General features: G+C 56.2%; 1 protein-coding gene and 1 long non-coding RNA gene across 2 annotated transcripts; both read left to right on the top strand.

The window, feature by feature from the left end:
* Window positions 1–41,168: 41,168 nt before the first annotated feature.
* LOC148051685 (uncharacterized) lies at window positions 41,169–53,560 on the top strand. Its single transcript, XR_015699469.1, has 6 exons — window positions 41,169–41,243; window positions 44,764–44,981; window positions 45,260–45,344; window positions 50,826–50,920; window positions 52,410–52,458; window positions 53,107–53,560. It is a non-coding gene; the product is annotated as an uncharacterized LOC148051685 (long non-coding RNA).
* Window positions 53,561–58,008: 4,448 nt separating this feature from the next.
* On the top strand, window positions 58,009–67,333 carry LOC148051684 (maestro heat-like repeat-containing protein family member 7). Its single transcript, XM_087735472.1, has 19 exons — window positions 58,009–58,126; window positions 58,615–58,709; window positions 58,927–59,052; window positions 59,373–59,452; window positions 59,840–59,960; window positions 60,182–60,268; window positions 61,008–61,112; window positions 61,395–61,575; window positions 62,048–62,154; window positions 62,574–62,723; window positions 62,941–63,095; window positions 63,477–63,624; window positions 64,324–64,461; window positions 65,152–65,328; window positions 65,415–65,570; window positions 65,876–65,977; window positions 66,395–66,497; window positions 66,833–66,892; window positions 67,182–67,333. The coding sequence occupies exons 1-19, from the start codon at window positions 58,009–58,011 to the stop codon at window positions 67,331–67,333; spliced, it is 2,361 nt and encodes a 786-aa protein (XP_087591598.1).
* The last annotated feature ends 641 nt before the right edge of the window (window positions 67,334–67,974 follow it).

Raw genomic sequence — 67,974 nt, 5'->3', positions numbered from 1 at the left:
CAGCATTACAATACCAGGAGAGGGTGCCATCCAGCCAGAAACGCAGGATGCATTGACAAGACAGCACTAAGCATACGCATTGAAATTAACCCCCAAAACAAGGCCATGTTTATAAGCACAACGCTGTGGCGTCCAGAATTACTAGGTAGTGCCTGAAAGCACTGCAGCAACTCCTGCAGCAATCTGCCCAAAGTCTACATGCAGAGCCACATAAATTCAGGGTTTGTTGCTTGCAAATGCTTCATGGGTACCAGGATGCTGCTGTACTGTCTTTCTGAGACTCCCTGTAACTCATCCGCCTACTTTATTTCTTGAGAACCAACATCAGAAAGACATGGCAAAACCACAAGCTGATGACATCTACTAATTGTGGTGGAGAGGCGTATCTTTAAGGCGGCTGGAAAACAGGAGCAGGCAAACAATGCCAATGTAGCTGAGAGAGAACTGGACTGCGTGAATACCTAAATGACAGCATTAATCCTCTAGGCAGGATTGCATTTGAATATCTGTCGTTTTCGTCAGTACACCCAATTCCCGGTCCTCCATAAAGATCAGCAATACAGAATACAGAGTTAAAACTGGGAGCACAGAGACCAGCTTAGGGTAAAAACAGACTTTGAAAGTGTCCAGATGATGTGTCCAGAAAGACAAATCCTCATTACCTTTAACAGAGAGTGCAACTGGGGGGGAAAGGGGAAGGAAGAAAAGGTGGAGAAAAGGAAAAGGGTGGGCACACAACTGAAAAAGAAAGGAGCGCAGTTATCACGAAGACCAGCGCAGCCCCCCTCGCTCTTTGATGCCCGCAGGTGTCTGCATTCAGATGGGAACCAGCAGAAAAACCCTGACAGGGCTCCTTTTCACTGTCCTCCTCCCTGCGTGCGTGCTGGGACCTCCTCGTTTCCCCGAAGGCCTCCCAGACTCCCAGGGGGTAGCAAACAACTGCACCTGCAGAAGCAAAGGGGCGGCCGTGCCTCGGCTTCGGAGAGGCCCAAAGCCGCCCTGGGCCCCAGCAGCCCCTGGCGCCCCGGCATTTGCTTGGCCCCGAGGCCCCGCGGGGCCTGCCAGCACCGGGGACCCCCGGGGACAGAAGCCAAGGACAGCGGTCAGCCCCCGTGGGGAGAGGGACAGGGCTCTGTCCCCCCTTCTGGCCGCAGGAGGACGCCCTGGGCCGCGCCAGCACAGGGCGTCTCTCCTCCTCAGCGCCCGGGGGCAGCGAGGCCTGAGGGAGGCCCTGGGTGCCGGGCTCAGCCTGGCCGCTGCCAGCGGCTCCCGGCACGCAGCTCCTCCTGCCCAGGGCGGTGGCTGGAGCACAGCCAGAGCCACCCTTTGGGAAAGCCGTGCCGGTGCCCAGCAAAGCCCGGGCAGCTCCCCCCCGGCCCTGCCCCCGGCCCTGCCCCTCGCCCTTCCCTCCCCTCCCGCCCTGCGCAGGCCCAGCCCCCCCAGCCGCGCCATTGGCCACGGCGGAGCCAATCGGCGGAGCCGGAGGCGGGCTGTCAGTCAGAGCCGGGTGGGGCGGGGCCGGAGGGGGCCGAGGCCCAGGGGCCTGAGGAGAAAGGGGCGGGAGCCGGGCCGGGGGCAGCCGGGGCCCGGGGGGAGCAGGGCCAGGCCAGGGCCAGGGCCAGGGCCAGGCCACAGGGCCAGGGGAGCTGCAGGAGCAGGTATGTGCCAGTGGGGATGGGCCTGGGGCAGGGGCCTGGAGGCCTCACCGCCCACGGGCCCCGCCACGGCCCAGTCCCCAGCCCTGGGCCCGAGGGCTCAGCCCCAGGGCCAGCCCCAGCAGCAGGGTGGGAGCGGTTCCTGCTGCTGCCCCCAGGGTCGCCAGCCCCAGCCCTGCCAGCTGGAGGTGGGTGTTGGATGTCCGCAGGGCAGGGGAAGGCAGAGTGGCCTCCTCTCTGCAGGCGGCTCCGGGCTTTGGGGCAGGCATGCTGTGGTGGGGACAGGCCAGGGGCCTTTGCTGTCCCCTCCTGTGGGTCTGGTGCTGATGGACAGCCCCGCCTCTGCCGACAGCCTTTGAGAAATGGGGATTTCCAGACACGGAGCTGTTTCTGCCTCCTGGTGGGAGCACGCGCCGGGGCGTTGTTGGCAGAGCAGCGGGTGGGGAGCGCTCCTGGTTGGAGGCAGCTCCCTTGGCAGATGCTTGGGCAACCGCCAACCGGCCCAAAAACTTTCTAACGCCAAATTGGCATTCAGAAAGCAGGCCTTCTTTATTGCAGCGCTGGGTGCACGGGGGATACCTCAGCCCAGTGTGCATGCCGTAGGTCACGCCAGCAAAGTGTTTGTCAAACTTAAAACGCACCTACTCCTTAATTTTCCGAGGAAAGTCATTGATATTCCAATTATTTCCCAGAAATCATGACCATATTTCCCCTCCCACCGGAGCATGCGCTGTTTGATTCTGGGGCTTCTTTCGGGGGCCCTTGGTGGTCGTTCTCCTCAAATTCCAGCTGTCCGCTTGTTGACCTCGTTGTTTTTTTCCACCTCAGCATGCTGATTTGGCTGTTTCCTTTTGTTAAGAAGACAGCTGACACTCGCCAGTGTTCAGGGAGTTTCTTGGTTTCTGTTCAGACTGCCCATGATCTTTGTGCTGAGCTCACTCTTTGATTCAGAGATTCCTTCTTACCTTACAGGTCTCTCCTCTGTCCTTGGTTTCTGCGGGCATGCTGATTCACTTCCTTCCTAGCTCTACTCTGTCCTTGGGAGCTGTCAGTTGTTGGTGACCAACTTCTTCTAAGCAGGCCTTGATGATGAACGTTTTGAAGCAGGCCTTGGTAATGAACTTCTTTTCTGAATCCCACAGGTAACGCTTGTGCCCCTCTCTGGGCCCCAAGGTGGGATACCTGCCTGTCCCCCCACCCAAGCTGTGCTGCGGGCTTTTGGGAAACGGGGGTACCGAGGGCGGATGGTTTTACCACAGCCGGGAAGGTCCGGTAACCGGTCAGGGACTTTGTTCTTCCTGGTGCTCGCAGTAGCAGGTTATTTGTTTTTGTCAATGTATTTTTTCTGAGGAAACTTCACCCAGGAAAGCGCAGCGTTTAGCTCTGGTTGCTCTCTGTGTGGATTGTGCCTGTCCTCAGCCAGGCACACAGCAGCTTTCAGAGGAGGAATGGGACTATTCCAGGGTGAGGTGAGCAGTGGGGATCCCAGGCCTGTTGTGTGTAAGGCAATCAGGGGAAAATGTGCGGTTAGAGCTGCCTGTGTTGCTTCCCCCTTTGACTGCAGTGCTCCCCTCTAGTTCTCTCTAATCCTCGCTTCTACGAGTCGGCTGCATCGGGTTTAAATTTCTGTAAGTTGCTGATACACTTTGCAACTGTTTTGACTTGGTTCTTCCCAGGTTTGAAAATTCCCTCTTCAGGTCTCTCTACTTTCTTCTCCCCTCTGTCCCACAGAACCGTATGTACCTGCAGGGGCTGCAGAGTCTGTGTTTGCTCCCCGTGGTGAGGAAAACACGGGCATGAAAAAGAAAGAGATAGCGATTCTGAAAAGAGCCCTTTCTTTGTGCTCCTTTTCACATTCAGTTGCCTGTTGTGGGTTCTTAAATGATGCGAGTTACTCTGAGTCTTAGCAATCCCTTGTTTGCACGCCTGTGCTCAGGAGGTGCCTCAGAAACTCTGTTTGGGCATGGCTTCTGTCGGACAAGTAACCGTAGCCCTTTCTGGAAAAATAGCTCCTGGGTGAGTTAGTTCCTCAGCCATAACGGCAGGGTTTCTGTTGACATCTGCCAGAACTCGGGAGCAAACGCTGCTGACGGAAACCGTCAGGAGAAAAGGAAGGCTGGAGAGAGCAGAAGAGATCCGTAGAGCTGCGCTGCTTGACCCCCGATGGTGTCACACCTCCTGGCACGCCGACTGGTTAAGGGTGCTCTCAGGGTGTTTTGTCACCTTTTCCAGCGCTCACCACCAGAGAGCCGACGGCCCTGGGGGAAGGGCAGCACCCCCTTCTTTGTGCACCCCAGGATCTTGTCACGCTGCCTAAGCTCCTGCGCCAGCAGAAGCAGCTGAGAGTCGACTTGTTGAGGGAGGCTGGTGTGGGCACGAGGAAGATGCCGGGAGCAGCCTTCCTTCAGGTCATCAGGGGGGATGCAGGGAGCAGAACGGGAGTGACCTGCTGCCACTGCCGTATGTCCTTGCGTGCAGAGCCAGGCTGGTTCCAGTGGAGGCAATGGTGGCGGTTCAGCAAGGGGCACTTTCTCTTGCCTTACCCTCAGAGGACGACTGCCACAGTCTGGAAAGCTGGAGGGGAAAGGGAGGGTAAGGATGCAAGAGGTGGGATGTCATCTAGAGCGGGTTGTGGGAGTGAGGGTACCCATTGCCTCGTGGTCTCCAAAGAGAGTCGCTGCTCAGCTCTGTGGCTGCCTGGATCCTGCTGCAGACACTGAACTGGCATCACGCTTCCCAGGGTCGATACTCGACCTTTCCCCCACCAGTCTCGTATCTGTATTCCCATTGCGCTGCCTTCCAGCACATATCTGTGCAGCATGGCTCCCCCTGAGCCCCAGTTCCCCCAGGGCAGAGCGGTACGGAGCTGTGAGGAGCACGCTCAGGTCTACGAGGGTTCAGCAGTGCAGGTGTTAACTGCTACTCTAGTCCAAGCCAAAAGCAGCCTTCTCAAAACGCAGGGGGCTGGGAAGTTTGGCGTGTTAACAGCTGAGAGGTCTGCAGAAGCAGAAGCTGGAGAAGCCAGGGGATGTGCAATACTGCTGTCAGCCCAATGGCAGGAGGGAGGTTATTCAGTCCTTGGGGTTGGGCTGGAAATCTGCAGCCTGCAGTGTAACGTCCTGTACTGGGATTTGGTAGTTAGCACTGATCATCCAGCTGATCAAAAGCAGACCCTTTCTGCAGCTGTTGGCGGCAGCTGGAAAAGAGAGGTTGGGAAGACCTTGCTTTTGAAAACGTAAGCCACAGCAGAAGCCTTGTCCTGTACCTGTGTTGTCTTTCACTGCAGTTTTCACATCTGAGAGAGAAGAGGCATTTGGCTGACGGTTTGTAGGACTGCCTCTTTTGCAGATTAAACATCCCTTGTCAGCATGGAAGAGAACTGGACATGGACAAGCAAACGCTTGGGGCAACTGCAGTGTAGGGATGGGGGCAGTCTGTCATATTTCTGTCAGGCTCAAAAGCTACAGGATGTTTCCATTGCAAGAGGCGAGTCTGTTGGGAGCTCCAGTCTCCCAAATTCCAAACCCCATGTGTTAAGGAGTGCTCAGACCCGTTGTTTCTTTCTGCTGCTCTCTAACGCAGTTTCTCTGGCTTTTTTCTTTGGTTGGTTTTTAACCTCCGATAGGTGTCCAAGCTCTGTTCCATTAAGCCACTTGCAAACCTGCCACTTGCCCACATTCTGCTGGGGGCCAAGCCAAAGGGATGAAGCCTCGTGCTCGTAGCAAGCCTGAAGCAAAGTTAAAGCGCTGACAAGTTCCCCCAGTCAGCCCGGAGCCAGCGTGCAGCTGCGATGAGATGGAAGAGCCTGGGAAACCATTCGTCGGCAGGAGGCGATGGAAGAAGGTCCAGTGCGTGTGGCGCCCGGGATTAAGCGATACGCTCAGTTTCGTGTCTGGATCAGTACTGTGCTTGCCCTTTGACTAAGCCCCAGTTCAGAGCAGAAATTCTTGTCACTCCTCGTGGGTGCCAGAGTGCTGTTCCTGCTCTCTCCTCCCCGGTGCATGAATTTAATCTTTTGTGTCTGGGCAGGGCCTTGATAATGCTCCTGTGTGGGCAGCGTGTATGTGAATGGCAGGTTTTCTGCATAGTCGTGACTGGTCTTTCTTGCTTCTTTTCATGAGGAAAATCTTGATATGATAGAAATGCAAAGGAGTGATGAAGAAAGAGGTGCCAGTCAAGGAGGGAGTGCAGGTTAGTTCTGGTTTTCAATTTTCTTGCCTGTGTTCTAGCCAAAAGCCTTGTCCTAAACAATGGCAATGAGCTGAACTACTGGGTATTTCAGTAGCTTTCAGATGACCACCTTCAGTCCTTGCCCCAGCAGGTGGAAACGCGGGATGGAGGTCAGCACGTGTGCCCTCAGGTCGTAGCGGGGCCTCCTCAGCCCCAGGGTGGGGATGCTGTTCCTGGGGATGCTGGTTGCAGCCCGCGGTGGGGATGCTGTTCCTGGGGACGCTGGTTGCAGCCCGCGGTGGGGATGCCGGCGGCGGGGCTGTCAGCAGCAGGCTGGGGCGGAGCTGGCAGTAGCAGGGGTGTTGGTACCAGGCCGGGGAGGGGATGCTGGTTCGGGGGCGGTTGTTCCTTTAGGAACGGCGAGGTAGCGCCACGGCTGCAGCCTCTGCCGGGCAAGGGCAAGGTGTGAAGGCAGCAGAAGTGGAAGTGGCGCTGGGTGGGCCCAGGGCCGGCAGCGTGATGGCGGGCAGAGAGGGCTCCCGCATACCAGGGCGGTGAGGGCGTCTGCCCTGCCTTGCCCCTGCCCCCACCGCTCCGCAGCTTCTTCCCGGCCCAGGGGCTCCTGGGGGCTGCCCCGGGGGGCTGCAGCGGCGTGCGGCCCACTGCTGCCGGGTGCCGCGGGGCGCGGCCTGGCCGTGACACCAGTGGTGCCAGCGGCCGTCAGCACCGTGTCACCCGTTCCATTGAACGTATCGCAGCCCCCGGGCAGCGGGGAGCCGTAGCTCAAAGTGCGTGGGGCTGGGGGACTGGGGCAGGCAAGGGTCCCCGGGCCGGGGCAGGGCTCGGGGCCGGGGCAGGGCTCGGGGCCAGAGCCCCAGGCCAGAAGTGTAAGGCCTCCGTGCTGCGGGGTTTCAGTAGACCGGCTACATGAAACCTGTCCCCTCTGGTGTGCGAAGGGCCTTTGCCCCCCGGCATCCCTCTGGCTTCTAGATGGCTTGGCAGGCACGTTGTTGCTTTTGGATGGTCTCCGCTTGCTGCGTCCTGCCTGCTGCCCGCTGCCACCCCCAGCGTGCCGTGCCCGCCCACCTTCCCCTCTGACAGCGTTTTTGAGTTACGGGGCACCTGGCACAACCACCCTCTTCTTCTTTTTCTTTGGTGGGATGGTGTCGCGCAGGGTGGTCTCTTGCGTCTTGGGGGCGCTGGCTGGTGTGGGGCGCTTGGCCTTCTTGCCGCCCATCTCTCCCGATCTGGGCACCACCCGGCAGGAGGTGGCACCCGGCGGCAGCGGCAAGCGGGTCAAAAGCACCTGGGGCTGCCTCCACAGCGCCTCCTGCACCAGTTGGGCCGTGCGGGGCGGGTGAGGCCGGGGGGCAGGCGGGGGGCTGGCCAGGGGACTCAGGAGCGGGATCTGCAGGGGGCTCAGCAGGGGAGTCTCCGCAAGAGCCTTCAGGGGATCCTTGCGGGGACTCTCCACAGGACTGTCCTCTGAAGTCTCCGGAGAGCTCTCCTCAGAAGTCTCCGAGGGGCTGAGTGGCAGCCAGGTGGGGAGGTCTGCCTCCACCGCGCCCTGCTTCCCCTCGGGGTCCTGCAAGGGGGAGACCGGCCCCCCCCAGAAGGGGTCGGCGTCCCCCAGCATTGCCGCTGCCAGGCGGTCCTTGGGGCAGCCTCCCTCCAGCCCGTTGTCCCAGAAGTCGGGGACTTCGCTGAAGGAGGCGGTGCTGGCAAGGCTGTCGGGGACATCAGGGAAGGTGTTTTCGCCATCCCCCAGCATCACCGCTGCCACTTGCTCCTTGTTGCAGCCGCCCGCTGGCCTGTGCTCCAAGAGGTGGGGGAGCTTGTTGAGGGAGGTGGTCAAGCTGGGGAGGACGGGGACACTGGGGACGGTGTCCTCAGCATCCCCCAGCCCCGCCGCCACCGCTCGTTCATTGGGGCAGTCACTCTCCGCCACGTACTCGGAGAGGTCGGGGAGCTCATTGAGGACGTCGGCGGTCAAGTTGGGGACGTTGGCGGTCAAGATGGTGTCCTCGCTGTCCCCTAGCCGTGCCACCACGGCTTGGTCCTGGGGGCAGTCGCCGTCCGCCAGGTACTCTGAGGAGTTGTGGAGCTCACTGAGGAAAGCAGTGCTGGCGAGGCTGTTGGGGAAATCAAGGCCATCAGGGACAGTGTCCTCGCTGTCCCCCAGCTCCGCCGCCGCCACTCGTTCACTGGGGCAGCCGCCCTCTGCCACGTACTCGGAGAAGTCAGGGAGGTGGCTGAGGAAGTTGGTAGAGTTGGGGACATTGTCGACAGTGACCTCGCCGTCCCCCAGCCCCGCCACTGCCTCTCTCTCTTTGGGGCTGCCGCCGTATGCCCTGTAGTCCAAGAAATGAGGGAACTTGTTGAGGTAGGTGCTCAAGTCAGGGACATTGGGGACACCAGGGGCGGTGTCCTCGCTGTCCCCCAGCCCCGCTGCCACTGCTTGCTCCTTGGGGTAGCCATCGTCCGCCACGTACTTGGGGAGGTTGGGGGAGCATATTGAGGAAGGCAGTAAAGTGGAGGACATGGGGGACAGTGCCCTCGCTGTCCCCCAGCCCCGCCGGCACCGCTCGCTCCTTGGGGCAGCCGCCCTCCGCCACGTACTCGGAGAGGTCGGGGAGCTGGTGGAGGAAGGCGGCCAAGCTGGGGCTGTCGGGGACATCGGGGACGGTGTCCTCGCTGTCCGTGGTGTGGAGCCAGGCGAGCACATGGCTGGCGGTGGTGTCCTCTGCCTGCTCAGGAAAGGCCTCGGTGAAGGCGTCTGGCCCCTGCTCGGGCAGATCCGCGGGCTTCCCCGGGGCCCCCGGGGTGGTCACCGCTGCTGAAAAAGGAAACAAAAGCAATCGAACCCCTGGGTGATGCCAGCTTTGCTAAGCTTGGCCACCCGACCATGGGCTCTGCCACCCCCCAAACCTCACCTTTGGGCTTTGTCGTGGTTCTGCCAGTCGGCAGAGGCAGAGCGGTCTGGCGGGGGCTGGCAGCAGGGACACTGTCCTCAATGGCCGCCCCGTCCTTGCTGGAGGCCTGCGATGGCTTCTGGGCGCCGCCGGGCAGGGTGAGGAGCACAGGGGGGCCTGTGGGGTTCAGGGTCTCCCCCTGGCCCACAGCCCACGGCCCCAGGCCCATCGGCTGGTGGGGCACCAGTGTCCCCATCACCACCTGCTGTCCCCAGCCGTAGGCAGGGGGACAAGGAGCGGCCACGGTGGGGAGCTGCACCCCGCAGGGGAGCTGCACGACAGGGGGAAGCTGCACAACAGGGGCGAGCTGCACCATCGGGGGGAGCTGCACCCCGCTGTGAAGCTGCACCCCTTGGGGGAGCTGCACCCCTTGGGGGAGCTGCACCCCAGGAGGGAGCTGCACCCCAGAAGGAAGCTGCACGACAGGGGGGAGCTGCGCCATGGGGGGGAGCTGCACCACAGGGGGAAGCGGCACCACGCCGGGGAGCTGCGCCACCTGGCCTGGGGCCCCCAGGGGCCCCGGCACCCCCTGCCAGACGGTGGCCTGGGCCAGCTGGGAGGTGACGGTGGGCACCTGAGCAGGCCCGCGGGACAGCGGCAGCCCCGGGCCAGAGGAGCGCAGCACGCTGGCAGTGACCGGTGGCGGCATGGCCGGGGCGGTGACGCTCACGCTGGGCACCTCCAATGCCATCGGCAGCCGGAGAGGGAACCTCTCTGTTGGGGGAAGCGCAGAGGAGCAATGGGGTGAGAACTTGGCGGGCAGAGGCGGCTGGGGGGCTACCTGGAGGGCAGGAGCAGCGGGAGGAGCGGGAGCCTGCTGCTGTACCTGCCATGGCGCTTGGTCCGGGTGGGGTTTGTTGGGGGCAAGCAGCCCTCGTCTCCACGGCGCTCATTCCGCCAGCACCTGCTGCAGCCAGCCTTGCGCTGGGTTGATTTTTCCTACCGCAGCAGCTTCCCAGCTCAAGGATTGCCCATCCTGCTGAGGTTTCCTGTCCTGACTGAGGGGTTCCCACCCGCACAATGGCTTTTAAACCGCGTGATGGTTTCCCATGCCAATGAGGATTTCTCAGCCCCTGTCATGGTTTCCTAACCCGAGGGTCTCCCATCCCCACGATTTCCCATCCCAAGCATGATTTGTGGGGGGAGGTGAATTTCCTGTGCAAGGGGAAGGGATGGGGCTGGCACTGGTGTCCCTGCAATGCCGACACGTGTGTGCTGCCCCATCCCGCCCCGGTGGTGGGGTTGGGGGGTTGGGGCGCTTTTAGGTCGTTTTTGTCCTCCCCCTCTCTGCCGCGGCAGGGGGGGAACTGCTGCTCCCAACCGTGGTGGAACTGGTGCCGGTGCCGGCGCCAGTTCCGTGCGGCTGGGATGGGGAGCTGTCAGGAAAATTTGGCAACTGTCCTGTGCCAACCGAGGAGAGAGGCCGGGATGCAAAGTATAGCAATGGAGAGGCCCAAAGCCGCCCTGGGCCCCAGCAGCCCCTGGCGCCCCGGCATTTGCTTGGCCCCGAGGCCCCGCGGGGCCTGCCAGCACCGGGGACCCCCGGGGACAGAAGCCAAGGACAGCGGTCAGCCCCCGTGGGGAGAGGGACAGGGCTCTGTCCCCCCTTCTGGCCGCAGGAGGACGCCCTGGGCCGCGCCAGCACAGGGCGTCTCTCCTCCTCAGCGCCCGGGGGCAGCGAGGCCTGAGGGAGGCCCTGGGTGCCGGGCTCAGCCTGGCCGCTGCCAGCGGCTCCCGGCACGCAGCTCCTCCTGCCCAGGGCGGTGGCTGGAGCACAGCCAGAGCCACCCTTTGGGAAAGCCGTGCCGGTGCCCAGCAAAGCCCGGGCAGCTCCCCCCCGGCCCTGCCCCCGGCCCTGCCCCTCGCCCTTCCCTCCCCTCCCGCCCTGCGCAGGCCCAGCCCCCCAGCCGCGCCATTGGCCACGGCGGAGCCAATCGGCGGAGCCGGAGGCGGGCTGTCAGTCAGAGCCGGGTGGGGCGGGGCCGGAGGGGGCCGAGGCCCAGGGGCCTGAGGAGAAAGGGGCGGGAGCCGGGCCGGGGGCAGCCGGGGCCCGGGGGGAGCAGGGCCAGGCCAGGGCCAGGGCCAGGGCCAGGCCACAGGGCCAGGGGAGCTGCAGGAGCAGGTATGTGCCAGTGGGGATGGGCCTGGGGCAGGGGCCTGGAGGCCTCACCGCCCACGGGCCCCGCCACGGCCCAGTCCCCAGCCCTGGGCCCGAGGGCTCAGCCCCAGGGCCAGCCCCAGCAGCAGGGTGGGAGCGGTTCCTGCTGCTGCCCCCAGGGTCGCCAGCCCCAGCCCTGCCAGCTGGAGGTGGGTGTTGGATGTCCGCAGGGCAGGGGAAGGCAGAGTGGCCTCCTCTCTGCAGGCGGCTCCGGGCTTTGGGGCAGGCATGCTGTGGTGGGGACAGGCCAGGGGCCTTTGCTGTCCCCTCCTGTGGGTCTGGTGCTGATGGACAGCCCCGCCTCTGCCGACAGCCTTTGAGAAATGGGGATTTCCAGACACGGAGCTGTTTCTGCCTCCTGGTGGGAGCACGCGCCGGGGCGTTGTTGGCAGAGCAGCCGGTGGGGAGCGCTCCTGGTTGGAGGCAGCTCCCTTGGCAGATGCTTGTGCGACCGCCAACAAGCCCAAAAACTTTCTAACGCCAAATTGGCATTCAGAAAGCAGGCCTTCTTTATTGCAGCGCTGGGTGCACGGGGGATACCTCAGCCCAGCGTGCATGCCGTAGGTCACGCCAGCAAAGTGTTTATCAAACTTAAAACGCACCTACTCCTTAATTTTCCGAGGAAAGTCACTGATATTGCAATTATTTCCCAGAAATCATGACCATATTTCCCCTCCCACCGGAGCATGCGCTGTTTGATTCTGGGGCTTCTTTCGGGGGCCCTTGGTGGTCGTTCTCCTCAAATTCCAGCTGTCCGCTTGTTGACCTCGTTGTTTTTTTCCACCTCAGCATGCTGATTTGGCTGTTTCCTTTTGTTAAGAAGACAGCTGACACTCGCCAGTGTTCAGGGAGTTTCTTGGTTTCTGTTCAGACTGCCCATGATCTTTGTGCTGAGCTCACTCTTTGATTCCGAGATTCCTTCTTACCTTACAGGCCTCTCCTCTGTCCTTGCTTTCTGCGGGCATGCTGATTCACTTCCTTCCTAGCTCTACTCTGTCCTTGGGAGCTGTCAGTTGTTGGTGACCAGCTTCTTCTAAGCAGGCCTTGATGATGAACGTTTTGAAGCAGGCCTTGGTAATGAACTCCTTTTCTGAATCCCACAGGTAACGCTTGTGCCCCTCTCTGGCCCCAAGGTGGGATACCTGCCTGTCCCCCCACCCAAGCTGTGCTGCGGGCTTCTGGGAAACGGGGGTACCGAGGGCGGATGGTTTTACCACAGCCGGGAAGGTCCGGTAACCGGTCAGGGACTTTTTTTTTTCCTGGTGCTTGCAGTAGCAGGTTATTTGTTTTTGTCAATGTATTTTTTCTGAGGAAACTTCACCCAGGAAAGCGCAGCGTTTAGCTCTGGTTGCTCTCTGTGTGGCCTGTGCCTGTCCTCAGCCAGGCACACAGCAGCTTTCAGAGGAGGAATGGGACTATTCCAGGGTGAGGTGAGCAGTGGGGATCCCAGGCCTGTTGTGTGTAAGGCAATCAGGGGAAAATGTGCGGTTAGAGCTGCCTGTGTTGCTTCCCCCTTTGATTGCAGTGCTCCCCTCTAGTTCTCTGTAATCCTCACTTCTACGAGTCGGCTGCATCGGGTTTAAATTTCTGTAAGTTGCTGGTACACTTTGCAGGTGTTTCGACTTGGTTCTTCCCAGGTTTGAAAATTCCCTCTTCAGGTCTCTCTACTTTCTTCTCCCCTCTGTCCCACAGAACCGTCTGTGCCTGCAGGGGCTGCAGAGTCTGTGTTTGCTCCCCGTGGTGAGGAAAATACGGGCATGAAAAAGAAAGAGATAGCGATTCTGAAAAGAGCCCTTTCTTTGTGCTCCTTTTCACATTCAGTTGCCTGTTGTGGGTTCTTAAATGATGCGAGTTACTCTGAGTCTTAGCAATCCCTTGTTTGCACGCCTGTGCTCAGGAGGTGCCTCAGAAACTCTGTTTGGGCGTGGCTTCTGTCGGACAAGTAACCGTAGCGCTTTCTGGAAAAATGGCTCCTGGGTGAGTTAGTTCCTCAGCCATAACGGCAGGGTTTCTGTTGGCATCTGCCAGAACTCGGGAGCAAACGCTGCTGACGGAAACCGTCAGGAGAAAAGGAAGGCTGGAGAGAGCAGAAGAGATCCGTAGAGCTGCGCTGCTTGACCCCCGATGGTGTCACACCTCCTGGCACGCCGACTGGTTAAGGGTGCTCTCAGGGTGTTTTGTCACCTTTTCCAGCGCTCACCACCAGAGAGCCGACGGCCCTGGGGGAAGGGCAGCACCCCCTTCTTTGTGCACCCCAGGATCTTGTCACGCTGCCTAAGCTCCTGCGCCAGCAGAAGCAGCTGAGAGTCGACTTGTTGAGGGAGGCTGGTGTGGGCACGAGGAAGATGCCGGGAGCAGCCTTCCTTCAGGTCATCAGGGGGGATGCAGGGAGCAGAACGGGAGTGACCTGCTGCCACTGCCGTATGTCCTTGCGTGCAGAGCCAGGCTGGTTCCAGTGGAGGCAATGGTGGCGGTTCAGCAAGGGGCACTTTCTCTTGTCGTACCCTCAGAGGACGACGGCCACAGTCTGGAAAGCTGGAGGGGAAAGGGAGGGCAAGGCTGCGAGAAGTGGGATGTCATCTAGAGCGGGTTGTGGGAGTGAGGGTACCCGTTGCCTCATGGTCTCCAAAGAGAGTCGCTGCTCAGCTCTGTGGCTGCCCGGAGCCTGCTGCAGACACTGAACTGGCATCACGCTTCCCAGGGTCGATACTCGACCTTTCCCCCACCAGTCTCGTATCTGTATTCCCATTGCGCTGCCTTCCAGCACATATCTGTGCAGCACGGCTCCCCCTGAGCCCCAGTTCCCCCAGGGGACAGCGGCACGGAGCTGTGAGGAACACGCTCAGGTCTACGAGGGTTCAGGAGTGCAGGTGTTAACTGGTACTCTAGTCCAAGCCAAAACGAGCCACCTCACTACCCAGGGGGCTGGGAAGTTTGGCATGTTAACAGCCGAGAGGTCTGCAGAAGGCAGCAAAAGCCCAGTAAAGCCCAATAAAGTTGTTAATGCTTAGACCTCAGCAGGTTTTCTTTGTGCTGTGCTTCCCTGCAGAACACCAGCAAATCTCATCCCACCTGCTCCGGGGCAAGCCTTGATGGTTTTGTGATCCCACTGCCATTTTCTGTATTGGTTGCCAGGCCAAAGTTCCCATGAGAGCCGGGGATCAGGAGGACGTGGTCATCTTGCTGATTTCCTTGCAACTGCAAGCGTAGGGATGGGGGCAGTCTGTCATATTTCTGTCAGGCTCAAAAGCTACAGGGTGTTTCCATTGCAAGAGGCGAGTCTGTTGGGAGCTCCAGTCTCCCAAATTCCAAACCCTGTGTGTGAAAGAGTGCTGAGCCCCGTTGTTTCTTTCTGCTGCTGTCTAACGCAGTTTCTCTGGCTTTTTCTTTGGTTGGTTTTTAATGCCTGGTAGGTGTCCAAGCTCCGTTCCATCAAGGCACTTGCAAACCTGCCACTTGCCCAGCTTCTGCTGGGGGCGAAGCCAGAGGGATGAAGCCTCATGCTCGTAGCAAGCCCGAAGCAAAGTTAAAGCGCTGAGAAGTTCCCCCAGTCAGCCCGGAGCCAGAGTGCAGGTATGGAAGCTGTGATGAGATGGAAGAGCCTGGAAAACAGTTCATCGGCAGGAGGCGATGGAAGAACGGGCAGTGTGGGTGGCAATTGGGGTGAAGTGACAGGCTTAGTTTCGTGTCTGGATCAGTAGTATACTTGCACATTTACTAAGCCCCAGTTCAGAGCAGAAATTCTTGTTGCTCATCATGGGCGCCGGAGTGCTGTTCCTGCTCTCTCCTCCCCGGTGCATTAATGTAATCTTTTGCATATATGCAGGGCCTTGATAATGCTCCTGGGTGGGCAGCGTGTATGTGAAGGGCAGGTTTTCTGCATAGTTGTTACTGATGTTTCTTGTTTCTTTTTAACAGGAAAATCTTGACAGGTACTCCCCAGGAACTGTAGAAATGCAACGACCTGATGAAGAAAGAGGTGCCAATCAAGGAGGGAGTGTAGGTTAGTTCTGGTGGGTGTGCAATTGGCTGATGGGTCAGGCTCAAAGGGTTCTAGTAAATGGGGTTACATGGGGCTGGCGACCAGTCACTAGCGGGGTTCCACAGGGATCCATCTTGGGGCCAGTGCTCTTCAATATCTTCATAAATGACTTGGATGGAGGACTTGAAGGTTTGTTATCAAAGTTTGCCGATGACACAAAACTGGGAGGAGCCGTTGAGACTCTTGAGGGCAGAGAGGCCCTGCAGAGGGATCTGGACAAATCAGAGAGCTGGGCAATCACCAACCGTATGAGGTTTAACAAGGGCAAGTGCCGGATTTTGCACCTGGGACATGGCAACCCTGGATGTACCTACAGCCTGGGGAAGGAGAGGCTGGAGGGCAGCCCCATGGAGAGGGATCTGGGGGTTCTGGTTGACAGCAAGGATTTTCAGGCACCAAGGCCGGCTGCCAGGGGTGTGTGAGCAGCTCCTCCCCAGCATGGAGACGGGCATGGGAGAAGACAGTGCCGTTCCTGTTGGTGTGTCGCAGGTGGCAGTTGGTGGAAGCTGCTCTCAGGGCCTGTAATTCGGAGCTGTCGTCGTGGTACTTGGTGGGAAATAACGAGGGAGGGAGCTAAGTCATGAAAGGCCATATTAACTCGATGTGTGAAGGGAGGGAAACAACTTTGGGGTGTTAAGGAGACTGTTAGTTGCAATGAAGGCAGTGAGTGAGGTGATCCTTTGAGGAGCTTTCTGGATGGGTCAGAAGGGGGCAAGACTGCATGTAAGGACAGAAAAGGTTGTGGCAGTAGCTGAGCCCATCAGATCTCAAGTAGGAAATGATTTGGGCAATATCTGGCGAAGTTGGCGTCTTGTACGTGTGGCACAGCCTGCGTAAGGCCTGACTGCTGGCGAGGAAAGGAGTGTGAAAGGAGTGCTGGAGTGCCAAGGAATGGGGATGGAAGGGATCACAGGCTCATTTCTCAGTTTTCCGTGGGCTATCTGTATACCCCATGTAACTCATCTTGTGTTCAGGAAGAAGTGCCACCCTTTTGGGGAAAAGAGGGGGAAAAGAAAAAAAGGTAATCTGTAGCAGAGCTTGAACTTGGAGTGAGATGACCGTGCTTAGTCTTACCATTCTGGAGTGTTAAAAACATTTCCTTGAAACACTTTCCCAAAATAACAAGGCATGACTTTCTGAAATAGCTGTTTTCCTAGGAGCTGCATCTGAGCTAAGGCAGATGAGAGCGTCTTGCCTGCTGTTAGTCACCGAGGCTGAAGACAGGTCAGCCAGCAGTTCCGGCAAGGACAGAACAAGATAGATACGTATGCTTCTCTGTGCTGATGGTAATTTCTGGAACGTGTCTTGCATAAGTTGGTCTTTTGGTTTTGCAGGTTGTAGGTTTGGCAGGATCTAGTGTGTCATGGATGTGATGGTAATAACAAAACCCAGTTGGATGGGGTTGAGAATCAGAAAGGTAAAAGTGAGAAAGAAACTCGTGGGCTGAGATAAAACCAGTTTAATAATTGAAAAGAAATTTTTAAAAAATATTGTAGGGAAAAGAGAAAAAAAAACAAACAGAGAGAGGAAAATAAAGCCCAAGAAAAACAAGCGATGCAAATGAAAGCAATTGCTCAGCACCAACCGACCGACAGTCAGTCGGTACCTGAGCAGGGCCCCCCCTGCCACTCTCCCCCTCAGTTTTATTGCTGAGCACGACGTCATAGGGTATGGAATATCCCTTGGGTCAGCGGGGGTCAGCTGTCCCAGCTGTGCCCCTCCCAACTCGCTGTGCACCTCCACCCTGCTCGCTGGCGGGGCAGCGTGAGGAGCAGAAAAGGCCTTGATGCTGTGTACGTACAGCTCAGCAGTAACTAACACATTGGTGCATTCTCGACAGTATTTTCAGCAGAAATCCAAACCACAGCCCCATAAAAACTGCTTTGAAGAAATTTAACTCTCCCAGCCAAAGCCAGTACAGTAAGGCATTTTGGATTTCATGTAATTTGCAAGAGTGCTTGAACAGTTTAATGTTATGTTGAGGTACAGTAGTTATAATGTCATCAGAAGAAAGTGAAGGCAAAGAAGATGAAGGCGGCAAAGATACTCAAAAGCATTATAACCTTTGGCAGCAGAAACACGTCATTTACAGTTTCTATGAACAGTTTTCCTCCAATGTGGTGTTCTTTTCCAAGATTTACAGATGACATTTTGCTATTTCCACATCAGAATTCAGTGATTTTAGCATAAACCTCTCCAGTGAAATGTAAGAAAAATGACTGATGTATCCTGGAAAGAAGTGTCATTACATAGACTGGATAGTTTTACTCTTGTAGTTTACAGTTCTCCTTAAAACATAGGCATGTGTTTTCAACTTGTGCTCTGCAGTGGTTAAAAAAACCAAACCAAACAGAAAAAAAACGCCCTTGAAACTTTCTTCTGAAATGAGAGGGGGGTGAGATATCTTACATTTTCTGCTTTTTCCGCTATCCTGCTTTCTCTTAAACTTGTTTGTATCACTCTCATAGATCCCTGGCTTACTCTAGAGCCAAGGCAATGTAAGATATTTTTGGGGGGCCTGGTCTTCTCCTGTCAGGCAGAGATGTCCATGTAGAAGTGCTTGGTCGCAGAGGCAAAAGGCCCGAACAGGTGGGTGCATGGGTAGTGATGGTTCTCCCTTATCAGCAGTACTGTCGGTCCCGTCAGGGAGTAATGCTTTGGAGGGCTTTCTGATCGGTGGTAATTGCAGAATAATGACATGATTATATTATTATATTCTATTACATTAAATACTACCTGTGGCAGTCTGAGGGTATGAGAAGAACAAAGATTTGGGGAGGGGAGGATAATTTTAATTTGCCGTAAGTTCTTGTACAACAACGTGTTTGTGTGTCAGTGCCAAGATGGTCATGGAGTTGGCAGCTGAGATTCTGTACTGGAAATCCTTTTGTTCTGGAGCTGAAGCCCAAATCGCCCTCTAACAGTCTTAGTCGGACTACTGAATCTGGCAGTACACAGTTTCTTTTCTTAAAACTGAAGATAATTAAGTTAGGGGGCGAGCCTGTTTGGAATTTTAGGAGTGTGGGGGCAGAGGCCAGCTGGGGGCTGGGGTGCTCAGGGGAGGGGGCTGTTTCTGCCCCGTGCCCTGGGCCTGGCGCTCCCAGCTGGGAAGGGGTTTTCCAAGCTCCTGCTGGAGGGAGCCAAATGTGGGACCTGTGGCCGAGCTGGGGGACAAGAAGCACACCCGGACCTGTGGCAAACCTGCCTCTAATCAGCTTTTCCCAGCTGGAAACTGCCCAGGAGTAACTGTGAGTGTTGCTGTCCTCCTTCAGGAAGCATGGCCCGCCCCAAGCTCAGCCAGAGCTACGCCTGTGCCAGGAGAAGACTTCAAGCAGAGCCGGGGCTGATGGTGACAGGTCCCAGCAGCTGTCCAGCTCAGGAAGATGCAGGTAAGATGCAACAGAGGTGACCGTGACTGACTGTCACTTCTCTTGCAGGAGCAGGATTTCACAGCAGAAGGGAGGCAGGACGAAATGCCCTTTGAGGTCAAAAAGTGCATCAGGCACCTGGCGCAGTTGCGATGACAGCAGAGGAGGAAGAGAAGGAGATGCAGGTGACCCGGCTGGGACACTGCTGCCGCCGAGGTAAGATCTGCCACAGAGAGCCAGAGACAGCCACTGGGAGGTGGTGGAGTGGGTGAGAAAGGCGCCTGGGAGAGAGGAGAGCACGGGGAGATGGGAGACAGGGATGGTGATGGAGAGGAAAAAGCTGGGATGTTGGAAGTGAGGATGCTTCTGCTGCGCGGGTGCTTGTGAGGTCACCGGTCTCTGAGTAGCTGTTAGCGTCACAGCACGTCCTGGGCTTGTGCAGGTGCTTGTGGTGTCCCGTGTTGCTCAGTAGCTTTCTGGGTATGAGAAGTCCCCTTGCTTGTGACACTTCTTCTGATCTCACTGATTGCTGAGCAGGTGATAGGGCGAGAGCAGGCCCCTGGCTTGTGCAGCTGCTTCTGTGGTCGATAACTCCAGTTTTCACATCTTTTCAGACAAGAGGCAGTTTACAGTACTGACTGTTTTGCAGATCTTCTGCTTCTCTGTGCCCTGCTCTCTGTCCCTGCCTCTCCCTTTCTCTCTCCCCTTCCTTTTTCCTCTCCTCCTTTTCCCTCTATTCCTCTCCCTCAGCCTGCCTGTGTTGCTCCATACCTCTGTCCTCCCTCCTGCCCTCCTGCTCTCTCTGTCCCGCTGCTCGTCACCATGATCTGGGACACCCCCTGCCCCCTTCCCCTCCATGCCCTACTCCCTGTCCCTGTGCCTACTCCTCACCAGGGGTTTCCTTTCTCCACCCGCTGCCCAGCTCCCTGCCCCATTCTCCTCCTCTCTCTGTCTCTCTCCTGTCCCTCTGTCCTGCTTCTTTCCCTCTCCGGGCACCCCAACACCCTATCCCACCCCTGTCTGCCACTCTGTCCCTCTCTCCTCCTCCCCCTGCCCCACCGGGGTCTGGGACACAGGCAGACCGAGGGAGGAAACCCCGGGGCCTGCAGGAGGATCGGGCCCAGCCAGGACGGTGAGGCAATGTCCCAGCAGGGTGAGAGCGAAGAAAGGAGCACCCCGCAGCATGCTGGGAGGTGTAGTCCTGGAGCACAGAGCTGCAAGGTGGCCATGTTGTTTCAGGGAAAAGCTGAGAACTGTAGTCCTGAGGCACTCAAGATGCTGGTCAGAAATCTTAGTTCCTGGGGCATAGGACTGCAATGTAGCCATGTTCGAAAGTCTTTGAAACCCTGCCGGCGTCATCCAGCATCAGAGATCAGGAACTGTAGCGAGACTGACTCCAGGAACATGCAGATCAGTAGACAAGCATCAAGAATGCTGCAAAACTAGAGCTGCTTTGCAAAGTTGGCCTGTGATGAGGAGTGGGTAGCGTGGGTGGGAGTGATCAGTCAAGTGGTCTGGTACCTGACCGACTGAAGGGTACAAGAACCCTGTGTAAAGGCACACTGGGGCTGCCCCAGTTGGGCTGGGACCCGGCACGTGCGTGAAAGAATCTTGGCCCCTGTATTTGGACCCTTTGCGTCCTAGCCTCTGGCCTCGGTCGGCACGGGCCGTTTGCGAGTTGCTGGTGAGAGCGGCTGAGGGCTGGCGTGTGGGCAGGGGTTTTTGGTGGATGAGGTCCGGGCAGCGCCGGACGAGGCCATAGAGGGGGGCCGAGCGAGCCGTGCAGGCGTTGCAGCGGCAGCTGCGGGATCACGGCACGCGAGCCTTGGCAGGCGACGGCCGCTGGCCGGCCACGGGGCGAGCTGCGTTTTGCGCGCTCAGGCTGTCTCTGCCTGGCCCCCTGGGGCGGCCGCGGCTCCTTGCCAGGGCCGGATCCAGCTGGCCGGCAGTGATGCTGGTGCTGGGGCGGTGCTGGTGATGGCGGTAGCGGGGCGGTGATGCCGGTAGTGGGGCAGTGCTGGAGGCCTCCGTCCTCCCGGCGTTGGTGCGAATCAGTGTGGTTTCTCCCACGGGCGCCTGCCACCCGGAGCGATGCCCCGTCTACCCATCGTCTGGGTGGCCATCCCCAGCCCAGCTCAGCCACCCGCGGGGTGGGCAGAGGCTGCGTTAAACCCCCCCCACCCCCCCCACCCCCGCTGAGCAAATGGCCGCAGGCAGAGAGAGGCGCTGCAAAGCGAACAGGCAAGCCTTTTAATGACGGAAAGAAGAACCGGGGGGATGTGGGAGAGGGCTGGGGATGGAGCGGGTGGGTGCAGGTCCCTGCCTGCGCATCTGCTCTGTGCGTGGGTGGTAGGGGGGACGGTGCTGGAGCGGTGGCTTATGGGTAGCCGTAGGCGTCGGCTATCTGCATGTCGATCTCCCTCTGCACAAAAAACTGCAGCTGCCCCAGTGTCATCTGCAGGGCCGCCCGCTGCCGCTCCTCCTGGGCCAGCTTCTTGAGGCGCTCCCGCTCGGGCCGCTGCTCAGGCGTGATGGGCACGGACTCCTCCTGCTCCTCCAGCGGGGTGGGCCTAGCCCGGGGCCAGCGGGAGTCAGGCGGCAGCGCGGAGTCGGCGGGAGGGCGCGGCAGGCGCGGCGGCATGTGCAGCTGCTGCGGCAGCCCCTCCCGCGGGGTTTGGTCCCCCGTGGGCGACAGGCGCAGCCAGCTGGGCCGCTTGGGTTTGGCGGCAGCCCCGGTGCGCGCCTTGCTGCTCGATGGCGCCGCCGGTGCCGTCTCCTTCTGGCCGTCAGCTGGGGCCTCGGAGGCAGCGGGCCCCTCGCCAGCTGTCGGGGCAGGGGGCAGGGGCCTGGGGACCTTGGGGGGCACGCTGGGGCCGGCCTGGGGCTCCGGCTGGGGCGGTTGGCGCACGGGCCCCACCGCCTTCCCCCTTTGCCCCAGCGGGTGGAAGCTTTGGATGGAGGCCAGCAGGTGGGCCCTCAGGTCGGAGCGGGGCGTCCTCGGCCCCCGCAGTGTTTTGGCCTGGACCTTTTTGCGCAGCAGCCTGTCGTGGGGTCGCATGGCGCGGGGATGCGTGCTGCGCGCCTTCTCGAGCAGCAGCGGGCGGGGTGGGCGGGTGGGCGGCGGGGGCGGGGCGCTTTGCCCCCCGGCGTCCCCAGGGCTTCTGGGTGGCTGGAGCACCGAGGCGGGCCCATTGGTGTCCTCAGATGCCCTGCGCTTGGTGCCGCCCGCTTGGTGCGCGCCGCTTCCCACCTGCTGCCCACCTGTGGGCAGAGTCTGTGTTTAACCTCCCCCCCCGCCCCCCATCGCCTGTAGAGAACCGGTACGAAATGCGGTTTTGTCTCGACATTGCTGCTGTAGCACTATCCAGCGTCGTGCTTCGAGAAAGCCCTCTTCTCCACAGTTTTGAGAAAAACAACCTCGTGCACCTGCGCAGGGACTAAAGGCACGGAAAGAGCAGAGGCGGGAGCAGTACGTCCGTGAGAAACCGCACGTACGCATTTGTGATCCGCGCATCCGTGAGAGCCCCTATATAAGGAGCACACGTGCCCCTCGGCGGGGGCGGCGGCGGCGTGCGCGACCACTCCTTCCGTTCCTGCACCCTCAAGCCCCCCCCCCTCCGTCCCCGACGAAGCCTGAGGCCACCAAAGACCCAGCGGAAGATCATCGGACTCGGAGTGGTGGTGATAAACTCCTTCTCTCTCTCTCTCTCTCTCCCCTATTCTTTTCCTCTCCTCCCTTGCCCTCCCTCCTCCCTCCGTTCTCTTCTCCCCTCAAATAAAAGTAAAAGGTTGTACGACATCTGACCGATTCCAGCGTCTTAATCTCGTCCCTGGGATCGTATTGAAACCTCCCCCGACATTGGATCGGAACAGATTCCTAAAAACTTACTAACTTGCTGGACCACTTGTGATATGAAATGTGGTCCCTTGTCAGAGGACATTGCCTCTGGTTCTCCAAATCTAGGAATAACTTCCTTTAACAGAATTCTTGTTACCTCTTGGGCTTTATTTGTTCTGCAAGGGAAGGCTTCAGGCCACCCAGAAAAAGGGTCAGTTAATACTAGCAAATACCTATATCCCCCTTTTCTGGGGAGTTCCGAGAAATCTATCTGCCAGTTTTGACCTGGAACATTTCCTTTGCTGATATTTCCAAATTTCACACGGTTTTCTACTTTTGGGTTGTTCTTTAAGCATACTTCACATCTATTAACTACAGTCTTTAGAGTCTGATAGAAATTTCTAGCTACAATTTGCTTAAGAAGAGAGTTGGTTAAGGTTTCAGTTCCCCAATGAGTTTTGTCGTGCTCTGTTTTTGTAAGTTCCCATAATATGCTAAAGGGAACTATTATTCTGTTATCTTTCAGCAGTGCCCATCCTGATGGGCTGATTTCAGCTCCTAAGTTAGTCATCAGCTTTTGATCCTTTTCATCACATTCAATTGTTTCAGGTGGTGGCAAAGATGTTTCAGGAATTATGCTTAATACCTCACCTTGTTCTGCAGCTCGCCTGCCCTTGTAATCAGCCAATTTCCCACTTCCCTGTCAGTGTTACCTTTCTGATGTCCTTTGCAGTGCATAATTGCCACTGCTGACAGAAGTTGTACAGCATCTAAAAGTCGCAAAATTCTGTCAGCACGTTTTATACCTTTCCCTTGAGCAGTCAAGAGTCCTCGTTCCTTCCAAATTGCTCCATGGGCATGGACTACACCCAAGGCATATTTTGAATCCGTCCAGATATTTACTCGCAGCCCTTCGGCCAGCTCCAACGCTCTCCCTAGGGCAACTATTTCATTTCAGCTCGTTGTGCAGATGTGCCCTTAGGGAGTGACTTCGCTTCCACCAGTCGCTCTGTGGTGGTTCCAGCACATCCTGCCATTCGAACTCCGTTCTTTACGAAACTGCTCCCATCAGTATACCCCGTTCGGTCGGCTTCCTCCAGTGGCTCCTCCTTCAGGTCTGCTCTGCTTGCATATACGGTTTCTATAGTTTCTATACAATCATGCACGACGGTCTCCATTTCCTGTTTATCACTTAAAATGGAAGCAGGGTTGATAATTGTAGATGTAACGATTTCCATATCATCCTGTTCCATCCAAACTGCTTGATATGTCAAGAATCTTGATAGTGAAAGCCAGGGTCCCCCTTTTTGTTCTAAAACGGAGGTTACAGTGTGGGAAGTGTGCACAATCATCTTTTGTCCCAAAGGAAATTTTTGAGCTTCTTGGACAATCAAAACAACGGCGGCCACTGCCCAAAGGCATCCCGGCCATCCTTTGCTTACTTCATCCAATTGTTTAGAGAAGTACGCTACAGCTCATTTATAAGGACCCAGCTTCTGGGCCAGAATTCCCAGAGCCACTCCTTGCCTTTCATACGAGAACAGCCAGAGAGGTTTCGTTCCATCTGGCAGGCCCAAAGCTGGAGCTTTCATTACCTCCAATTTCAGTTCCTTGAATGCCCTCTCAGCTTCATCAGTCCACAGTAATTGTGTCTGGCTATTTTCAACAGTTCATACAGAGGTTTAACCAAAAGTCCATAATTAGAGATCCATAACCGGCACCAACCTGTCATTCCCAAAAGGGTTCGAAGCTCTTTTACCGTGTTGGGTTCTGGAGTTCTGCAGATAGCTTCCTTTCGGTCATTCCCGAGCTGTCTTTGTCCCTTAGAAATCACGAATCCCAGGTATATCACTTCCTTCTTCAAGATTTGGGCTTTCTGTAATGAGACTCGATAACCGCTTAATCCCAGAAAGTTCAACAAGCTCACAGTCCATTCCTTACACTCTTCATCCTTTTCTGTGCCTATTAATGTATCATCCACATACGGCAAAAGAATCCCGTTTCCTGGGGGCCTCTCCCAGGTCTCTAATTCCTTAGCTAATTGATTTCCAAAAATGGTAGGGCTGTTTTTAAATCCTTGGGGTAACACTGTCCAGGTCAGTTGGGTTTTTCGTCCTGTATCAGGGTTTTCCCATTCAAAGGCAAATAAATTGCAGCTTTCTGGAGCCAAGGTAAGGCAAAAGAATGCATCCTTTAAATCTAATACAGTAAACCACTGAGAGTACAGGGGTTTGCCACTACTGGATACAAATCTTCACCTATTTGATTTATTGCCCGCAAATCTTGCCCCAATGGATAAGTTTTGCCGTCAGGCTTTTTGACAGGCAGCATGGGAGTGTTATATTCTGAAGAGCATTCAGTTAATAGTCCAAATTTTATAAACTCTTCTATAATACTTTGTACCCCTCGCCTATCTTCCAATTTCAAGGGGTATTGCTTTATCTTAACAGGTCGTGCCCCTCCTTTGAGTTTAACAACAACCAATTCAGCATTTTTAGCCTTTCCAGGCATTCCTGAGGCCCACGCTCCTGGGTATACCTGGTCTTTTATTTCTTGTGTAATTTCTTCTTCTTTAATTTGGGGTCAGTAAGAACCAAACTTAAAATTTCAGTCTGATTTTCATCTGGTATTTTAAATTCAGTTTCCCCGTTTCTAAATTTTATTTCGGCATTTAGTTGTTCTAATAGGTCTCTCCCCAGCAATGGTCTAGGAGCCTCAGGCAGGTGGAGAAATTTGTGAATCCCCACACTCTTCCCAATTCTAAATTTTAATGGTCTCAAGAAAAAAACCTTTTCAACCTGCCCAGTTGCTCCCACAACATGAACATTTTGTTTACTTAGAGGTAACAAGGTTTGATTCAATACAGAGAATGTGGCTAACGGAGCCACTATCTCCTTTCCCAGTTTCCTTCTGTCCTCCCCCTCCCCATTCCGATATACTCTCCACGCTTCCTCCAGCAACTTTTCTAAATTCCTTATGTCTGGTTCCCTACGTTTCTCAAGTTTCTTTCTGATACCATTAGTGGATTGTCCCAGAAACAGAGATACCAGCTGCTGTGTGGCAGCTTCTGACTAGTAGTAAATCTTCTCACAGCAGCCCATAAGCGATCTAAAAACTCCGTGGGTGTTTCGGTCTGCCCCTGCTTGACAGCATACAGAGCCGACCAGTTACCTGCCTTTGGGATCGCATGTTCTATTCCAAATTTGATCCAGGTTCAGTATCGTTGCAATCAAACAGTACGGAGCTGGATCATTAGGGTCCCAACCTGGGTCCCTGGAGGGCGCATGATCTTCAGCTGTGCCCTGTAAAACTCGTCCCTCAGTCTGTGTTTCTACAGGAGCTCGGGCTGCCTTTAATACAAGCTGCTTCTCAGGTTCAGTCCTAGCATCTAGCATAAGATCCACATCTTTCCAATCCGGGCCCAAGTTCTTAGTAATCCACTCAAACCTTTTCGCAGCCCCACTTGGGTCCTCCCTGTACCTCTTCACTGCATCCTTCCACTTATCCACATCATCCATCCGGAAAGGCACTTTTCTTCCGCCTTTCTGGGTTTCTCTTTCACCTTCCAACACCTCTGTCCAATACTACATGCTGAACAACATCGCTTCAACTTCCCGAACTCTTTCTGATTTTCCTTTTCCAAAGCTAACACCATGGGATCTTGGGGAGCAAAATTAAAACCACAATCTTTCTGCCACTCGGGGTGATTTCGAAGGGTGAAAACGTATCCACATACAGAGCTTCGTCCCATTTTCCCTCCCTCCTTAAAAATAACAGAGGAGTTGCAGCAAGGCATTAGACTTCAGAGTCCCATTCAAAGGCCACTTTTCTTCATCATCTAATTTATACAATGGCCATCACTGATTACAATACTTAATTAGAGTTTTCTTATTCACATTTCCTGCAGGAGGACCCCCTATGCCCTTCCAGTGATATAAAATGCAACCTAACAGAGATTTCTTTGGTATCTCTTTACTTTGTTGTGACCCTCCCATTTTATTGGTCCCAGTTCTCTCCTGTATTCCCGCAGTATTTTAACAGTTAGTTCCACCGTCCACACTTTACCACTTAGAGGGTTACAGAATTACTGTTTTACATCCATACCATCTTTTTCTTTCGCTTCGTCCATCTCGGGCCGTTTCCCTTGCGGGACAACGAAACCACGGATCAGGACTCCGCACTCACTTTGTACTAAGAGTATGTCTCATTCACGCACGCACAGGACGGTATAGACGCTTTTGACAACAAAACCACTCACATACCAATACAATGAACAAAAATCCTAAAAGCAAACACAGAGCAACTACTTGTCCTTATAACATGCCAAACACAATCCCAAAACCAAATAACCGAGTTCCAAAGCCAAGATCCAATGTATCCAAATGCAAGTGTTCCAAATGAGCACCGAAGTGCTCCCAAGCGTATTCCTTTAAGGCGCTAGCAGCCCGGTATACTCCACCAAGTGTGAACCACTCACGGCTTACAGGGGTTTCCAACAAATGCCTAGTCCCAAACCAAATTTCAGAAAGAATACCTTTTTCTGAAGACGGTCCTTATCTGCTCCCGCAGTGATCCGATTCAGAGAAGGAGTCCCTCCGGAAATTTTCCGGGGGTACCCTAGGGAATCCCGTTCTCAACGGGTCCTGCAGCCAAACAGAGAGGGTCCCACCTGGGTCGCCAAAACTGATACAAACATTCACGGGTGCTTCTCCTCACAGTCTGAATCTCCCCAAGGGAGAAACCGAGGATTCAGAGAGTCCCTGAAATGAAACTCAATAGCAATGAAGTCACTATTAAGCAGGTATTCTTTATTGCAGCGCTGGGCAGCACTGGGGATTCTCCACCAGAAGCGCTCCAACGATTTGGTAGACCTTCAGAGATTATATACTATAAAGTCCTACATATTCACAGAAATTCCAAGAAATCATTTACATAAACATGAGAATTCCTGGAGCTCATTAACATATGCAAATGTCCGATCTGCAGGCACAGTCGTCTCCCGTGGTGGTCTTCAAGTGCTCTTTGGGAGTCTTCAGATGAAGGCTCGTAGTCTTCTTCACTGTGTTCGCTGACCGACCCTTGCTTCTCTGCAAACTCAGTCCTAGGATCACCTAAACGGTGTCCTTCAAGGCTGTTGTCATTCTTTTGTGACTTCCTATCTTCCATGCATTTCTTCTTCCAAGGCCCAGTTGTCTGAGATGGGATTATCCCGGAGCCCCCTTATCTTACAACCATTCTCACAACACTCTAAATCACGTAGGCCTTTCTTTTGTTTAGTTAAGTGATTAAGATATGTAAAATATCTTCCTTGCCCCTAGGCTTTCATTCTTTCAGGAAGCATTTTCATGCAGTAGTTTTGTCTACCTTGGCTTTAACCCTTTCAGGGCTGCTGGCCCCGAGGCAGTCCCTGGGCCCAGGAGGCTCAGGGGGCTGTCCCTGCCCTTGCTGGCCATGCACCGGGCACAGCTGCTGGGCGTCCCGCTAAATACAGCTGGACATTCAGACTGCGTCGTGAAGGCTCTTTGTACCATAGCCATTCATTTGGTTGTGGGGATGCCAGAGGTGAAAGCAAGGCTTTGGGTTCCCTCTGCGTGAACTGTGCAGAGCCGTAGAGCACGTGCAGGATGGCCTCGCCGCTCCTGACCGATGCACCAAGGGACATTTGCTACTCCCCTGCTTATGGTGAGGTCTTCTTCTGGGAAAGAAGTCCCAAATTGTTTTCTCTTCTTGACCCTCTTTTTCCTTGCACTCAAGAGCTTTTCTCCTCCTTTGGCCTTCACCCTCAAGACCTTTCCTGAAAGTGACGGCAGCCCTCTCAGCCTTTGTCTTGCTCCTGCTAGTCGTCTTCACCTCAGCTAGAGAGTCCTGAAGGATCCCTGGAGGTCCCTGCCAACTCAACCCGTCTCTTCTCTTTTCTCTTTTCTCTTTTCTCTTTTCTCTTCTCTTCTCTTCTCTTCTCTTCTCTTCTCTTCTCTTCTCTTCTCTTCTCTTCTCTTCTCTTCTCTTCTCTTCTCTTCTCTTCTCTTCTCTTCTCTTCTCTTCTCTTCTCTTCTCCTCTCTTCTCTTCTCTTCTCTTTCTCTTCTCTTCTCTTCTCTTCTCTTCTCTTCTCTTCTCTTCTCTTCTCTTCTCTTCTCTTCTCTTCTCTTCTCTTCTCTTCTCTTCTCTTCTCTTCTCTTCTCTTCTCTTCTCTTCTCTTCTCCTCTCTTCTCTTCTCTCCTCTTCTCTTCTCTTCTCTTCTCTTCTCTTCTCTTCTCTTCTCTTCTCTTCTCTTCTCTTCTCTTCTCTTCTCCTCTCCTCTCCTCTCCTCTCCTCTCCTCTCCCCTCTCCCCTCTCCCCTCTCCTCTCCTCTCCTCTCCTCTCCTCTCCTCTCCTCTCCTCTCCTCTCCTCTCCTCTCCTCTCCTCTCCTCTCCTCTCCTCTCCTCTCCTCTCCTCTCCTCTCCTCTCCTCTCCTCTCCTCTCCCTCTCCTCTCCTTTCCTCTCCCTCTCCTCTCCTCTCCTCTCCTCTCCTCTCCTCTCCTCTCCTCTCCTCTCCTCTCCTCTCCTCTCCTCTCCTCTCCTCTCCTCTCCTCTCCTCTCCTCTCCTCTCCTCTCCTCTCCTCTCCTCTCCTCTCCTCTCCTCTCCTCTCCTCTCCTCTCCTCTTCTCTTCTCTTCTCTTCTCTTCCCTGCACTCACGATGAGGCGCATAGCAAGGAGACCACGCTTTGCCTGAAATGCCAGGGGGTTTACAGCTGCAGAAACACTTTCGAGGACACAAATCAAAAGGGATACAAGTAGACACAGGATTTTATTTTAGCTTACTTGATTTTACTTTCTTTTATTTTCTGTCTTCTTATGTTGGTTTATGTTATTTTAGTTTAGTTTCTTTCATGTGATGTTATGGTATTTGATTTTATTAAATTTTCTTTGGGTTTAATTTTTATTATTTTATTTTATGTTGGTTAATCTTACTTTACTTTACCTTGCTTTATGCGTTTTTATTTTATTTTGTTGTGTTCTTTTCCTATTACTTAATTTTATCTGATTTTATCTGAGGCTATTTTGCTGAATCTCTTTCAGAGCCGATGCTCACAAGCATTAACACAATGCGCCTGTGTAGCCAGGAGCAGGCTGATGTGTTCTTCAGTTTAGTTGGAAAAATCCTGCCCTGCAGTGTGGCAAAGGAAAGCCGCAGAAAGGAGCAGCAGGAATACGGGCCAAGCAGTCCCTCGTTTCTCAACAGTGCAGAAGAACTTGAAGAAGGAGGATGGGTCCTGACCACCCCCAGCAAGGTAGAAGAAGAAGAGGGGTGTGGTGCCCTGGGGTATTTTCACAAGTAGGACACGTGTCGATGACAAGCACACCTTTTGCCTTCCAAAACTTGCTCCGCTGTGCTTCTTGGCCAGGGAGGCAGGAAAAGCGCTCTCCTGCTTGGATCGCATGCAGGGAGAGCTGAAAAGCGGCAGCTGCGGAGGGCGCAGCAAGCCTGGAGCCCTTCCAAGCACAGGCTGTTTTGCACAAGCAAGAACACCTCGGGAAACGGAGCCAAGGCAAGAGCAGAGCTCGCTCCTGCTCCAAACCTGCAATGGGCAAAAGAGCCAGGGAGCGCCAGGGCACGAGTGGCGCCTTGGAGGTGCAAGAGCAGCAGGCAAGAGCTGAGCCCAAAGGGCCCAGAGGAGTCCTGACAAGGGGCTGCGCTCAATGCTGTTAGAGAGGAGAAGCAGCACCCCCCGGGGGCCCCCCCTGGGCGTCCGCCCTGTGAGTCTAGAAAGCGTCCCCCCCCCGCATGCGGGGCACAAGGGCCACCTTCGTGGAGCAGGAGCAGCAGGCACCTAGCCAAAATGGCCCAAAGGAGCCCTGGCAAGGGGCCGTGCTCAGTGCTGCAGAGGAAGGCAAAAACCCCCGAGGACACTTGCTAGCCCAGCGTGGGGGAAAAAAAGCCTTCCTCCCCCCAGCTGCAGGGCACGAGAGGCCATCTTCGTGGTGCATGAGCAGCAGGCAGTAACCCAGCCAAAAGGGACCAGAGGAGCCCTGGCAAGTGCTCATGCTCAATGCTGCAGAGGAAGGCAAAAAACCCCCGGGGACCAGTGCCAGTCTGCCCCGGGGGAAAATTCCTTCCGGACCCCAGCGCCGCCGGCGACCGGCTATTCCCTGAGCACGTGAGCAAGACCTGCCTCCTCGGCCCACAGGCTGCTCACGCCTCCCAGGAGATGCTCAAGCCCGATTCTCCCTCCACCTGCTGCCACCTCAGGGCCTTCCCAGAGGGGCAAAACGCCCGCGGCCTGATCCATCGGGGGGGCAACGATCCTTCCTGCGCCTGGCAAGGCACCAGTGGCTGCTCCAAAGCACCGGGACCCCCGCCAACATCTCTGCATCCCATTCCTCACGGCTGCTGCCACTGGCTCCGCAGGGGATGAGGACGGCGAGCTCTGCAGTGCTCTTCAAGAAGGCATTCCCTTGCTCTTGCCACTGCTAGCCAGCTGAAAAGGCCAGCCAGCCTCGGGAACCTCCACGTGTTGGTGGTTCTTCTCGTCTCCTGCAGCCTCGGCCAGCCTCCTCCGGCCTTCCTCCCTCCGCCCTCGCCAAGTAATTCCACCGCCTCCTCAAGGACTTCCTCTCGCACTTCGTCTTCGGGCTGCCCCCAGGCCAGCTATGGCAGCGGGCCGCGGGAGCGTGCTCCCTTTTATACTGTCCCGGGGCATGGTGACTGCTGCGTTGCCGGGTGCTGGCACTGTGACACGGGGGGGACGGGGCCCCCCCTGCGCAGCCCCGCCCGCCGGCCCTCCACCCAGCATCCTTCCCAGGAAGGCCTTTGGGCTGCTGGCCCCGAGGCAGTCCCTGGGCCCAGGAGGCTCAGGGGGCTGTCCCTGCCCTTGCTGGCCATGCACCGGGCACAGCTGCTGGGCGTCCCGCTAAATACAGCTGGACATTCAGACTGCGTCGTGAAGGCTCTTTGTACCATAGCCATTCATTTGGTTGTGGGGATGCCAGAGGTGAAAGCAAGGCTTTGGGTTCCCTCTGCGTGAACTGTGCAGAGCCGTAGAGCACGTGCAGGATGGCCTCGCCGCTCCTGACCGATGCACCAAGGGACATTTGCTACTCCCCTGCTTATGGTGAGGTCTTCTTCTGGGAAAGAAGTCCCAAATTGTTTTCTCTTCTTGACCCTCTTTTTCCTTGCACTCAAGAGCTTTTCTCCTCCTTTGGCCTTCACCCTCAAGACCTTTCCTGAAAGTGACGGCAGCCCTCTCAGCCTTTGTCTTGCTCCTGCTAGTCGTCTTCACCTCAGCTAGAGAGTCCTGAAGGATCCCTGGAGGTCCCTGCCAACTCAACCCTTCTCTTCTCTTCTCTTCTCTTCTCTTCTCTTCTCTTCTCTTCTCTTCTCTTCTCTTCTCTTCTCTTCTCTTCTCTTCTCTTCTCTTCTCTTCTCTTCTCTTCTCTTCTCTTCTCTTCTCTTCTCTTCTCTTCTCTTCTCTTCTCTTCTCTTCTCTTCTCTTCTCTTCTCTTCTCTTCTCTTCTCTTCTCTTCTCTTCTCTTCTCTTCTCTTCTCTTCTCTTCTCTTCTCTTCTCTTCTCTTCTCTTCTCTTCTCTTCTCTTCTCTTCTCTTCCCTGCACTCACGATGAGGCGCATAGCAAGGAGACCACTCTTTGCCTGAAATGCCAGGGGGTTTACAGCTGCAGAAACACTTTCGAGGACACAAATCAAAAGGGATACAAGTAGACACAGGATTTTATTTTAGCTTACTTGATTTTACTTTCTTTTATTTTCTGTCTTCTTATGTTGGTTTATGTTATTTTAGTTTAGTTTCTTTCATGTGATGTTATGGTATTTGATTTTATTAAATTTTCTTTGGGTTTAATTTTTATTATTTTATTTTATGTTGGTTAATCTTACTTTACTTTACCTTGCTTTATGCGTTTTTATTTTATTTTGTTGTTTCCTTTTCCTATTACTTCATTTTACCTGATTTTATCTGAGGCTATTTTGCTGAATCTCTTTCAGAGCCGATGCTCACAAGCATTAACACAATGCGCCTGTGTAGCCAGGAGCAGGCTGATGTGTTCTTCAGTTTAGTTGGAAAAATCATGCCCTGCAGTGTGGCAAAGGAAAGCCGCAGAAAGGAGCAGCAGGAATACGGGCCAAGCAGTCCCTCGTTTCTCAACAGTGCAGAAGAACTTGAAGAAGGAGGATGGGTCCTGACCACCCCCAGCAAGGTAGAAGAAGAAGAGGGGTGTGGTGCCCTGGGGTATTTTCACAAGTAGGACACGTGTCGATGACAAGCACACCTTTTGCCTTCCAAAACTTGCTCCGCTGTGCTTCTTGGCCAGGGAGGCAGGAAAAGCGCTCTCCTGCTTGGATCGCATGCAGGGAGAGCTGAAAAGCGGCAGCTGCGGAGGGCGCAGCAAGCCTGGAGCCCTTCCAAGCACAGGCTGTTTTGCACAAGCAAGAACACCTCGGGAAACGGAGCCAAGGCAAGAGCAGAGCTCGCTCCTGCTCCAAACCTGCAATGGGCAAAAGAGCCAGGGAGCGCCAGGGCACGAGTGGCGCCTTGGAGGTGCAAGAGCAGCAGGCAAGAGCTGAGCCCAAAGGGCCCAGAGGAGTCCTGACAAGGGGCTGCGCTCAATGCTGTTAGAGAGGAGAAGCAGCAACCCCCGGGGGCCACCCTGGGCGTCCGCCCTGCGAGTCTAGAAAGCGTCCCCCCCGCATGCGGGGCACAAGGGCCACCTTCGTGGAGCAGGAGCAGCAGGCACCTAGCCAAAATGGCCCAAAGGAGCCCTGGCAAGGGGCCGTGCTCAGTGCTGCAGAGGAAGGCAAAAACCCCCGAGGACACTTGCTAGCCCAGCGTGGCGGAAAAAAGCCTTCCTCCCCCAGCTGCAGGGCACGAGAGGCCATCTTCGTGGTGCATGAGCAGCAGGCAGTAACCCAGCCAAAAGGGACCAGAGGAGCCCTGGCAAGTGCTCATGCTCAATGCTGCAGAGGAAGGCAAAAAACCCCCGGGGACCAGTGCCAGTCTGCCCCGGGGGAAAATTCCTTCCGGACCCCAGCGCCGCCGGCGACCGGCTATTCCCTGAGCACGTGAGCAAGACCTGCCTCCTCGGCCCACAGGCTGCTCACGCCTCCCAGGAGATGCTCAAGCCCGATTCTCCCTCCACCTGCTGCCACCTCAGGGCCTTCCCAGAGGGGCAAAACGCCCGCGGCCTGATCCATCGGGGGGCAACGATCCTTCCTGCGCCTGGCAAGGCACCAGTGGCTGCTCCAAAGCACCGGGACCCCCGCCAACATCTCTGCATCCCATTCCTCACGGCTGCTGCCACTGGCTCCGCAGGGGATGAGGACGGCGAGCTCTGCAGTGCTCTTCAAGAAGGCATTCCCTTGCTCTTGCCACTGCTAGCCAGCTGAAAAGGCCAGCCAGCCTCGGGAACCTCCACGTGTTGGTGGTTCTTCTCGTCTCCTGCAGCCTCGGCCAGCCTCCTCCGGCCTTCCTCCCTCCGCCCTCGCCAAGTAATTCCACCGCCTCCTCAAGGACTTCCTCTCGCACTTCGTCTTCGGGCTGCCCCCAGGCCAGCTATGGCAGCGGGCCGCGGGAGCGTGCTCCCTTTTATACTGTCCCGGGGCATGGTGACTGCTGCGTTGCCGGGTGCTGGCACTGTGACACGGGGGGGACGGGGCCCCCCCTGCGCAGCCCCGCCCGCCGGCCCTCCACCCAGCATCCTTCCCAGGAAGGCCTTTGGGCTGCTGGCCCCGAGGCAGTCCCTGGGCCCAGGAGGCTCAGGGGGCTGTCCCTGCCCTTGCTGGCCATGCACTGGGCACAGCTGCTGGGCGTCCCGCTAAATACAGCTGGACATTCAGACTGCGTCGTGAAGGCTCTTTGTACCATAGCCATTCATTTGGTTGTGGGGATGCCAGAGGTGAAAGCAAGGCTTTGGGTTCCCTCTGCGTGAACTGTGCAGAGCCGTAGAGCACGTGCAGGATGGCCTCGCCGCTCCTGACCGAAGCACCAAGGGACATTTGCTACTACCCTGCTTATGGTGAGGTCTTCTTCTGGGAAAGAAGTCCCAAATTGTTTTCTCTTCTTGACCCTCTTTTTCCTTGCACTCAAGAGCTTTTCTCCTCCTTTGGCCTTCACCCTCAAGACCTTTCCTGAAAGTGACGGCAGCCCTCTCAGCCTTTGTCTTGCTCCTGCTAGTCGTCTTCACCTCAGCTAGAGAGTCCTGAAGGATCCCTGGAGGTCCCTGCCAACTCAACCCTTCTCTTCTCTTCTCTTCTCTTCTCTTCTCTTCTCTTCTCTTCTCTTCTCTTCTCTTCTCTTCTCTTCTCTTCTCTTCTCTTCTCTTCTCTTCTCTTCTCTTCTCTTCTCTTCTCTTCTCTTCTCTGTTCTCTTCTCTTCTCTTCTCTTCTCTTCTCTTCTCTTCTCTTCTCTTCTCTTCTCTTCTCTTCTCTTCTCTTCTCTTCTCTTCTCTTCTCTTCTCTTCTCTTCTCTTCTCTTCTCTTCTCTTCTCTTCTCTTCTCTTCTCTTCTCTTCTCTTCTCTTCTCTTCTCTTCTCTTCTCTTCTCTTCTCTTCTCTTCTCTTCTCTTCTCTTCTCTTCCCTGCACTCACGATGAGGCGCATAGCAAGGAGACCACTCTTTGCCTGAAATGCCAGGGGGTTTACAGCTGCAGAAACACTTTCGAGGACACAAATCAAAAGGGATACAAGTAGACACAGGATTTTATTTTAGCTTACTTGATTTTACTTTCTTTTATTTTCTGTCTTCTTATGTTGGTTTATGTTATTTTAGTTTAGTTTCTTTCATGTGATGTTATGGTATTTGATTTTATTAAATTTTCTTTGGGTTTAATTTTTATTATTTTATTTTATGTTGGTTAATCTTACTTTACTTTACCTTGCTTTATGCGTTTTTATTTTATTTTGTTGTTTCCTTTTCCTATTACTTCATTTTACCTGATTTTATCTGAGGCTATTTTGCTGAATCTCTTTCAGAGCCGATGCTCACAAGCATTAACACAATGCGCCTGTGTAGCCAGGAGCAGGCTGATGTGTTCTTCAGTTTAGTTGGAAAAATCATGCCCTGCAGTGTGGCAAAGGAAAGCCGCAGAAAGGAGCAGCAGGAATACGGGCCAAGCAGTCCCTCGTTTCTCAACAGTGCAGAAGAACTTGAAGAAGGAGGATGGGTCCTGACCACCCCCAGCAAGGTAGAAGAAGAAGAGGGGTGTGGTGCCCTGGGGTATTTTCACAAGTAGGACACGTGTCGATGACAAGCACACCTTTTGCCTTCCAAAACTTGCTCCGCTGTGCTTCTTGGCCAGGGAGGCAGGAAAAGCGCTCTCCTGCTTGGATCGCATGCAGGGAGAGCTGAAAAGCGGCAGCTGCGGAGGGCGCAGCAAGCCTGGAGCCCTTCCAAGCACAGGCTGTTTTGCACAAGCAAGAACACCTCGGGAAACGGAGCCAAGGCAAGAGCAGAGCTCGCTCCTGCTCCAAACCTGCAATGGGCAAAAGAGCCAGGGAGCGCCAGGGCACGAGTGGCGCCTTGGAGGTGCAAGAGCAGCAGGCAAGAGCTGAGCCCAAAGGGCCCAGAGGAGTCCTGACAAGGGGCTGCGCTCAATGCTGTTAGAGAGGAGAAGCAGCAACCCCCCGGGGGCCACCCTGGGCGTCCGCCCTGCGAGTCTAGAAAGCGTCCTCCCCCCGCATGCGGGGCACAAGGGCCACCTTCGTGGAGCAGGAGCAGCAGGCACCTAGCCAAAATGGCCCAAAGGAGCCCTGGCAAGGGGCCGTGCTCAGTGCTGCAGAGGAAGGCAAAAACCCCCGAGGACACTTGCTAGCCCAGCGTGGGGGAAAAAAAGCCTTCCTCCCCCCAGCTGCAGGGCACGAGAGGCCATCTTCGTGGTGCATGAGCAGCAGGCAGTAACCCAGCCAAAAGGGACCAGAGGAGCCCTGGCAAGTGCTCATGCTCAATGCTGCAGAGGAAGGCAAAAAACCCCCGGGGACCAGTGCCAGTCTGCCCCGGGGGAAAATTCCTTCCGGACCCCAGCGCCGCCGGCGACCGGCTATTCCCTGAGCACGTGAGCAAGACCTGCCTCCTCGGCCCACAGGCTGCTCACGCCTCCCAGGAGATGCTCAAGCCCGATTCTCCCTCCACCTGCTGCCACCTCAGGGCCTTCCCAGAGGGGCAAAACGCCCGCGGCCTGATCCATCGGGGGGCAACGATCCTTCCTGCGCCTGGCAAGGCACCAGTGGCTGCTCCAAAGCACCGGGACCCCCGCCAACATCTCTGCATCCCATTCCTCACGGCTGCTGCCACTGGCTCCGCAGGGGATGAGGACGGCGAGCTCTGCAGTGCTCTTCAAGAAGGCATTCCCTTGCTCTTGCCACTGCTAGCCAGCTGAAAAGGCCAGCCAGCCTCGGGAACCTCCACGTGTTGGTGGTTCTTCTCGTCTCCTGCAGCCTCGGCCAGCCTCCTCCGGCCTTCCTCCCTCCGCCCTCGCCAAGTAATTCCACCGCCTCCTCAAGGACTTCCTCTCGCACTTCGTCTTCGGGCTGCCCCCAGGCCAGCTATGGCAGCGGGCCGCGGGAGCGTGCTCCCTTTTATACTGTCCCGGGGCATGGTGACTGCTGCGTTGCCGGGTGCTGGCACTGTGACACGGGGGGGACGGGGCCCCCCCTGCGCAGCCCCGCCCGCCGGCCCTCCACCCAGCATCCTTCCCAGGAAGGCCTTTGGGCTGCTGGCCCCGAGGCAGTCCCTGGGCCCAGGAGGCTCAGGGGGCTGTCCCTGCCCTTGCTGGCCATGCACTGGGCACAGCTGCTGGGCGTCCCGCTAAATACAGCTGGACATTCAGACTGCGTCGTGAAGGCTCTTTGTACCATAGCCATTCATTTGGTTGTGGGGATGCCAGAGGTGAAAGCAAGGCTTTGGGTTCCCTCTGCGTGAACTGTGCAGAGCCGTAGAGCACGTGCAGGATGGCCTCGCCGCTCCTGACCGAAGCACCAAGGGACATTTGCTACTACCCTGCTTATGGTGAGGTCTTCTTCTGGGAAAGAAGTCCCAAATTGTTTTCTCTTCTTGACCCTCTTTTTCCTTGCACTCAAGAGCTTTTCTCCTCCTTTGGCCTTCACCCTCAAGACCTTTCCTGAAAGTGACGGCAGCCCTCTCAGCCTTTGTCTTGCTCCTGCTAGTCGTCTTCACCTCAGCTAGAGAGTCCTGAAGGATCCCTGGAGGTCCCTGCCAACTCAACCCTTCTCTTCTCTTCTCTTCTCTTCTCTTCTCTTCTCTTCTCTTCTCTTCTCTTCTCTTCTCTTCTCTGTTCTCTTCTCTCTTCTCTTCTCTTCTCTTCTCTTCTCTTCTCTTCTCTTCTCTTCTCTTCTCTTCTCTTCTCTTCTCTTCTCTTCTCTTCTCTTCTCTTCTCTTCTCTTCTCTTCTCTTCTCTTCTCTTCTCTTCTCTTCTCTTCTCTTCTCTTCTCTTCTCTTCTCTTCTCTTCTCTTCTCTTCTCTTCTCTTCTCTTCCCTGCACTCACGATGAGGCGCATAGCAAGGAGACCACTCTTTGCCTGAAATGCCAGGGGGTTTACAGCTGCAGAAACACTTTCGAGGACACAAATCAAAAGGGATACAAGTAGACACAGGATTTTATTTTAGCTTACTTGATTTTACTTTCTTTTATTTTCTGTCTTCTTATGTTGGTTTATGTTATTTTAGTTTAGTTTCTTTCATGTGATGTTATGGTATTTGATTTTATTAAATTTTCTTTGGGTTTAATTTTTATTATTTTATTTTATGTTGGTTAATCTTACTTTACTTTACCTTGCTTTATGCGTTTTTATTTTATTTTGTTGTTTCCTTTTCCTATTACTTCATTTTACCTGATTTTATCTGAGGCTATTTTGCTGAATCTCTTTCAGAGCCGATGCTCACAAGCATTAACACAATGCGCCTGTGTAGCCAGGAGCAGGCTGATGTGTTCTTCAGTTTAGTTGGAAAAATCATGCCCTGCAGTGTGGCAAAGGAAAGCCGCAGAAAGGAGCAGCAGGAATACGGGCCAAGCAGTCCCTCGTTTCTCAACAGTGCAGAAGAACTTGAAGAAGGAGGATGGGTCCTGACCACCCCCAGCAAGGTAGAAGAAGAAGAGGGGTGTGGTGCCCTGGGGTATTTTCACAAGTAGGACACGTGTCGATGACAAGCACACCTTTTGCCTTCCAAAACTTGCTCCGCTGTGCTTCTTGGCCAGGGAGGCAGGAAAAGCGCTCTCCTGCTTGGATCGCATGCAGGGAGAGCTGAAAAGCGGCAGCTGCGGAGGGCGCAGCAAGCCTGGAGCCCTTCCAAGCACAGGCTGTTTTGCACAAGCAAGAACACCTCGGGAAACGGAGCCAAGGCAAGAGCAGAGCTCGCTCCTGCTCCAAACCTGCAATGGGCAAAAGAGCCAGGGAGCGCCAGGGCACGAGTGGCGCCTCGGAGGTGCAAGAGCAGCAGGCAAGAGCTGAGCCCAAAGGGCCCAGAGGAGCCCTGACAAGGGGCTGCGCTCAATGCTGTTAGAGAGGAGAAGCAGCAACCCCCCGGGGGCCACCCTGGGCGTCCGCCCTGCGAGTCTAGAAAGCGTCCTCCCCCCGCATGCGGGGCACAAGGGCCACCTTCGTGGAGCAGGAGCAGCAGGCACCTAGCCAAAATGGCCCAAAGGAGCCCTGGCAAGGGGCCGTGCTCAGTGCTGCAGAGGAAGGCAAAAACCCCCGGGGACCAGTGCCAGTCTGCCCCGGGGGAAAATTCCTTCCGGACCCCAGCGCCGCCGGCGACCGGCTATTCCCTGAGCACGTGAGCAAGACCTGCCTCCTCGGCCCACAGGCTGCTCACGCCTCCCAGGAGATGCTCAAGCCCGATTCTCCCTCCACCTGCTGCCACCTCAGGGCCTTCCCAGAGGGGCAAAATGCCCACGGCCTGATCCCAGTATTCCCATTAGAACTGTGCGAACGATGGCATTGCTCAGTTTTTACTACGCTGAATCAAATCCATTCTATTCACAACATATGCTGTCTTTTCCTGGAAAATACATAAAGGTAATGTTTGGAAAATTACTACAAGGCTACATTGTTTAGAATGAAACAGCCATCAAAACACAAAGGCCACTTCAGCCAATGTCTCTACCCCTAGTATTACAAATAGCTACCAGGTGGAGTACTTGAGTGTCGGAGAAAGAACAGTCATAGCCTAGACACGTCCAAGTGCAAGTCTCCTTCAGTGAAAAAAATCACTCGTCTGACAAGGAAATAACAGAAATGTCAGCAGCAGAGTCTTTAGAACAGTGTTTCTTTGTGGGAGCCCAAGCCCTGTGTTCAGATATCTACCATATCTACCTTATCCCCACACACGGGTATTGCTTTGAGCTTTGATGCCAGCAGCATCTCTCCTCTCCTTTCAGGGCAGCATTACAATACCAGGAGAGGGTGCCATCCAGCCAGAAACGCAGGATGCCTTGACAAGACAGCACTAAGCATACGCATTGAAATTAACCCCCAAATCAAGGCCATGTTTATAAGCACAACGCTGTGGCGTCCAGAATTACTAGGTAGTGCCTGAAAGCACTGCAGCAACTCCTGCAGGAATATGCCCAAAGTCTACATGCAGAGCCACATAAATTCAGGGTTTTTTGCTTGCAAATGCTTCATGGGTACCAGGATGCTGCTGTACTGTCTTTCTGAGACTCCCTGTAACTCATCCGTCTACTTTATTTCTTGAGAACCAACATCAGAAAGACATGGCAAAACCACAAGCTGATGACATCTACTAATTGTGGTGGAGAGGTGTATCTTTAAGGCGGCTGGAAAACAGGAGCAGGCAAACAATGCCAATGTAGCTGAGAGAGAACTGGACCGCGTGAATACCTAAATGACAGCATTAATCCTCTAGGCAGGATTGCATTTGAATAGCTGTCGTTTTAGTCAGTACACCCAATTCCCGGTCCTCCATAAATCTCAGCAATACAGAGTTAAAACTGGGAGCACAGAGACCAGCTTAGGGTAAAAACAGACTTAGAAAGTGTCCGGATGATGTGTCCAGAAAGCCAAATCCTCATTACCTTTAAGAGAGAGTGCAGCTGGGGGGGAAAGGGGAAGGAAGAAAAGGTGGAGAAAAGGAAAAGGGTGGGCACACAACTGAAAAAGAAAGGAGCGCAGTTATCCCGAAGCCCAGCTCAGCCCCCCTGGCTCTTTGATGCCCGCAGGTTTCTGCATTCAGATGGGAACCAGCAGAAAAACCCTGACAGGGCTCCTTTTCACTGTCCTCCTCCCTGCGTGCGTGCTGGGACCTCCTCGTTTCCCCGAAGGCCTCCCAGACTCCCCGGGGGTAGCAAAGAACTGCACCCGCAGAAGCAGAGGGGTGGCCCCACCTCAGCTTCGGAGAGGCCCAAAGCCGCCCTGGGCCCCAGCAGCCCCTGGCGCCCCGGCATTTGCTTGGCCCCGAGGCCCCGCGGGGCCTGCCAGCACCGGGGACCCCCGGGGACAGAAGCCAAGGACAGCGGTCAGCCCCCGTGGGGAGAGGGACAGGGCTCTGTCCCCCCTTCTGGCCGCAGGAGGACGCCCTGGGCCGCGCCAGCACAGGGCGTCTCTCCTCCTCAGCGCCCGGGGGCAGCGAGGCCTGAGGGAGGCCCTGGGTGCCGGGCTCAGCCTGGCCGCTGCCAGCGGCTCCCGGCACGCAGCTCCTCCTGCCCAGGGCGGTGGCTGGAGCACAGCCAGAGCCACCCTTTGGGAAAGCCGTGCCGGTGCCCAGCAAAGCCCGGGCAGCTCCCCCCCGGCCCTGCCCCCGGCCCTGCCCCTCGCCCTTCCCTCCCCTCCCGCCCTGCGCAGGCCCAGCCCCCCCAGCCGCGCCATTGGCCACGGCGGAGCCAATCGGCGGAGCCGGAGGCGGGCTGTCAGTCAGAGCCGGGTGGGGCGGGGCCGGAGGGGGCCGAGGCCCAGGGGCCTGAGGAGAAAGGGGCGGGAGCCGGGCCGGGGGCAGCCGGGGCCCGGGGGGAGCAGGGCCAGGCCAGGGCCAGGGCCAGGGCCAGGGCCAGGCCACAGGGCCAGGGGAGCTGCAGGAGCAGGTATGTGCCAGTGGGGATGGGCCTGGGGCAGGGGCCTGGAGGCCTCACCGCCCACGGGCCCCGCCACGGCCCAGTCCCCAGCCCTGGGCCCGAGGGCTCAGCCCCAGGGCCAGCCCCAGCAGCAGGGTGGGAGCGGTTCCTGCTGCTGCCCCCAGGGTCGCCAGCCCCAGCCCTGCCAGCTGGAGGTGGGTGTTGGATGTCCGCAGGGCAGGGGAAGGCAGAGTGGCCTCCTCTCTGCAGGCGGCTCCGGGCTTTGGGGCAGGCATGCTGTGGTGGGGACAGGCCAGGGGCCTTTGCTGTCCCCTCCTGTGGGTCTGGTGCTGATGGACAGCCCCGCCTCTGCCGACAGCCTTTGAGAAATGGGGATTTCCAGACACGGAGCTGTTTCTGCCTCCTGGTGGGAGCACGCGCCGGGGCGTTGTTGGCAGAGCAGCCGGTGGGGAGCGCTCCTGGTTGGAGGCAGCTCCCTTGGCAGATGCTTGTGCGACCGCCAACCGGCCCAAAAACTTTCTAACGCCAAATTGGCATTCAGAAAGCAGGCCTTCTTTATTGCCGCGCTGGGTGCACGGGGGATACCTCAGCCCAGCGTGCATGCCGTAGGTCACGCCAGCAAAGTGTTTATCACACTTAAAACGCACCTACTCCTTAATTTTCCGAGGAAAGTCATTGATATTCCAATTATTTCCCAGAAATCATTTCCATATTTCCCCTCCCACCGGAGCATGCGCTGTTTGATTCTGGGGCTTCTTTCGGGGGTCCTTGGTGGTCGTTCTCCTCAAATTCCAGCTGTCTGCTTGTTGACCTCGTTGTTTTTTTCCACCTCAGCATGCTGATTTGGCTGTTTCCTTTTGTTAAGAAGACAGCTGACACTCGCCAGTGTTCAGGGAGTTTCTTGGTTTCTGTTCAGACTGCCCATGATCTTTGTGCTGAGCTCACTCTTTGATTCAGAGATTCCTTCTTACCTTACAGGCCTCTCCTCTGTCCTTGGTTTCTGCGGGCATGCTGATTCACTTCCTTCCTAGCTCTACTCTGTCCTTGGGAGCTGTCAGTTGTTGGTGACCAACTTCTTCTAAGCAGGCCTTGATGATGAACGTTTTGAAGCAGGCCTTGGTAATGAACTTCTTTTCTGAATCCCACAGGTAACGCTTGTGCCCCTCTCTGGGCCCCAAGGTGGGATACCTGCCTGTCCCCCCACCCAAGCTGTGCTGCGGGCTTTTGGGAATTGGGGGTACCAAGGGCGGATGGTTTTACCACAGCCAGGAAGGTCCGGTAACCTGTCAGGGACTTTGTTCTTCCTGGTGCTCGCAGTAGCAGGTTATTTGTTTTTGTCAATGTATTTTTTCCGAGGAAACTTCACCCAGGAAAGCGCAGCGTTTAGCTCTGGTTGCTCTCTGTGTGGATTGTGCCTGTCCTCAGCCAGGCACACAGCAGCTTTCAGAGGAGGAATGGGACTATTCCAGGGTGAGGTGAGCAGTGGGGATCCCAGGCCTGTTGTGTGTAAGGCAATCAGGGGAAAATGTGCGGTTAGAGCTGCCTGTGTTGCTTCCCCCTTTGACTGCAGTGCTCCCCTCTAGTTCTCTCTAATCCTCGCTTCTACGAGTCGGCTGCATTGGGTTTAAATTTCTGTAAGTTGCTGGTACGCTTTGCAGGTGTTTCGACTTGGTTCTTCCCAGGTTTGAAAATTCCGTGTGCAGGTCTCTCTACTTTCTTCTCCCCTCTGTCCCACAGAACCGTATGTGCCTGCAGGGGCTGCAGAGTCTGTGTTTGCTCCCCGTGGTGAGGAAAACACGGGCATGAAAAAGAAACAGATAGCGATTCTGAAAAGACCCCTTTCTTTGTGCTCCTTTTCACATTCAGTTGCCTCTTGTGGGTTCTTAAATGATGCGAGTTACTCTGAGTCTTAGCAATTCCTTGTTTGCACGCCTGTGCTCAGGAGGTGCCTCAGAAACTCTGTTTGGGCGTGGCTTCTGTCGGACAAGTAACCGTAGCCCTTTCTGGAAAAATAGCTCCTGGGTGAGTTAGTTCCTCAGCCATAACGGCAGGGTTTCTGTTGGCATCTGCCAGAACTCAGGAGCAAACCCTGCTGACGGAAACCGTCAGGAGAAAAGGAAGGCTGGAGAGATGAGAACAGATCCGTAGAGCTGCGCTGCTTTCCCCCGATGGTGTCACACCTCCTGGCACGGCGACTGGGTAAGGGTGCTCTCAGGGTGTTTTCCCAGCTTTCCCAGTGCTCACCAGCAGAGAGCCAACGGCCCTGGGGGAAGGGCAGGACCCCCTTCTTTGTGCACCCCAGGATCTTGTCACACTGCAAGCTCCTGCGCCAGCAGAAGCGGCTGAGAGTCGACTTCTTCAAGGAGGCTGGTGTGGGCACGAGGAAGATGCCGGGAGCAGCCTTCCTTCAAGTCATCAAGGGGGGATGTAGGGAGCAGAACGGGAGTGACCTGCTGCCACTGCCGTATGTCTGGAAAGCTGGAGGGGAAAGGGAGGGCAAGGATGCAAGAGGTGGGATGTCATCTAGAGCGGGTTGTGGGAGTGAGGGTACCCATTGCGTCACGGTCTCCAAAGAGAGTCGCTGCTCAGCTCTGTGGCTGCCTGGATCCTGCTGCAGACACTGATCTGGCATCACGCTTCCCAGGGTCGCTACTCGACCTTTCCCCCACCAGTCTCGTATCCGTATTCTCATTGCGCTGCCTTCCAGCACATATCTGTGCAGCACGGCTCCCCCTGAGCCTCAATTCCCCCAGGGCAGAGCGGTACGGAGCTGTGAGGAGCACGCTCAGGTCTACCAGGGTTCAGCAGTGCAGGTGTTAACTGCTACTCTAGTCCAAGCCAAAAGCAGCCTTCTCAAAACGCAGGGGGCTGGGAAGTTTGGCGTGTTAACAGCCGAGAGGTCTGCAGAAGGAGAAGCTGGAGAAGCCAGGGGATGTACAATACTGCCGTCAGCCCAATGGCAGGAGGGAGGTTATTCAGTCCTTGGGGTTGGGCTGGAAATCTGCAGCCTGTGGTGTAACGTCCTGTGCTGGGATTTGGTAGTTAGCACTGATCATCCAGCTGATCAAAAGCAGACCCTTTCTGCAGCTGTTGGCGGCAGCTGGAAAAGAGAGGTTGGGAAGACCTTGCTTTTGAAAACGTAAGCCAGAGCAGAAGCCTTGTCCTGTACCTGTGTTGTCTTTCACTGCAGTTTTCACATCTGAGAGAGAAGAGGCATTTGGCTGGCGGTTTGTAGGACTGCCTCTTTTGCAGATTAAACATCCCTTGTCAGCATGGAAGAGAGCTGGACATGGACAAGCAAACGCTTGGGGCAAATGCAGCGTAGGGATGGGGGCAGTCTGTCATATTTCTGTCAGGCTCAAAAGCTACAGGATGTTTCCATTGCAAGAGGCGAGTCTGTTGGGAACTCCAGTCTCCCAAATTCCAAACCCTGTGTGTTAAAGAGTGCTGAGCCCCGTTGTTTCTTTCTGCTGCTCTCTAACGCAGTTTCTCTGGCTTTTTTCTTTGGTTGGTTTTTAATCTCCGATAGGTGTCCAAGCTCCGTTCCATCAAGGCACTTGCAAACCTGCCACTTGCCCAGCTTCTGCTGGGGGCCAAGCCAAAGAGATGAAGCCTCGTGCTCGTAGCAAGCCCGAAGCAAAGTTAAACTCCTGAGACGTTCCCCCAGTCAGCCCGGAGCCAGCGTGCAGCTGCGATGAGATGGAAGAGCCTGGGAAACCATTCGTCAGCAGGAGGCGATGGAAGAAGGTATGGTGCATGTGGCACCTGGGATTAAGCGATACGCTCAGTTTCGTGTCTGGACCAGTACTGTGCTTGCCCTTTGACTAAGCCCCAGTTCAGAGCAGAAATTGTTGTCACTCCTCGTGGGTGCCAGAGTGCTGTTCCTGCTCTCTCCTCCCCGGTGCCTTAATTTAATCTTTTGTGTCTAGGCAGGGCCTTGATAATGCTCCTGGGTGGGCACTGTGTATGTGAATGGCAGGTTTTCTGCATAGTTGTGACTGATCTTTCTTGCTTCTTTTCATGAGGAAACTCTTGATATGTACTGCGCAGGAACTATAGAAATGCAAAGGAGTGATGAAGAAAGAGGTGCCAGTCAAGGAGGGAGTGCAGGTGAGTTCTGGTTTTCAATTTTCTTGACTGTGTTCTAGCCAAAAGCCTTGTCCTAAACAATTGCAATGAGCTGAACTACTGGGTATTTCAGTAGCTTTCAGATGACCACCTTCAGTCCTTGCCCCAGCAGGTGGAAACGCGGGATGGAGGTCAGCACGTGCTCCCTCAAGTCGTAGCGGGGCTTCCTCAACACCGCGGTGGGGATGCTGTTCCTGGGGACGCCGGTTGCAGCCTGCGATGGGGATGCTGATCCTGGGGATGCTGGTTGCAGCCCGCGGTGGGGATGCTGTTCCTGGGGACGCTGGTTGCAGCCCGCGGTGGGGATGCTGTTCCTGGGGACGCTGGTTGCAGCCCGCGGTGGGGATGCTGTTCCTGGGGACGCTGGTTGCAGCCCGCGGTGGGGATGCTGTTCCTGGGGATGCTGGTTGCAGCCCGCGGTGGGGATGCCGGCGGTGGGGCTGTCAGCAGCAGGCCGGGGCAGAGCTGGCGGTAGCAGGGGTGTGGGTACCAGGCCGGGGTGGGGATGCTGGTTTGGGGGCGGTTGTTCCTTTAGGAACGGCGAGGTGGCGCCGCGGCTGCAGCCTGTGCCAGGCAGGGGCTTGGTGTGAAGGCAGCAGAAGTGGAAGTGGCGCTGGGTGGGCCCGGGGCCAGCAGCGTGATGGTGGGCAGAGAGGGCTCCCACAGACCAGAGCGGTGAGGGCGTCTGCCCTGTCTTGCCCCTGCCCCCACCGCTCTGCAGCTTCCTCCCGGCCCAGGGGCTCCTGGGGGCTGCCCCGGGGGCTGCAGCGGCGTGCGGCCCACTGCTGCCGGGAGCTGTGGGGCGCAGCCTGGCCATGACACCAGTGGCGCCAGCAGCTGGCAGCACTGTGTCACCCGTTCCATTGAACGTATCGCAGCCCCCGGGCAGCGGGGAGCCGTAGCTTGAAGAGCATGGGGCCGGGGGACTGGGGCAGGCAAGGGTCCCCGGGCCGGGGCAGGGCTCGGGGCCAGAGCCCCAGGCCAGAAGTTTAGGGCCTCCGTGCTGCGGGGTTTCAGTAGACGGGCTGCATGAAAACTGTCCCCTCTGGTGCGCGAAGGGCCTTTACCCCTGGCATCCCTCTGGCTTCTAGATGGCTTGGCAGGCACGTTGTTGCTGTTGGATGCTCTCCGCTTGCTGTGTCCTGCCTGCTGCCCGCTGCCACACACACCGTGCCGTGCCCACCCACCTTCCCCTTCGACAGCGTTTTTGAGTTTTTGGGCACCTGGCACAACCACCCTCTTCTTCTTTTTCTTTGGTGGGATGCTGTTGCGCAGGGAGGTCTCTTGTGTCTTGGGGGCGCTGGCTGGTGCGGGCCGCTTGGCCTTCTTGCCGCCCATCTCTCCCGATCTGGGTACCATCTGGCAGGAGGCGGCAGCCGGCGGCAGCAGCAAGCGGGTCAAAAGCACCCGGGGCTGCCTCCGCAGCGCCTCCTGCACCAGTTGGGCCGTGCGGGGCGGGTGACGCCGGGGGACAGCCGGGGGGCTGGCCAGGGGACTCAGCAGTGGGATCTGCAGGGGGCTCAGCAGGGGAGTCTCCGCAAGAGCCTTCAGGGGATCCTTGCGGGGACTCTCCACAGGACTGTCCTCTGAAGTCTCCGGAGAGCTCTCCTCAGAAGTCTCCGAGGGGCTGAGTGGCAGCCAGGTGGGGAGGTCTGCCGCCACCGTGCCCTGCTTCCCCTCGGGGTCCTGCAAGGGGGAGGCCGGCCCCCCCCAGAAGGGGTCGGCGTCCCCCAGCATTGCCGCTGCCAGGTGGTCCTTGGGGCAGTCGCACTCCAGCCCACTGTGCCAGAAGTCGGGGACTTCGCTGAAGGAGGCGGTGCTGGCAAGGCTGTCGGGGACATCAGGGAAGGTGTTTTCGCCTTCCCCCAGCATCACCGCTGCCACTTGCTCCTTGTTGCAGCCGCCCTCTGCCCTGTACTCCAAGAGGTGGGGGAGCTTGTTGAGGGAGGTGGTGAAGCTGGGATGACGGGGACATTGGGGACGGTGTCCTCACCATCCCCCAGCCCCGCTGCCACCGCTCGTTCATTGGGGCAGCCACCCTCTGCCACGTACTCGGAGAGGTCAGGGAGCTCATTGAGGACGTCGGCGGTCAAGTTGGGGACGTTGGTGGTCAAGATGATGTCCTCGCTGTCCCCTAGCCGCGCCACCACGGTTTGGTCCTGGGGGCAGTCGCCGTCTGCCACGTGGTCTGAGGAGTTGTGGAGCTCACTGAGGGAAGCAGTGCTGGCGAGGCTGTTGGGGAAATCAAGGCCATCAGGGACAGTGTCCTCACTGTCCCCCAGCCCCGCCACTGCCACTCATTCACTGGGGCAGCTGCCCTCTGCCACGTACTCGGAGAAGTCAGGGAGGTGGCTGAGGAAGTTGGTAGCGTCGGGGACATTGTCGACAATGACATCACCATCCCCCAGCCCCGCCACTGCCTCTCTCTCTTTGGGGCTGCCGCCGTATGCTCTGTACGCCAAGAAATCAGGGAACTTGTTGAGGTAGGTGCTCAAGTCGGGGACATTGGGGACGGTGTCCTCGCTGTCCGTGATGTCAAGCCAGGCGAGCACACGGCTGGCGGTGGTGTCCTCTGCCTGCTCAGGAAAGGCCTCGACGAAGGCATCTGGCCCCTGCTGGGGCAGATCCGCGGGCTTCCCCGGGGCCCCCAGGGTGGTCACTGCTGCTGAAAAAGGAAACAAAAGCAATCGAACCCCGGGGCGATGCCAGCTTTGCTAAGCTTGGCCACCCGACCATGGGCTCTGCCACCCCCCATACCTCACCTTTGGGCTTCGTTGTGGTTCTGCCAGTCGGCAGAGGCAGGGCGGTCTGGCGGGGGCTGGCAGCAGGGACACTGTCCTCGATGGCCGCCCCGTCCTTGCTGGAGGCCTCCGATGGCTTCTGGGCGCTGCCGGCAGGGTGAGGAGCACAGGGGGGCCTGTGGGGTTCAGGGTCTCCCCCTGGCCCCTGGCCCCCAGCCCCAGGCCCATCGGGTGGTGGGGCACCAGTTTCCCCATCACCACCTGCTGTCCCCAGCCATAAGCAGGGGGACAAGGAGCGGCCACGGTGGGGAGCTGCACACCGCAGGGGAGCTGCATGACACGGGGAAGCTGCACAACAGGAATGAGCTGCAGCATCGGGGGGAGCTGCACCACAGGGTGAAGCTGCCCCCCTTGGGGGAGCTGCCCCCCTTGGGGGAGCTGCACCCCAGGAGGGAGCTGCACCCCAGAAGGGAGCTGCACGACAGGGGGGAGCCGCGCCATGGGGGGGGAGCTGCACCACGGGGGGAAGCAGCACCACGCCGGGGAGCTGCACCACCTGGCCTGGGGCCCCCAGGGGCCCCGGCACCCCCTGCCAGACAGTGGCCTGGGCCGGCTGGGAGGTGACGGTGGGCACCTGAGCAGGCCTGCGGGACACCGGCAGCCCCGGGCCAGAGGAGGGCAGCACGCCGGCAGTGACCGGTGGCGGCATGGCCGGGGTGGTGATGCTCACGCTGGGCACCTCCAATGCCATCGGCAGCCGGAGAGGGAACCTCTCTGTTGGGGGAAGTGCAGAGGAGCAATGGGGTGGAGCACCGGGAGGAGCGGGAGCCTGCTGCTGTACCTGCCATGGCGCTTGGTCCGGGTGGGGTTTGTTGGGGGCAAGCAGCCCTCGTCCCCATGGCGATCATTCCGCCAACACCTGCTGCAGCCAGCCTTGCGCTGGGTTGATTTTTCCTACCACAACAGCTTTCCATCTCAAGGATTGCCCATCCTGCTGAGGTTTCCTGTCCTCAATGATGGGTTCCCACCCGCACAATGGCTTTTAAACCGCATGATGGTTTGCCATGCCAATGAGGATTTCTCAGCCCCCGTCATGGTTTCCTAACCCGAGGGTCTCCCATCCCCACGATTTCCCATCCCAAGCATGATTTTTGGGGGGAGGTGAATTTCCTGTGCAAGGGGAAGGGATGGGGCTGGCACTGGTGTCCCTGCAATGCCGACACGTGTGTGCTGCCCCATCCCACACCGGTGGTGGAGATGGGGGGGTTGGGGCGCTTTTAGGTCGTTTTTGTCCTCCCCCTCTCTGCCGTGGCAGGGGGGCAACTGCTGCTCTTGATCCAGACGTCCCTGCCGTCGGTCTTCTGCAGTTCCGTATCTCTGATGGCAGATAAGGGGAGGGTTCCCCAGAGGTGTCGGAGGGGCTGGGATGCTGGCATGATCTGGGTAGTCCAGGGGTATCCTTGCTTCTTCAGGGTGGGGGCTGTCCTTCTCCTCCTTGCAATGAGCTGGGGTCCTTCAGTCATGCTGACTGAACCATGACTGAGCAGTATCCAACGTAATCTGGATGGATCTTAAGAAATGTCATACAATTTCCTACTCTCAAGACTAATTGCTATGATAGTTTTTCCTAGCAATGAGATGTTCCTAGCAGTCCCTCCTTTTCTTTTGACCATCAGGGTCACACTATACCCTTCCTTCTTTAAGTCGTATGTGGAGCATATAAGGTAGTAGAAGACTGGAAACGCACAGATAGATAATTACAAAGCCAAACAAGAGAGTGACTACAACAACCCAAATCCTTCTAGTTCACAGGCCTCTCCCTAAGTCTGGGAGCCAAGAGGTTAGCCACCCAAACAGATTCAGGAGAGATCCCTGCCTTACTTCATGTAGTATTTTTAAATGAGTCTTTCTCTTGTTTCTATCCGTTTCATTTTTCTGGTCTTGACTGACATAAAACCCCAGCAGCTGTTATTCAACAATGCACATTCTCTGTCCTGTGCTGCTGAAAGGTGCTCTAGGGCTAATGCATTCGTGCGGAGGCGCCAGAAAGAGAGAGCGCCAGCGTTTGTGGGGCTGTGAATGGGGTTGCCTGGATACTTGAAGCGCAGCAAGAGCTTTTGGTCCTGGCCCCTTTGGTGTGGGAGGAATCCCTGGACGTTGGCCGTTTCCAGGCTGGGCTCTGGCTGTAATCAGCGGGCCAGGGAGAGGGACTCTCGGGAACTTTTCTTTCTCCCTGCTTCCCCCCAGTTCCAATCTCTCTTAGAGGTAATGATGATTTGGCTTCCTGGACACATCCTAGAGAAGGTAGATCCAGGATGGAAGTGTGGGCTGGTCTCTACCTTCAGAGCTGTAGGCTGGCGTTGGAGTTCCTGTTTGCTCATTCTAATTTCTTTTCCATATCCTACACTAGGTAAGCGTGGGGACAGCAGTGTAGTGCTCCTGCTGAGAAGCTGGGCTCAGTGTAGAATGACAAGAAGCCCACCCTGAGTGATACGGTGGGAGGCAAGACGGAAAAGGAGCCGTTGAAAATGAAACCGTTCTTGCTGCTTGTGTTTGATATCACACCTGCAGGTTTCTTGAACTGTACGATAGAAGCGCGATGTTCGATATCAAATTTGGCTTTTTTAGCTCAAAGGGGTTCTCTGAAGTGCTGTGTAATTAGATATCAATATACGTTCTTACGAATTGACTAATGTTTTTTCTGTATTTATGTTGTTTTCAGAATACACCGCTGATAATGCCCTGATTCCTAAGCACTCATCGGTCGTTGTTAGAAGAATCCCTGTTGGAGGAGTTAAAGCTCCCAGCAAAACATAGGTTGTGTAAGGCTCCAACAAGCATTGTATTCTTTCTCAGGGGTTTCCATGTGTTAACTGTTTTAACGGCTGTTAGTTTACAGAGGCATTCCGATTGTATCTTTCTTGTTAAAGCTGCTGTTAATTGTCGTTGTCCTGGTGTAGATTTTAATGTATCCGTTTGACTCTTTCTTGCATTTGGGGAAGTGGGGGCGGGATATGGCAGGTATTCCTACGCCCCAAATCGGGGTCTTTTGCATGCTAGCTCTAGAGGAGAGACCAAGGGTTGCCAGCTGGCGAACCATGCAAACAAGAAGTTCCACTCCTCAGGGATTCCTGCTAGTTTCCTAAAGACAATGTCCATTTCAGGCAAGATAAAACCAACACTATCCTAAAGCGTGTTTCCTTTTGTGTCAGTACGATGAAGGAAGAGTTAATCCTTTCCAAACTTGAAAGTCAGGAAGCGGTTTCACATGTTACCAAATGTTGCTAGTTCCCTTTCTAAGTCTGTTTTTACCCTAAGCTGATCTCTGTGCTCCAGGTTTTAACTCTGTATTCTGTATTGCTGAGATTTATGGAGGACAGGGAATTGGGTGTCCTGATTAGAATGACAGCTATTCAAATGCAGTCCTGACTGGAGGATTAATGCTGTCAGTTAGGTATCCATGCAGTCCAGTTCTCTCTCAGCTACATTGGCATTGTTTGACTGGTCATGTTTTCCAGCCTTCTTCTAGGAATTCTGGATGTCTCAGCGTTGTGCTTATAAACATGGCCTTGTTTTGGGGGTTAATTTCAATGCGTATGCTTAGCGCTGTCTTGTCAATGCATCCTGCATTTCTGGCTGGATGGCACCCTCTCCTGGTATTGTAATGCTGCCCTGAAAGGAGAGGAGAGATGCTGCTGGCATCAAAGCTCAAGGCAATACCCGTGTGTGGGGATAAGGAAAGAATGGCACTGCTGTTCTCCCGTAGAAAATGAACCGGGCAGCTTAGCTTTCTATCCCTTCAGTGGGAAACGTTGCAGAAAGAACTGGTAGAGTGGTTCCTGTTTGGGAATGATGAATGTATGCTGTCAGGGTGGAGAGGCCTTCAGCAATGCGTTACTCGCCTTGTAGCATGTTCTTCAAGGGAAATGGATGAAGCAATCCTTGTGTGGTAATCTAAAGTATTTCCTTGTACTTCCTCATCTGCCGGAGGTGCGTGGCTGTAATTGCCAGCCCGGTGGTGTTCTAGCAGTGGCAGGGAGCACGTGCCTTTCTATTTGTACAGAAATTCCAGAGCAGCCTTTGAATTGCCTCTGCTCATGGGACACTTTGGGTGATGTATGAATTGGTTGCTAACTACGTCAATGCTTGCATGTCTGAGTCAGGATGAGCAGCATGCAGGGACAGATGAATGAGCGTGTGGAATCTCAGCAAGTTTTCAAACGTAATAAATGTTGCCTAGAATATTGTAGCATTTTCAAGATTATCTTCAAGCAAGTTCTGGCAATTAAGACTTTTTTTTTTTTAGTTTGTCACGGGGCTCCTAAATCGCACAAACTCCTCGGAACTGCTGTCAGGTGAGATATCTACTGCTATTTTTAGTCAATACAGCATATGGAACAATGTAGTATTTTGGCCCTTTCCTGGCCAAGTGTGGTAGATATCTGAACACAGGGCTTGGGCTCCCACAAAGAACCACTGTCCTAAAGACTCTGCTGCTGACATTTCTGTTATTTCTTGATTTTTTTCACTGAAGTAGACTTGCACTTGGACGTGTCTAGGCTATGACTGTTCTTTCTCCGACACTCAAGTACTCTATCGGGTACCTATTTGCAGTACTAGGGGTGTAGAGATTGGCTAAAGTGACCTTTGTGTTTTGATGGCTGATGATTGAAGAACACAAAACTGTAGGACAGACTTCATCTTTTTGATACTGATGTAGCAGAGACAAAATACCTGAGGGCTTCCTCTTGCACTGTTGTGTTCTGTCTCTGTAAGTCCTAGAGTGATTTGTGACAAAGTAGAAATGTGATTGTTGGGCTTCTTTTTAGCTGCACTGCATGTACCAAGAGAGAACAGTTTCTGTGTACGAATAAATGTCCACATTCACTAGACTATCAGAACATCATGTTTGGATGTTCAGGTTTTAGAATCTGTTTTCACCGCTTTATGTTGGGTACAAGTGCTCTGTTTTAAGTTCTGATCCCCTGTATTTCTTCTTCCAGAAGTCCAACTGAGCCAGTGAGCTGAGCATCAAACGCAGTATGTAAAAACGCAGACTTTTTGCTAGACACTGCACTTCATTCTAAACAATGTAACCTCGTATTACTTTTCCAAACATTACCTTTATGTATTTCCCAGTAAAAGACAGCATATGTTGTGAATAGAATGGATAGTAAAAACTGAGCAATGCCATCGTTCGCACAGTTCTAATGGGAACACTGGTATTTGTGCCTAGGAGTGCATTGTGTTTCATCTTGAATCTGCTGGAACATTTCCTGAATGACTTTGAGTTGTACAGATAATGTATGATCATTTTGAGATCACGTAGGTGCGAGGTTTGCCCAACTGAACGTGGTGCCCTGTTCTACATCTGTCTGTCTCTAGCTAGCAATATGGATGTTTGTATAGGGTGTCGTGTGCTTTTTGTTTCTTGCAATAAAAATGGTTTGGAGCGTATTTTTTGCCATTTTCACCTTGTATCACTTAGCTTTTGGTTTTAAATCCGTTTTGGCCTCCTGGTTTTTGAAAATGTTATCAAAACCCCCTGAGAAACCATGATTGTTAAAGTTGGGACTGTTCCTTACTTTTGCCTTGGGCGTTCAAACAAATACCAAAACCAACATATCCCTTATGTTTGGAGGACAGTTCTGTGCAGCTGAATGATTCCTTCTCGTGTCCTTAAATACCTGGGTATTTGTTCCTACAACTGTGAAATTGAAGTGCTATTGTTTGGGCCCCTCTGGGTACATAAGTGTTTTGAATCCCTTGCCGTGAATGTCAATAGCGTTGCTACGCAAAGTGGTCTTCTAGAGCTCTGCAGTTGATCTTTCCGCTTTACCTGATGAAGCAGTTGAGTTGAACAGTTTGTCTGCAAATGAAAATACCTGAAACCCAGCGTACACGCTTTGGCACAGGGTTAGAGCCTGGTGCATTTGTGGGTAAAATGCCTGTCATCTTTCTTACCTTCTGCCTGCAGTACTTGTTTGGAGCTCGGCGACCTCAGGCTCGCCTGCTGCTTTACTTTCCCAAAGGTGAAGCCTTTCTTCAGTCTACCACCGCTTTGAATGTACCTTTGGAAAAGGGGCAGCGTTTTTCCTCAGGTTTGAAAACACTGTCCTGCTGCTGGTAAAATATAAATAAGTAACCCAAGGAAAGACTTATTTTGCCAGGCAACTATGCTGTGTTCGTAAAAGCATAACCATGTGCATGTATGCCTGATGAGACACTGGCTGATTCATTGACAAACTCCACTGAAAAGAAGTATCCTGTAGTGATGCTTCCTTCTCAAATAAACTCCAGGGTTTTTTTAAGTCCTCTTAAGCTGAAACTTGACAGCTTCCTTATCCCTTTGACGTTTAAGCAGCTGTGAGTATTTGACAATTAAATTGGTGAAGGACCTTGAGAGGAGGAATGATGCTAATGGACACCTGCGGAATAATGTGAAATGGTTCTTTAAAAAACAATAAAAGAAAAATTTGTGAAGAAAACAGTCAGGGTAGCTGATGTTTTCTATCCCCCAAAATCACTCGGGCAGGAGTCTGAAGAGCTCTCTGTTAGTAATGCTGTTGGTATCTTTCCTGGAGTAATGGCATTGAGTCCAGTTCCTAGAGGCTGAGTTGAGCAGCTTTTAGGTATGATTTTTCCTGACATGCGGTCACTATCCTTGCTTAGAGCTAGAGGTATGTGCAAAATTTTGCTAGGCCATCTGGCTAGAAGTGTTGGTTAAATAGTCCTGTATGTCGGATTGCAGTGCAAGTCTTTTGCATCCTGGACAAGTTGCCAAAGAAACAGTGAAGTTGAAGGGACTAAGGTGGCATTTTAAAATTGAGCTTTACTGTCTTCAGGCTAAATTGTGCTTTCTTGGTGGTTGATACTGCACTGTAGCCATGAAGACTTGCTCTCTTTGCATCTTCCTGCAACAAAACGGATTTGCACTGCACGTAGCTGTGGAGTAGTGAAAGCTGTGTTTGTTGACGTAGCAGAAGAGGCCAGTCTACAGCACCTGAAGTCAATGCACAGCTCTGGTGGCTCCTGTGGTAGAAGTGGCAATAGCCTTACCCTTCCTGTATGCCACTCCTTCTGGACGCTGTGCAGGCTCAGGGACAGCCGCCATTTCTGGGGACCCGCCTGGCGCTGGCAGCGGGGTTCTCCTGCTCTTGCTGTCCTGCGAGGCAGGGACAACGGAAAGCCCTGCACAGAGCCCCGGGGGCCCTTTTCTAGAGCCTTCCCCCGGAGTACGATCATGCTATCAAACTAGCAATAGGGTGAGCTATGAGTCATCCCTCTCATTATCCTGGGAATGTTAGGTAGAAATAGGTCTCCCTAAGGAATATCTGAAAAAATATTAACGTGTTTCATGCGCAAAGAACAAAATGGAATCCAGAGAAGAACTGGTATCTTCTGGAAGTCCAACTCAAGCTGTCCACACTTGGAGGGAGACAGAGGAGTGTGTTTGCGAATGCAAGCATCCTTCTGCATGGGCATGGCAAAGTGATGTCATGCTCAGATTTCTGTGTAGATCTTGGCAAGGACGTTCAGAAGAAAAAGAACCAGAACAAGAAGACACGGAAAACAAACTTGGTGTGTCCTGTGCTTAGGCCTGTGCTCTGAACAGAGGACCATTTCATAAGTCGACAGCAAGCTGACACCTGCTCGTCAGCAGACAGTAAAGGAGAGCCCGTACGGGAGTACAGGCACAGCCAGTTTCCATCTGCGGTCTTAGCAGGGGCGGTCTTGGCCCATCAGTACAAAGAGGACGAATGCAGACCTTCCCTTGACAACTTCAGTGTGCTTTGACATGGTTTTGAAGACAAAGGGATGTAAACCAGGGAGACATTCACGTGACTTATTTCTTCTAATGAACTGATTTATTGGTCCTTTTGGCATTTTTCATGTCTGCAAGGTAACAGAAATCAAAAGTCAGTGGGACCCCGCTTTTCCTGACAGATAGTAAGGTCTGAATTATTGAAGAGGCAGAGACCAACAAAACCCTTGGTTAGGCAGGCTTGAGAGTCCATCAAAGGGCCAGGAAGATGCTGAAGGGACTCATCTGTCCTATGAGGACAGGCTGAGAGCTGGGACTGCTCAGCCTGGAGAAGAGGAGGCTCAGGGGGGACGGCATCAATGTGTCTTGATACCCAAAAGGAGGGTGCAAAGAGGATGGAGACAGGCTCTTTCCAGTGCAGGACCAGAGGCGATGGGCACAGCCCGAAACACAGGAGGTTCCCTCTGAACATCAGAACGCACTTTTTTACTGCGTGGGTGGCTGAGCCCTTCCAACCTCAACCATTCTGTGATTCTGTGATCTGTGACTGCAGACATCATCAAATAGCGTTTGTCCTCTCTGCTGCCCACCTTAGAAGTCTCTAGAAATCGCTAAAGGCACAAATAAGGAGCGGCTTGGATGCTGTTCAAATCAGCCACCTTTCCTTTGGATCCCAACGAGATCCGTATGTTTAAAGAAGAAGAATTGCTGAACCGCCCTTCAAGCTCTCTGTCTGTCGGCCTGTAGGGGAGGGGACTGATGGAAAATGTTAAGACACTTTAGGAAAGAGAGCATATTTTGTTCCGGTTTCCTCTTCTGATAGCATCTGGTCAGCAATACAGCATGTTAACGTTCCGTCGACAGTTGTAACACCAAACAAGGATCAGAGGAGAGAGGCAAGTGTAAACGGCTTTTTGCTGAAAGAGATTCTCAGAACGGAGGAAAGGCTGTGAATTGTAAGATGCCAGAAATTGTAGAAATGTGAAGAGAGCATCTCGTCCCATCTGTGGTGAACTCCGCACTGTGGCCAGTGTCGTATCCTCACGGGAATGATTAAAGATTAGCATGAGATTCCAAAAGAACTGGTAAATGTCATTAGCAACATCAAAAGTCAGTTGGGATAGAAACACTCGGTTAGGATCCTAGCCTTGCACTTTCTTATGCAGCTCCGAGCTGAAAGCAGACAGTGGTATTTCCTGCTGTGCTGCAGGGGAGAAGTTTCCACATTGCTAAAAACCCAGCATAAGACAGCCCTGCCTGGAGCTACCATTGCCCACAGGCCAAAAGACTCCAATTATAAAACTTCTGTGCAGCCCGCGCAGCAATGGGCTTCCCACCGTTCTGAAAGCTGGGAGGGGGAGCAGGCTATCAGGCAGAAGTGGCCCAGAAGATGCCCATGGAGCACTGGAGATGGCGCTCAGCCAGCACCAGCACAATGAGGAGGGCTTCTCGCTTGCGGTCCAAAACCAGGCCAAGAGAAAAGCAGCAAGAGAGCAATCTCCATTTGTGAAAGGTTCCCAACTCCTAAAAGGGCAAACTCCGTGAAAGATGCTTCCTTTTCTTTTCCCTCTTTTCTGCATAAGCTCTTCCTGTTTGATAGGAGGAAGAGAGGAAGTGACAAAAACTAGGACTTGTGTTCAGCTTGACTAAATCTAACATCGCCAAGGGAGAGAAGCAGCGCTCTGGAGTGCACAGAAGGGAAGGGAAGGTCCTGGGGGCACGCTGGGACGCGTGAACACGGGGCTCTGGGCCAGTTGGAGAGCAACAGGGAGGTCTGCAGGGAACATGAGGGCAAATGTGGGGCTTGGGGCACGCCAAGAGGACCCAAGTGCCCAGGGGTCAGTGGGCCTCGTGACGCCCCCAGAGGACACCCTGCCCCTCCCGGCCTGGGTGGCGGGTCACAGTGGTGCCCTTTGTGACCCGCCTCTGTGACACCCTGTGGCACTGCATATGGTCAACGCGGTCACAGCCCCCAGCCTGCAGTGTCCGGCAGGACGGCGACGGGACAGGGCGGGAGCCTGGAGCTGGCGAGCAGCCCCTGAGCACAGCCCACGTCTTTCCCCGGCAGCCCCGCGGTGCCAAGGCATTTTGCCAAAGCTTCCCCCTTCCCCACCCCTAGCCCTTTCCTGCGTCGCGCAGGATGGCGGAGAGACCCCCCAGCCGCCCCAGGGTGGCCTGGGAGGAGAAGAGGGCTCCCCAGGAGAGCAGCTCTCCACCGCAGCCCTACGAGGTGTGCGTGCCCCAGCCGCTGCAGAGAAGTAAGTGAGGGGCCCCGCCGGGCTGGGCAGGGCTGGGGCCTGCACCCTGATCGACGCCAGGGTCCTGTTTCCCGGGCACAGCGGCAGTGGGGGTCCCACGGGCGGGGAGCACGGCACTGGTGGAATGCTGCTCGGGGCTGGGAGCTGGCCCCAGCACAGCCTCCCCCAGGGTGGGACGGGGCTCCTGCTCCAGGCTATGGGGCAGCAAGAGGCAGCTGGCCTGGAGGGAGGCAGCAGTGGTGGGGGACGGGCACCTTTCCAGCCTGTCTGCAAGCGAGTTCCTAAGCCCGGTGCACTTGTGCCTTTCTGTGCCGCACTGCGCTCCAACATCGCAGCCCATCTGCCGGGCACCCTCCAGGCCAGACACCCATGGGGAGACTGCGCCAGGGGAGTGGGCACGGGGCCGGATGGAGGGCAGAGCTCCTCCATCTCCTTGCATTTGCCTTCAGCCCCTCTCTACAGCCCTCCCTGCTCTCCTCCTTTACTAGGTGCCCCCGCTGGTGCATCCAGCTGGCAATCTCTGTACCGAGAGGAAAAAGAAGCCGTAGAGCTCATCCAGGCTTTTCTGAAGAGCTCAGAAAAGGTAAGCGTGGCTATTTCCATGGTAGCTGTGCCTGCGTCTCCTGACGGTGGCACCGGCTCTGCTGCCTGCTGCCGGGGCTGCTGGGGGGCTGGTGGCTGGGCAGAGCTGCTCCCCCCAGGTCTCCTGCACAGCACTGCAGCCCCAGGGCTCCAGTGCTGCTGGCCATGTGTCTACCCTCTCACGCTCCCCGTTTGTCTCTCTGTCCCCTGGCTGCCAGGAGGAGGCCCAGAAGATACAGTTCCTAGAGACCATCTGCACCCTGTGCGAAGCTGCCAGGTGCAAGGGCTTGTCACAGGGCCTGAATGCGTTCTGCCACAGCTTTGAGTTGGCAGAGAATATCAAGGTGAGGGGACACCTGGCAGGTCTGGGGACGGGGGCAAGGTCCCCGGGCACCGGCACAGTGTGCGGGCAGTGTGCGGGCAGTGCACGGACAGGGGTAGGGCAGGGACAAGTGTGAGTGGACGCGGAGCTGCCCTGAGGGGACTCGGGTGCCGCTGAGAAGCCCTGCCAGCAGAGACCCCATCACCGGGAGTGGCAGGGGGCACGCTGGGGTTGGTGCTGGGGCGGGGGCAGAGGGTCTCCACCAGCCCCACCGCCTGGTGCTGGGTCTGCTGGCACTGGCTGCTGGTGGCTGCCAGGTGCCATGCCGGTTGCGCTTTGCAGGTGCTGCTGGAAGAGGAGCCCGGGGACCACCTGCACACAGCGGTGCGGCAGCAAGCCATGCTTGCCATCGCCGCCTTGAGGTAGCTGCCCAGCCCCTGGTTTGGCTGGCACCTCTCCCCGTCCCCCATCCAGGCAGAGTCCAGTAGTGCCGTCAGAGGGACTCTGCTCTGCCCTGCTCGCGGCTTGTTGGGAGGGCGTAGGGGAGGCCAGAGGGATCGTGCAGCTGCCTGCCATGCCTCGGCTCTTCCCCAAAGCGGGAGGCGGGAGGCAGGAGGCGGGAGGCTTGCCTGCCAGGACTGTCCTTTGGCCCAGGCCATGTTGGGGAGGGAGGAGGTGCCTCCTGGCAGGGCTCCCTGCACACCCTCCATCCCTCTTGGGGACCCCTGCTCCAGAGGCGCGTGGCCACCTGCCCAAGGCATCGAGGCGCCCAGCACCAGTGTCCAACAGGCCCCTCTCTCTCTTTGCAGCAAAGTGGAGATGGTGCTGGAGGGCAAAAAGAAAAGCCTTTTAGAGGCCTGCTTCAGGAGTGTCTTCTTGCTTCCTCCAAAAACGGACATGCAGGACCTGGACACTGCTCTCTACTTTAACGTAAGTGGTGGCTGAGCGGCAGGAGTCCCTAGTCCCTCTGGGCTGCTCCCTGGCCGCCATGTGCTGAGAGACACCCGGAGATCCAAGGCAGGGCAGGGGCTCGGCTTTGCTTTCCCACCCTCCTCCCTTCACCCGCAGTCCTTGGCGTGGGGAGTTCAGATCCATCTCCAGGGTGAGAGGGACTGCAGAAAGACTGCCACAACCCTTTGTCCTTCTTGCAGACCCTGGATACCATGGATACCATGCTGTGGATGCTGGTGCTCAGCTCTCCTGCCTCTGGCTTCACGCAGCTGCAGACAATCTTACAGGTGTGGCATTGGCAAAGAGTGGGGTGCGCAGGGGCTGTTCCTGACGCTGGAGGGACGGGAGTGTCCACTCTCGAGTGGATGGTCCCCACCCCAGTGCCACGCACAGAGCACATTGCAGGGAGGGTGCCCAGCTGCCTGGGGGAGCCAGGGCTGGCCCGCCATGCTCTTCTGGCAGCCCCGTGTCCCCTGGCTGCACTCAATGTCGCTTCCCCTCTGCAGCCTCCTCCTGTGTCACGGCAAAGCCTTGCCCATGGCACTTCTGGGCCAGCTCCGTCCCCAGAGCTTTCCTTGCACCAAAGCGGTGGCAGACATTTGACCCCTCTCCTTAGGCACCTCAGCGGTGGCAGCTGGTGCTGCTCTTCCCCTGCCTCACCGTCCCTCGTGCTTTCCTCCCCAGATCTGACTGGGGCAGAGAGCCACTGAGACCTGCCTGTCCTGCACAGGCAGCCCAGCCCTGAAGCTCTGTACTCCTGGCTTCCCAGGGGGCCGTATCCCCATTGCCCCACTGCAGACCCTGCAGGCAGGCTCCTGCCCAAGAGCCCAGCCTTCACTGGAGAGGGGACACAGGGCTGTGTTGTGGGGGAGGGCACGGAAGGGAGCAGGCACTGCCCTGGGGGTGGCATCTGCCCACCTTCCTGGCCACAAGGGCTGCGTGAGTCCAGCCAGGGCTTCAGCAGTGCTGCTTCTGCTGGCGCGGGCACCAGCTCCCATGGCACGTGAGCACTTTCTCTCCTCCCAGATGCTGCTGACCTTCGTCAACTGCCAGAACGCAGCTGCGTGTGAGAGGGCTGTGGGGAGGATTGGGAGGCTGAGCGATTTGCTGGCCAGCTCTTCCTCAGTGGAGGTAAGGAGCCAGGCAGCCTCCCCTTGCCTGCACACCAGAGCAGCCTGCAGCTCAGAGATGCCTGTGAGGCAAGCCTGGGCAGCGACTGAGGCATTCAGCAAGGCTCTGCCCTGGAGCCAGCGTCTTGCTTTCTTTCTTTTTCCCATGCTCTTCTCTCCCCAGCTGGCTGCTTTGGGAGGGCCCTCCAAAGCTCTGACTCCCCGGGGATCCTTCCCCGTGCAGACTCTTGGGTTGCAGCTGCTGCCCCTCAGCCCTTCTACCTGTCCTGCCTCCCTCGCCCAGGTCCGGAGCACCTTTGTAGGAGACGATGACAGCCGTGCCTGCCAGACAGAGATCCGTATCCCCATCCTGGGACAGCTGCTGGGGCGTCTCATCCTTTGCCGCACTTGCACGAACTGGGAGATCAGCTGGGGGGCTTTGGATGCTCTTCATCGCCTCTTCAGGTTCATCCTGTGGCAAAAACGTAAGTGAAGCTGTGGTGGGCTGTGTCCCTCCACACACAGGCATCTCCTCAGATGCGTGCTTGTTTCCCTGAGTGTTGCAACGGACCGTTCTTGTGCCTGCTGGAGGCTGTCCAGGAAAGCCTGCCAGCTTCTCTGTCCCTCGCATCTCAGTTATTCCAACAACGTGTGAGTTGTGTGACTGCGTGCAGAGTTCTAGTTCCTTTGAGCTTCCCAGGCCATGAGCATTTGCACACATACGCTTGAGGCAGGTGTCTCTCATCCTTCTCCATCGTCCCTGAGGTCCCTCTTGTTCCCTTCACCTGTCGTCACCCTTTGCTTTATACCCCTGCCCACCACCTCCTCCCCTGACTGTGGGTCGGAACCCCCTCCTCAGCCATTCCTAGTTCAAAGCTCTTTTCACCATTTGCTAAGCTTGTTGGCAAAGATGCTTTGACCTAATTGATCACTTGTCTGTGATCCCCTCCTGTTTAGGCACGATGCTGCCAGAGGATAATCCAGAGCATCCGCGGCGTCAAAGGGAATGGAAAGCTGAGAACACCACCTGGCTTTCTTCGCCCAGCACCAGCAACATAACAATGGTAATGAGCTCCTCCCTTGCTGGGCCTCTTGTGCCCAGAGATCCAGAATCAGTGGGGCCGGCATGGCCTCACTGTCCCTGGTGAGAGGGTTGCTGCTGTCCCCGAGCAGGGACTAGAAGGGGCTGCACTCCCAAGTGTCCCAGCATCAGCTCCAGCCTGCCTGGCCACCAGCAACCCCTGGTTCTCTGTAGGGCCGGCACGCTGGGCTCACGACCCCAACCCTCCTCCCTCACCCTGAGGGCCCTCTCTTCTCCTCCTCCACCACGCAGTACTGCAGCCCCTGCTTCCAGCTTTCCTGCGGGCACCGCTGCCAGCACTGCTGGGCCATGTCTTGCCAGAGCTGCTCTCACTGCTCAGCTAAGCAGCACCATCAGGGCGCTCGGTGTGCCATGTCTTCCCCGCCTTCCTTCCTCCCATAGGCGTTTGGAAAATACCTGCAGCCTTCTGAGAAGAGAGACGTCGTCCTCGTGGCCATTGAGGCCATGAGAGACTCCAGCGTCTATGACAAGGAGGAGGCGAGCAGCATCCTGGATGTGGCTGGGAGAGAGCCTGCCTCCTGGCTGACAGAGGTAAGCGGCCTGTGGCTGCCCTGCCCTGAAGCCCTTTCAGGCACTGTTCCTCCCTCCCTCCCTCCCTCCCTCCCTCCCTCCCTGATGCAGGTGCCTCAGGCACCTTGAAGCCATCTGAAGCCAGCAGAGCAGGATGGGAAGAGCAGCAGTTTGAGAGGCAGCTGAGGAAATGGCTGCATTCCAGTGGCAGCACCATCCTCACCTGTGTGCCCTCCAGGTGCCAAGCATCGTGAGGTGCATCTATGAAAACACGGCATGCATCCGCACGGCATCCGCCCGGCACAGACTGGACTTGCTGCTTCTCCTGATGACGGAGCAGTGCCCCAGGGGAGTGGTCGCGAGCCTGCTGAAGCTCTCTCCATCGTGTGACAGGTACTGACCCCAGCAGCCCCCGGGGGCTTGTGCCGTGTGGGGAGAGGGGCCTGGAGACTTTCTGGCTGCCGGAGCCACGGGAAAGCGCAGGACACCCCCAAGGAGCAGGGCCCTCCAGCCCACGCCACTTTCCAGCCCTGGTGGATGTGCCAGGCCCGCAGTAGCCAAAGCTGGCCAAGGCAGCCCAGAGCCCTGCCACGAGGTTCCTCCGGGCCCCACGGGGAAGACTATCTCAGCCCCCTCCTCCTTGCCCAGGCAGGGACCTGGGCACTCCAAGCGAGGGGTCGGGAAGGGCCAGGACAGCCTGGGTCCTGTGGGGCTGGCGCGGGCACAGTGTGGTGGCCGAGGCAGCCCTGCTGACAGAGCGCTCTGGGCCTGCAGTGCTGCTCTGGCCATGTGGGACGTGATGCTTTCCCAGCCCCACACCCTGAAGAAGGTCTTGAGGGAGCTGCTCAGCCAGCTCCAGGACCAGCGGCTGCGCAGGGTGTTCAGCTCCAGCACAGAGGACGCCTGCATCCATCACTTGGCTGTGAGTGACCAGAGCAGTCCTTGCTCACCCTCGGGGCTGTGCCTGCCTCTTCAGGCAAACAGGCACGGCCCTCTCCCCTCCCATCTGCCCCAAACAGTCGCCTTCTCCAGGACATAGGGACACAGCCCCTTAGGGCCAGCAGGGACCCGCCCAGCAGCAGGTTCCCCTGCGCCAGCCATGCAGGGCCACCCCACGCTGCTTGGGCCCCGGTGCACAAATACGAAGCCCAGGCAGCCCCTGCCTGCCCAGGCAGCTCTCTGCTTCTCCCCTGCCTGCACCCCCCTGCCCTGCTCTGCAGACTGGAAGCCTGGGGCAGGGCAAGGGCTGGGTCAGGGGCAGAGATGTGGCCTTTGCACAGGCTGAGCAGGCTGCAAGGTTGGGGGCAGGAGACACTCGTCACCACTCGCGTGTCGTGCCTCCTTTGTGCCCGCTCTTGCTGTTGCATCGCTCCTCAGAGGCGTGAGAGCAAGAGGCTGCCGATGCTCAGAGGACAGGAGGAGCCGGCACAGGCAGCCATGTGGTGTGCGGCGAGGCGCAGGGCGCGGGGAAGCCAAGCGGCCCTCCACGGGCAGAGCTGCCCCTGGGTCGGGCTGTCTGGCCCCGGTGCCCTTGCCCTGAGGTGCCAGTGGGAAGCAGGAGCCACACGGAGCAGGGAGCCCAGTGGGCTCTGCCAGTCTCTCACTGCCGCCTTTGTTTCAGCTGCTGGCCTCCAGCGACATTGAATCGGAGGAGTTTGCTAGCCTCTACAAAGTCCAGAGGTACCTGAGGCGTCCAAGCCTGGTGCTGCTCTCGCTGGTGCTCAGAGGCCTCATCACGCTGTCGCAGAGACCCGAGACGGTGAGCAGGGCCTGGTCAAGTGAAGCCATGTTGGCAGCCTGGGGCTGGAGAAGTGGGTAACGCGGTGGCTTGGCCTGCCCTGGGAGTCAGGAGGTGGGGTGACAGCTCCAAATGCCCCTGCTGTCCCCTTTACGGGCCCCAGGCTCCTTCAGGCTTGGACCTTGCCGCTGCAGCGCAAGGAGAAAAGCTCCCTCACCAGCAGCTCTCACTCCTGGCTCATCCCTGTGGTGCCAGGCAGGAATTTCTGCTCCACACCGAGGCAGCCAGCGCCAAGGTGCCTCAGTCGAGGGAGCCCTGTCCCCAGAAGAAGCGTTCTGCTGAGAGAGGGGGATGAGCCAGAGCCCAGGGTACAGCTGATGCTAGGGGCTGACTCTGGGGCTGGGGCAGTGGGCCTGTCATGAAGGGGTCACAGCCTGCTCATTGCCAGCTTGGAGATGGCTGCCCTTCCCCGCACCCTGCGGTGCACGAGCCATGGGGGTCTGCAGAGTGCTGCCATGGAGGGGCCTGGTGGTGGCTGCCTGGGGAGCTTTCCAGGCCCGGAGGGTTACCAAGCCTTCTGCCCCTTTGGTTTGGGATTCCTGTGCCACCTGCCAGGAAGGCGGAGAGGAGGCTGGTGCTTAGTGGCCAGAGCATTTTTGCCAGGGTGGCCTTTCACCGCTTCACAAGAAGAAAATTCTGTGCTTCCTACAGGCAAGAAAAATGCTGGTCCTGCTGCCGGACATCATGGAGACGCAGCAGAATGCCAACACTGACAACAAGATGAAGGCCCTGCTTGTCTTCAGAAATGTGATGGGTCATATGACGAGGGAGGAGGCCAGCCTGACCGCTCTGCAGCTGGTGGAGAAGCTCCTGCCGCTCTTTGATGATGTAAGGCTGCTGTGATGTAAGCCACGCTGACGCCCTTGCTCAGGGAGAGGCTGTTGCTGACGTCCTCCTGTTCTCCTCCCTGCCAGGAGTCCAGCCAGCTGCGAGAGCTCTCCATCTGCCTCTTCAAAGAGGTGCTACAGATGGTGGTGGGGAACGACAAGCGGCAGGTGAAGGAGAACGTGCGGAGAAGCCTGCTCCGACTCTTCTTCCGCATGAGTGACGAGAGCGAGAGCGTGGCCAAGGTAGAGATTTCAAACGTGACCAGTGATGCGGGGAAGGGCGTGCTGCCAGCACAGGGGTGGGCTGGGCATCAGGGAGGGGGAAGGGCTGCTGGCAGTTGGCCTCTTGGCGTCTGTCTCACCCCAGGCTCCAACTGCCCGAGTCACTGAGGACAGGGCAGAGCTGCCCTCCTTCCCTGCCCCAGTCCCACCACTGCTGCAGAGGATGGAGATGTGGGGTCCCCTCCCATCCCTGCTCCCCACAGTCCTGTCCCTGGCAGGTGTTGGAGGCCAGGGCTTTGAGCCCCAATCCCTGTCCCCCTCTGCAGGCCTCTCAGGAAGCCCTCCTCGTCGCTGCAAAGCTGCTGAAGTGGAGGCAGCTCAAGCACCTGGCCCAGACACAGCAGACCTGGAGAATTGGGGAGTGCTTGGTGAGGACAACCCCCAGGCCTAGGGCCCGGGCTGGACAAGGGGTGCCCCTGTGCAGCTGTGCCTGGCCTGCCCTGCTCCAGCCCAGAGCCCGCAGCCTGGAGCTGCATCCTCCTTCCCTGCCCCAGGCACAGAGCCCCCCAAGGGCTCTTCTCCAGGCCCCTCTCCCCTCCCCACCCTCAAGATGTCGAACGAGACCCTAGCCCACCCGGGCCCTGGCAGTGGGACAGAGGGCTCTCAGGACCTCCAGATCTGCCTCTGCCTGGGGCTCTCTCTGAACCTCAGCCCCACAGGGCTCCTGGCTGGGAGATGGGAAGGGCCTGAGGTGGGAGGGGGACCGGGGGTGCTGGGAGGAGGGACCGGTCCGGCCGAGAGTGGGGAGGGCCTGTGCCAGCCCCATGCCCTTGTGCTCTCTCCAGCTGGTGCAGGACAGGAGCAGACTTGAAGACTATCTGAGTCAGAGCCTGCCGTACTTGAAGGACGCTCAGGTCCCCTTGCGAGAGGCGGCCGTGAGGTTCATTGGTGAGCCACAGCCCCTGGGGACCTTCCTTTGGCAGCCTGGCCCCAGTGCCAGCCGCTGCACTGGCAGCAAGGGGCAGCCCTGTGGCTGCCAGAGCCCCGGCTGCCCCGGGCAGGGCCTGGGCAGCCAGGGGCTCTGGGCCTCCCTCTCCCAGCCCTGCCCACGCAGGTGGGCTTGGTGGCCACCCTGCTCAGTCCCACCCCGCCTCGGGTCCCGTCCTTCCCTGGGGTCACCCTGCTGAGGGGGAGGAGGGTGTGCAGCCAAACCGGCAGAGCCGGGAGCTGTGCTGCTGGGAGCACGCTGGGGAGCGGGAGGTCTGACGCAGCTCTGTGCCTAGGGCTTGCCGTGCGGCACCGGAGGGACCAAAGCGAGGAGGAGCTGGCTGAGCTCTGCAGCGGTGAGCAGGGGCAGTGCTGTGTGTGGCGGGGCTGGTGGGGCAGGGGCCCCAGCCTGGGCAGGGTGCTGCCATGCCTTGCCCTGCTGCAGGGAAATGCTTCAAGGGCAGGGGAACATCTCAGGGGCATTTGGGGCATTCCTGAGCAGCAGCTTCCAGCTGATGCCTTTGTCCCACCTGCTCCTCCTGGCCAGGGAAAGGGATGGGTGGGGCTGGCATGGTCCGGAGGGGATGCCTGGGGGTCTCTGCAGATCGGTGGGCTTCAGCTCTGTTCTCTTTCCTCCTCTTGCAGCCCTACAGCTTTTGGAGAAAGATGATGAACTCTCAGTCTCATCCCTGGCAATTCAGACCGTGCTCCTCCTGAGATCTCCCAGGAAGCAGCCAAAACGGGGATGGGCCCTGTGGGCGCTCTGCTGCTGGCCCTGCAAAGCTGGGCAGAAGTGAAGCGCTCTCCAAGAAAATGGCTCTGTTGGATTAAAGCTGGAAGCACAAGTCCGAGGCCATGGTGTCCTTCACACAGGAAGCACCCTGAGCGTGCCCACAGCAGCACAGCACACGCTGACGCAGGGCATCCTTGCCGCAAAGCCCCAGCTGCCCTGCTGGACTGCCACACCTGGAGGTTTCATCCTGCTGTTCAGACGCGGCCACCTCTGGCATGCTCTGGGCTTGCACATCCTTGTTTGGGAGCCGGGGGAGAAGTTTCCCTGTGGAGAGGGAGCAGCTGTGCCCTCAGGGGCACCCTGCCCCACCTCCTCTGGGCTGCTGAGGCCGGGCTCCCAGCCCTTTGGCCTCTGCCCCGACACATCCCCCTCACCAGTGCTTCTTGTCCTTCTACACTGAGCCCAGCTTCTCAGCAGGAGGACTACACTGCTGTCCCCACGCTTACCTGGTGTAGAATATGGAAAAGAAATTACAATTAGCAAATAGTAATTCTACCCGTAGCCCATATCTATCTAGTCTATAGCCTACAGCTCTGGACGCACAGACCAGCCTATATTTCCTGTATCTGCTTACTCGATGATGTGTCCAGAAAGCCAAATCCTCATTACCTTTAAGAGAGAATGCAACGGGGGGGGGGGGGGGGG

This window comes from Nipponia nippon, unplaced genomic scaffold (genome assembly GCF_047370975.1).
Source record: "Nipponia nippon isolate SJK-2023a ecotype South Korea unplaced genomic scaffold, ASM4737097v1 scaffold_58, whole genome shotgun sequence".
Taxonomy (NCBI): Eukaryota; Metazoa; Chordata; class Aves; order Pelecaniformes; family Threskiornithidae; genus Nipponia; species Nipponia nippon.
This window is presented reverse-complemented; position numbering and strand designations above follow the sequence as displayed.

Coding starts and splice junctions, on each gene's coding strand:
- LOC148051684 (XM_087735472.1), top strand. CDS start 58,009: ATGGCGGAGAGACCCCCCAGCCGCCCCAGGGTGGCCTGGGAGGAGAAG. Junction 63,625..64,323: donor CCTGCATCCATCACTTGGCT/GTGAGTGACCAG, acceptor CCTTTGTTTCAG/CTGCTGGCCTCCAGCGACAT. Junction 66,893..67,181: donor GCTGGCTGAGCTCTGCAGCG/GTGAGCAGGGGC, acceptor CTCCTCTTGCAG/CCCTACAGCTTTTGGAGAAA.